The sequence below is a fragment of the Grampus griseus genome, assembly GCF_964374135.1.
Source record: "Grampus griseus genome assembly, chromosome: X".
In the NCBI taxonomy this organism is placed as follows: Eukaryota; Metazoa; Chordata; class Mammalia; order Artiodactyla; family Delphinidae; genus Grampus; species Grampus griseus.
The window spans coordinates 62,267,268-62,339,356 of NC_138999.1; the positions used below are offsets into that span (position 1 = coordinate 62,267,268).

Consider the following 72,089-nt stretch of genomic DNA (forward strand, 5'->3'; position numbering starts at 1 on the left):
GAATGTGTTCAGTAAGGTCACAGGCTACACATCAATATACAAAAATAAATTGTATTACCATAAACTAATCAACTAAATTCCATTCACAATAGTATCAAAAAGAACAAAATCATTTAGCAATAAATTTAACAAAAGAATTACAATTTTTTTACACTGAAAGCTACAAAACATTATTGAAGGAAATTAAGGATCTAAATAAATGAAGAGGTGTGTTCATGGATCAAGAGTCAATATTGTTAAGTTGGCAATATTCCCAAATTCATATACAGATTCAATGTGATTCCTATCAAAATTCCAGCTGGTTTTTCTAGAAGAAATTGATGAGACGATCCTAAAATTTTTCTGGAAATATGAACGACTCCGGGGGGGGGGGGGGCAAAATAGTATTGAAAAAGAGCAAATTTGGTGGACTTAAATGCTCCAATTTTAAAACTTACTACAAAACTATAGTATTCAAGATGGTGTGGTACTGGCATAAAGACAGACATACAGATCAACTGAATAGAATTAAGGGTCCAGGAATAAACCCATACATTTATGGCTAATTCATTTTCAACAAAGGTATCAAGGTAATTCAACAGAAAAAAGATAGTCTTCAGCAAATGGTTCTGGGACAATTCAATAGCCACATGCAAAAATATGAATTTAAACCCTTACTACATACCATACACAAAAATGAACTCAAAATGGATAACAGACATTAAAAAAACTTTTAGAAGTAAACAAAAAGCAATTTTTGACATTATGTTAGACAAAAATTTCTTAGATATATCATCAAAGGCACAAGTGACAAAAGAAAAATTGATTAACTGTAGTTCATCCAGATTGAAAACTTTTTCAGTTCAAAAGACACCATTAACGGCGGAGGGCAAAGCGGGGAGATTCCCGCACAGAGGATCGGTGCCCACCGGCACTCACCAGCCCGAGAGGCATGTCTGCTCACCCGCCGGGGCGGGCGGGGCTGCGAGCTGAGGCTCGGTTCCAGTTTCAGATGGAGCGCAGGGAGAGGACTGGGGTTGGCGGCTTGAACATAGCCTAAAGGGGTAGGTGCACCACGGCTAGCCGGGAGGGAGTCCGGGTGAAAAGTCTGCACCTGCCGAAGAGGCAAGAGACTTTTTCTTCCCTCTTTGTTTCCTGGTGCGCGAGGAGAGGGGTTTAAGAGCGCTGCTTAAAGGAACTCCAGAGACGGGCGCAAGCTGTGGCTAAAAGCGCAGACCCCAGAGACAGGCGCGAGCCGCAGCTAAAAGCACGGACCCCAGAGACGGGCGGGAGACGCTAAGGCGGCTGCTGCCGCCACCAAGGGGCCTGTGTGCGAGCACAGGTCACTCTCCACACCCCTCTTCCGCGGAGCCTGTGCAGCCCGCCACTGCCAGGTTCCCGGGATCCAGGGACAACTTCCCCGGGAGAACGCACGGTGGGCCTCAGGCTGGAGCAACGTCACGCCGGCCTCTGCCGCCGCAGGCCCGCCCCGCACTCCGTGCCCCCCGCCCCGGCCTGAGTGCACCAGAGCCCCCGAATCAGCGGCTCCTTTAACCCCGTCCTGTCTGAGCAAAAAACAGACGCCCTCCAGCGACCTACACGCAGAGGCAGAGCCAAATCCAAAGCTGAGCTCCTGTGAGCTGTGAGAACAAAGAAGAGAAAGGGAAATCTCTCCCAGCAGCCTCAGAAGCAGCGGATTAAAGCTCCACAATCAACTTGATATACCCTGCATCTGTGGAATACCTGAATAGACAAGGAATGATCCCAAATTGAGGAGGTGGACTTTAGGAGCGAGATCTATGATTTTTTTTCCCTTTTCCTCTTTTTGTGAATGTGTATGTGTATGCTTCTGTGTGAGATCTTGTCAGTATAGTCCTGCTTCCACCATTTGTCCTAGGGTTCTATTCGTCCATGGTTTTTTAAAAAAATTTTTTTCTTAATAATTTTAATTGTAATAACTTTATTATACTTTACCTTCGTTCTTTGTCTTTCTTTCTTTCTTTCTTTCTTTCCTTCCCTCCTTTAGACAACGAATCACCCCAAATTGAGGAGGTGGTCTCTGAGAGCAAGATTTATGATTTTTCCCCCTTTACCTCTTTTTGTGAGGGTGTATGTGTATGGTTCTGTGTAAGATTTTCTCTGTATAGCTTTGCTTCCAACATTTGTCCTAAGGTTCTATCCGTCCCTTTTTTTTTCTAAATAAGTATTTTTTAATTCAATAACTTTATTATACTTTATTTTATTTTTACTATATCTTCTTTCTTTCTATCTTTTTTCCTTCTTTCCCTCCTTTCTTCCTTCCTTCCTCCCTCCCTCCCTCCCTCCTTTCTTTCCTTCTTGCCTTCCTTCTTTCTTTGCTTCTTTCTTCCTTCCTTCCTTCCCTCCTTTCCTTCTTTCTTTCCTCATATTTCTACTAATTCTCTCTACTTTTTCTCCCTTTTATTCTCAGCCGTGTGGATGAAAGGCTCTTGGTGCTCCAACCAGGAGTCAGGGCTCTGCCCCTGAGGTAGGAGAGCCAACTTCAGGACACTGGTCCACAAGAGACCTCCCAGCTCCACATAATATTAAACGGCGAAAATCTCCCAGAGACCTCCATCTTAACACCAGCACCCAGCTTCATTCAACGACCAGCAAGCCACAGTGCTGGACAACCTATGCCAAACAACTAGCAAAACAGGAACACAAAACCACCCATTAGCAGAGAGGCTGCCTAAAATCATAATAAGGCCACAGACACCCCAAAACACACCACCACACGTGAACCTGCCCACTAGAGAGACAAGATCCATCCTCATCCACCACAACACAGGCACTAGTCCCCTCCACCAGGAAGCCTACACAACCCACTGAACCAACCTTAGGCACTGGAGAGAGACATCAAAAAGAGCGGGAACGACAAACCTGCAGCCTGCAAAAAGGAGACCCCAAACACAGTAAGATAAACAAAATGAGAAGACAGAAAAACACACAGCAGATAAAGGAGCAAGATAAAAATGCACCAGACCTAACAAATGAAGAGGAAATAGGCAGTCTACCTGAAAAAGAATTCAGAATAATGATAGTAAGGATGATCCGAAATCTTGGAAATAGAATGGACAAAATGCAAGAAACAGTTAACAAGGACCTAGAAGAAATGAAAATGAAACAAGCAACGATGAACAACACAATAAATGAAATTAAAAGTACTCTAGGAGGGATCAATAGCAGAATAACTGAGGCAGAAGAACGGATAAGTGACCTGGAAGATAAAATAGTGGAAATAACTACTGCAGAGCAGAATAAAGAAAAAAGAATGAAAAGAACTGAGGACAGTCTCAGAGACCTCTGGGAAAACATTAAATGCACCAACATTCGAATTATAGGGGTTCCAGAAGAAGAAGAGAAAAAGAAAGGGACTGAGAAAATATTTGAAGAGATTATAGTTGAAAACTTCCCTAATATGGGAAAAAATAGTTAATCAAGTCCAGGAAGCACAGAGAGTCCCATACAGGATAAATACAAGAAGAAATATGACAACACACATATTAATCAAACTGTCAAAAATTAAATACAAAGAAAGCATATTAAAAGCAGCAAGGGAAAAACAACAAATAAAACACAAGGGAATGCCCATAAGGTTAACAGCTGATCTCTCAGCAGAAACCCTACAAGCCAGAAGGGAGTGGCAGGACATACTGAAAGTGATGAAGGAGAAAAACCTGCAGCCAAGACTACTCTACTCAGCAAGGATCTCATTCAGATTTGATGGAGAAATTAAAACCTTTACAGACAAGCAAAAGCTGAGAGAGTTCAGCACCACAAAACCAGCTTTACAACAAATGCTAAAGGAACTTCTCTAGGCAAGAAACACAAGAGAAGGAAAAGACCTATAATAACGAACCCAAAACAATTTAGAAAATGGGAATAGGAACATACATATCGATAATTACCTTAAATGTAAATGGACTAAATGCTCCCACCAAAAGACACAGATTGGCTGAATGGATACAAAAACAAGACCCTTATATATGCTGTCTACAAGTGACCCACTTCAGACCTAGAGACACATACAGACTGAAAGTAAGGGGAAGGAAAAAGATATTCCATGCAAATGGAAACCAAAAGAAAGCTGGAGTAGCAATTCTCATATCAGACAAAATAGACTTTAAAATAAGGACTATTACAACAGACAAAGAAGGACACTACAGAATGATCAAGGGATCGATCCAAGAAGAAGATATAACAATTGTAAATATTTATGCACCCAACATAGGAGCACCTCAATACATAAGGCAAATACTAACAGCCATAAAAGGGGAAATCGACAGTAACACATTCATAGTAGGGGACTTTAACACCCCACTTTCACCCATGGACAGATCATCCAAAATGAAAATAAATAAGGAAACACAAGCTTTAAATGATACATTAAACAAGATGGACTTAATTGATATTTATAGGACACTCCATCCAAAAACAACAGAATACACATTTTTCTCAAGTGCTCATGGAACATTCTCCAGGATAGATCATATCTTGGGTCACAAATCAAGCCTTAGTAAATTTAAGAAAATTCAAATTGTATCAAGTATCTTTTCTGACCACAACGCCATGAGACTAGATATCAATTACAGGAAAAGATCTGTAAAAAATACAAATACATGCAGGCTAAACAATACACTACTTAATAATGAAGTGATCACTGAATAAATCAAAGAGAAAATAAAAATATACCTAGAAACAAATGACAATGGAGACACAACGACCCAAAACCTATGGGATGCAGCAAAAGCAATTCTAAAGGCGAAGTTTATAGCAATACAAGCCCACCTTAAGAAGCAGGAAACGTCTCGAATAAACAACCTAACCTTGCACCTCAAGCAATCAGAGAAAGAAGAACAAAAAAAACCCCAAAGCTAGCAGAAGGAAAGAAATCATAAAAATCAGATCAGAAATAAATGAAAAAGAAATGAAGGAAACGATAGCAAAGATCAATAAAACTAAAAGCTGGTTCTTTGAGAAGATAAACAAAATTGATAAACCACTAGCCAGACTCATCAAGAAAAAAAGGGAGAAGACTCAAATCAATAGAATTAGGAATGAAAAAGGAGAAGTAACAACTGACACTGCAGAAATACAAAAGATCAGGAGAGATTACTACAAGCAACACTATGCCAATAAAATGGACAACCTGGAAGAAATGGACAAATTCTTAGAAATGCACAACCTGCCAAGACTGAATCAGGAAGAAATAGAAAATATGAACAGACCAATCACAAGCACTGAAATTGAAACTGTGATTAAAAATCCTCCAACAAACAAAAGCCCAGGACCAGATGGCTTCACAGGCGAATTCTATCAAACATTTAGAGAAGAGCTAACACCTATCCTGCTCAAACTCTTCCAAAATATAGCAGAGGGAGGAACACTCCCAAATTCCTTCTACGAGGCCACCATCACCTTGATACCAAAACCAGACAAGGATGTCACAAAGAAAGAAAACTACAGGCCAATATCACTGATGAACATAGATGCAAAAATCCTCAACAAAATACTAGCAAACAGAATCCAACAGCACATTAAACGGATCATACACCATGATCAAGTGGGGTTTATTCCAGGAATGCAAGGATTCTTCAATATATGCAAATCTATCAATGTGAAAAACCATATTAACAAATTGAAGGAGAAAAACCACATGATCATCTCAATAGATGCAGAGAAAGCTTTCGACAAAATTCAACACCCATTTATGATAAAAACCCTGCAGAAAGTAGGAATAGAGGGAACTTTCCTCAACATAATAAAGGCCATATATGACAAGCCCACAGCAAACATCATCCTCAATGTTGAAAAACTGAAAGCATTTCCACTAAGATCAGGAACAAGACAAGGTTGCCCACTCTCACCACTCTTATTCAACATAGTTTTGGAAGTTTTAGCCACAGCAAACAGAGAAGAAAAGGAAATAAAAGGAATCCAAATCGGAAAAGAAGAAGTAAAGCTGTCACTGTTTGCAGATGACATGATACTATACACAGAGAATACTAAAGATGCTACCAGAAAACTACTAGAGGTAATCAATGAATTTGGTAAAGTAGCAGGATACAAAATTAATGCACAGAAATCTCTGGCATTCCTATATACTAATGATGAAAAATCTGAAACTGAAAACAAGAAAACACTCCCATTTACCATTGCAACAAAAAGAATAAAATATCTAGGAATAAACCTACCTAAGGAGACAAAAGACCTGTATGCAGAAAATTATAAGACACTGATGAAAGAAATTAAAGATGATACAAATAGATGGAGAAATATACCATGTTCTTGGATTGGAAGAATCAACATTGTGAAAATGACTCTACTACCCAAAGCAATCTATAGATTCAATGCAATCCCTATCAAACTACCACTGGCATTTTTCACAGAACTAGAACAAAAAATTTCACAATTTGTATGGAAACACAAAAGACCCCGAATAGCCAAAGCAATCTTGAGAACGAAAAAAGGAGCTGGAGGAATCATGCTCCCTGACTTCAGACTATACTACAAAGCTACAGTAATCAAGAGAGTATTGTACTGGCACAAAAACAGAAATATAGATCAATGGAACAGGATAGAAAGCCCAGAGATAAACCCACACACATATGGACACCTTATCTTTGATAAAGGTGGCAGGAATGTACAGTGGAGAAAGGACAGCCTCTTCAATAAATGGTTCTGGGAAAACTGGACAGGTACCTGTAAAAGTATGAGATTAGATCACTCCCTAACACCATACACAAAAATAAGCTCAAAATGGATTAAAGACCTAAATGTAAGGCCAGAAACTATCAAACTCTTAGAGGAAAACATAGGTAGAACACTCTATGACATAAATCACAGCAAGGTCCTTTCTGACCCACCTCCTAGAGTAATGGAAATAAAAACAAAAATAAACAAATGGGACCTAATGAAACTTCAAAACCTTTGCACAGCAAAGGAAACCATAAACAAGACCAAAAGACAACCCTCAGAATGGGAGAAAATATTTGCAAATGAAGCAACTGACAAAGGATTAATCTCCAAAATTTACAAGCAGCTCATGCAGCTCAATAACAAAAAAACAAACAACCCAATCCAAAAATGGGCAGAAGACCTAAATAGACATTTCTCCAAAGAAGATATACAGACTGCCAACAAACACAAGGAAGAATGCTCAACATCATTAATCATTAGAGAAATGCAAATCAAAACTACAATGAGATATCATCTCACACCAGTCAGCACGGCCATCATCAAAAAATCTAGAAACAATAAATGCTGGAGAGGGTGTGGAGAAAAGGGAACACTCTTGCACTGCTGGTGGGAATGTGAATTGGTTCAGCCACTATGGAGAACAGTATGGAGGTTCCTTAAAAAACTACAAATAGAACTACCATATGACCCAGCAATCCCACTACTGGGCATATACCCTGAGAAAACCAAAATTCAAAAAGAGTCATGTGCCAAAATGTTCATTGCAGCTCTATTTACAATAGCCCGGAGATGGAAACAACCTAAGTGCCCATCATCGGATGAATGGATAAAGAAGACATGGCACATATATACAATGGAATATTACTCAGCCTTAAAAAGAAACGAAATTGAGCTATTTGTAATGAGATGGATAGACCTAGAGTCTGTCATACAGAGTGAAGTAAGTCAGAAAGAAAAAGACAAATACCGTATGCTAACACATATATATGGAATTTAAGAAAAAAAAATGTCATGAAGAACCTAGGGGTAAGACAGGAATAAAGATGCAGACCTACTGGAGAACGGACTTGAGGATATGGGGAGGGGGAAGGGTGAGCTGTGACAGGGTGAGAGAGAGTCATGGACATATACACACTTACAAACGTAGTAAGGTAGATAGCTAGTGGGAAGCAGCTGCATAGCACAGGGATATTGGCTTGGTGCTTTGTGACAGTCTGGAGGCGTGGGATAGGGAGGGTGGGAGGGAGGGAGACGCAAGAGGGAAGAGATATGGGAACATATGTATATGTATAACTGATTCACTTTGTTATAAAGCAGAAACTAACACACAATTGTAAAGCAATTATACCCCAATAAAGATGTTAAAAAAAAAAACTAACAAAAGACACCATTAACAACATAAAAAGGCAAGCCACAGACTGGGAGAAAATATGTGTACACCATATATCTGATAAATAACTTTTATCTGGAATATAGAAAAGGTACCTTATAACTCAATAATAAGTAAACAAATAACCAAATTCTTAAAAGGGCAAAAAGCCATACACAAATGTTCATAGCAATTTTACTTATAACAGTTAAAATCTGGGGCAAAATCCAGATGTCTTTCAGTAGGTGAACAGCTAAACAAACTGTGGTACATCTGTACTGTGGAATATTATACAGCGATAAAAAGGAATGAACCATTGATACACCCAATAACCTAGATGATTCTCGGAAGTATACTGAGTGAAAAAGGCCAAACCCCAAAGGTTACATACTGTATGATAAAATTTACATAATATTCTTGAAACTATAACAATTATAGCTGGTAGAAAATTTAATGGTTGTGAGGAGGGGGTGGTGGTAATGAAAGGATAACAAGAGGGATCCTTGTGGTGATGTAACTCTTCTCCATCTTGACTATGGTGGTTATTACCAACCTACATCTGTGATAAAACTGTATAGAAATAAATACACATACACAAATGAGTACATGTATGACTGGAAACCTAAGATGGGTGGATTGTATCAATGTCAGTTTCATGGCTGTGATAGTGTACTATAGTTATGGAAGATGTTATCATTCAGGGATACCGAGTAAAGGGCTAAATGGGACTTCTCTGTATTATTTTTTACAACTATATATGAATCTCCAATTATCTTAAAATAAAGCTTAATTTTTTAAATGGAGCAAAAGATTTGAATAGACATTTTATCAAAGAAGGTATACAAGCACATGGACAACAAGCACATGAAAAGATGCTCAACATCATTAGTCATTAGGGAAATGCAAAGTAAAACTACAATGTAATAGCACTTCATACCCACAAGAATAGCTATAATCAAAAAGATAGACAATAACAAATGCTGGAGAGGATGTGGAGAAAATGGACTCCTCATACATTGCTGGTGGGAATGTAAACTGATTGAGAAACTTTGGAAAACAGTTTGGCAGTTCTCTTAAATTCAACACAGTCTTACCACATGTCTCAGCAATCCCACTAATAGGTACCTAACCTAGAGAAATTAAAATATATGTTCACACAAGGACTTGTATGTGAATTTTCATAGCAGCATTTTCATAATATCTAAAAAGTAGAAACAACCAAAATGTCATCATTTGGTGAATGGATAAACAAAATATGATATATCCTTACAATGGCATGCTATTCATCAATTAAAAGGAACGAAGTACTCATACAAGACACAACCTGGCTAACCTCAAAAACACTATGGTAAGCGAAAGAAGCTAGACACAAAAGCACACATGTTGTACAATCTAATTTATTTGAAAGGTCCGGAAAAGAAAACTTAGAGGCAGAAAGTAGATTAATTATTTCCTAGGGCTATGGGTAAAGAGTGGTGAATAACTGAAAATGGGAGTGTGATTTCTTCTGAATGTGACAGAAATGTTCCAAAATTAGGTTGTGGTGATAGCTGCACAACACTGTAAATTCACTATAATCACTGAATCATATGTTTAAATAAATAGATATCTAAATAGAGAGAAAGCAAGCAAGCAAGCAAGCAAGGAAGGAAGGAAGGGAGGGAGAAAAGAAGGAAGGAGGGAGGGAGGGAGGAGGGAGGAAGGAAGCTGTCTTTTAAAACTTGCAATTCTTAGGAGTCCCAGAAGAAGAAGAGAAAAAGAAAGGGACTAAGAAAATATTTGAAGAGATTACAGGTGAAAACATCCTTAATATGGGAAAGGAAATAGATAACCAAGTCCAGGAAGCACAGAGAGTCCCATACAGGATAAATACAAGGAGAAACACACCAAGACACATATTAATCGAACTGTCAAAAATTAAATACAAAGAAAATATATTAAAAGCAGCAAGGGAAAAACAACAAATAACACACAAGGGAATCCCCATAAGGTTAACAACTGAACTTTCAGCAGAACTCTGCAAGCCAGAAGGGACTGGCAGGACATATTTAAAGTGATGAAGGAGAAAAATCTGCAACCAAGATTACTCTACCCAGCAAGGATCTCATTCAGATTTGATGGAGAAATTAAAACCTTTACAGACAAGCAAAAGCTGAGAGAGTTCAGCACCACCAAACCAGTTTTACAACAAATGCTAAATAATCTTCTCTAGGCAAGAAACACAAGAGAAGGAAAAGACCTAGAATAACAAACCCAAAACAATTAAGAAAATGGGAATACGAACATACATATCGATAATTACCTTAAATGTAAATGGATTGAATGCTCCCACCAAAAGACACAGACTGGCTGAATGGACAAAAAAACAAGACCCTTATATATGCTGTCTACAAGAGACCCACTTCAGACCTAGGGACACATACAGACTGAGAGTAAGGGGATGGAAAAAGATATTCCATGAAAATGGAAAACAAAAGAAAGCTGGAGTGGCAATTCCCATATCAGACAAAATAGACGTTAATATAAAGACTATTAGAAGAGACAAAGAAGGACCCAAAATTGATAAACCATTAGCCAGACTCATCAAGAAAAGAAGGGATAAGACTCAAATCAATATAATTAGAAATGAAAAAGGAGAAGTAACACCTGACACTGCAGAAATAAAAAAGATCATGAGAGATTACTACAAGCAACACTATGCCAATAAAATGGACAACCTGGAAGAAATGGACAAATTCTTAGAAATGCACAACCTGCCAAGACTGAATCAGGAAGAAATAGAAAATATGAACAGACCAATCACAAGCACTGAAATTGAAACTGTGATTAAAAATCCTCCAACAAACAACAGCCCAGGACCAGATGGCTTCACAGGCAAATTCTATCAAACATTTAGAGAAGAGCTAACACCTATCCTTCTCAAACTCTTCCAAAATATAGCAGAGGGAGGAACACTCCCAAACTCATTCTACGAGGCCACCATCGCCCTGATATCAAAACCAGACAAGGACGTCACAAAGAAAGAAACTACAGGTCAACATCACTGATGAACATAAATGCAGAAATCCTCAACAAAATACTAGCAAACAGAGTCCAACAGCACAATAAAAGGATCATACACCATGATCAAGTGGGGTCTATTCCAGGAATGCAAGGATTCTTCAATATACGCAAATCAATCAACATGATACACCATATTAACAAATTGAAGGAGAGAAACCATATGATCATCTCAATAGATGAAGAGAAAGCCTTCGACAAAATGCAACACACATTTATGTTAAAAACCCTGCAGAAAGTAGGCAAAGAGGGAACTTTCCTCAACATAATAAAGGCCATATATGACAAGCCCACAGCAAACATCATCCTCAATGTTGAAAAACTGAAAGCATTTCCACTAAGATCAGGAACAAGACAAGGTTGCCCACTCTCACCACTCTTATTCAACATAGTTTTGGAAGTTTTAGCCACAGCAAACAGAGAAGAAAAGGAAATAAAAGGAATCCAAATTGGAAAAGAAGAAGTAAAGCTGTCACTGTTTGCAGATGACATGATACTATACACAGAGAATACTAAAGATGCTACCAGAAAACTATAGAGCTAATCAATGTATTTGGTAAAGTAGCAGGATACAAAATTAATGCACAGAAATCTCTGGCATTCCTATATACTAATGATGAAAAATCTGAAAATGAAATCAAGAAAACACTCCCATTTACCACTGCAACAAAAAGAATAAAATATCTAGGAATAAACCTACCTAAGGAGACAAAAGACCTGTATGCAGAAAATTATAAGACACTGATGAAAGAAATTAAAGATGATACAAATAGATGGAGAGATATACCATGTTCTTGGATTGGAAGAATCAACATTGTGAAAATGACTCTACTACCCAAAGCAATCTATAGATTCAATGCAATCCCTATCAAACTACCACTGGCATTTTTCACAGAACTAGAACAAAAAATTTCGCAATTTGTATGGAAACACAAAAGACTCCGAATAGCCAAAGCAATCTTGAGAATGAAAAACGGAGCGGGAGGAATCAGGCTCCCTGACTTCAGTCAATACTACAAAGCTACAGTAATCAAGAGAGTATTGTACTGGCACAAAAACAGAAACATAGATCAATGGAACAGGATAGAAAGCCCAGAGATAAACCCACCCACATAAGGTCACCTTATCTTTGATAAAGGAGGCAGGAATGTACAGTGGAGACAGGACAGCCTCTTCAATATGTGGTGCTGGGAAAGCTGGACAGGTACATGTAAAAGTATGAGATTAGATCACTCCCTAACACCATACACAAAAATAAGCTCAAAATGGATTAAAGACCTAAATATAAGGCCAGAAACTACCAAACTCTTAGAGGAAAACATAGGCAGAACACTCTATGACATAAATCACAGCAAGATCCTTTTTGACCCACCTCCTCAAGAAATGGAAATAAAAACAAACAAATGGGTCCTAATGAAACTTCAAAGCTTTTGAAAAGCAAAGGAAACCATAAACAAGACCAAAAGACAACCCTCAGAATGGGATAAAATATTTGCAAATGAAGCAACTGACAAAGGATTAATTTCCAAATTTACAAGCAGCTCATGCAGCTCAATAACAAATAAACAAACAACCCAATCCAAAAATGGGCAGAAGACCTAAGTAGACATTTCTCCAAAGAAGATATACAGATTGCCAACAAACACATGAAAGAATGCTCAACATCATTAATCATTAGAGAAATGCAAATCAAAGCTACAATGAGATATCATCTCACACCAGTCAGAATGGCCATCATCAAAAAATCTAGAAACAGTAAATGCTGGAAAGGGTGTGGAGAAAAGGGAACACTCTTGCACTGCTGGTGGCAATGTGAATTGGTACAGCCACTATGAAGGACAGTATGGAGGTTCCTTAAAAGACTACAAATAGAACTACCATATGACCCAGCAATCCCACTACTGGGCATATACCCTGAGAAAACCAAAATTCAAAAAGAGTCATTTACCAAAATGTTCATTGTAGCTCTATTTACAATAGCCAGGAGATGGAAGCAACCTAAGTGTCCATCATCAGATGAATGGGTAAAGAAGATATGGCACATATATACAATGGAATATTACTCAGCCAAAAAAGAAACGAAATTGAGTTATTTGTAGTGAGGTGGATGGACCTAGAGTCTGTCATACAGAGTGAAGTAAGTCAGGAAGAGAAAGACAAATACCATATGCTAACACATGTATATGGAATCTAAGAAAAAAATGTCATGAAGAACCTAGGGGTAAGACGGGAATAAAGACGCAGACCTACTAGAGAATGGACTTGAGGATATGGGGAGGGGGAAGGGTAAGCTGTGACAAAGTGAGAGAGTGGCATGGACATATATACACTACCAAACGTAAAATAGATAGCTAGTGGGAAGCAGCCGCATAGCACAGGGAGATCAGCTCGGTGCTTTGTGACCACCTAGAGGGGTGGCATAGGGAGGGTGGGAGGGAGGGAGACGCAAGAAGGAAGAGATATGGGAACATATGTATATGTATAACTGATTCACTTTGTTATGAAGCAGAAACTAACACACCATTGTAAAGCTATTATACTCCAATAAAAAAAGTTGCAATTCTTTTCAGCTGTTTTATGTTGAAATTTCCCGCCTCAAATGGTTAAACCTGTGACCTTTTGCCTCATATGGGAGAATTACCTCCATTCCCTGCTTAGCACATCAGACGGAAAGTTACATGGTGTGCTTTCTGTTTCATTCACTCCTAGCTTTACTATCCTTGATGGTTGCTAAAGTATCATTTAAAAATCATGTTGTCTCTTGCGTTGCTGACAAATTTTGCTTTTCTCAGCTTTTCCAATTCCAAATTCTCCTATAGTTTAGCAAAACAAATTACCTTTGGAATCATATATACCTTTTTAGTCCACTGTATATGCAGGAGAACAGATAAGCAGATTTGACTATACTCGTGAGTTTCTCCAAGCATAGCACTTCTCTTAACTCTTTCATCCTTTTGATATCTAAGTGTCAGGGGTCTCTTTCCATTTTGATTATGGAATTTCACCCTCCCTCTCCTTCCCTCCCATCTCCTACAACCATCATTTCTTCACTTTTACCATAGTTCCAATATCTCATTTACACTTAACACAAGTCCACTCCTTATACTCTCCCTTCAAATATCCCTACCTAGGCTAATCCTGAGTAGTGAACTACCACTTAAGCAGTAATAGCACAATACTTCCCTCTAGAGATTGACTTAGTGGAACTTTACAGATAATATAAGATATTTGAAACATTTTTAGTATTGCCTATGGCTTTTTTGCTTTTTGAAAGAGAAGAACTGATGCAGAATATTGATTTGATCTTAAGTCTAAGGTATTTTGCTCTGATAAATGACATGACATTATTTATTAATGCCCAAGAAAAGACATACCAGAAGGCTATTATAAAATACTTTAAGGTTCTATCTTTAATTATAATTTCTGGCTAGTAGATAAAGTTCTCTCTGCTATAAAATACTAGATTTTGTTGCTCACTGATAGTGCTGCAACTTACTTTTAAAGTTCCTAAATAATCAAGCTTTTGAGTACAACAAATTTTTTTCCATTTTAATAATGCAACCTCCTTGATAATGATGATGGTTTGATCAGTGCCTTTCACAGATCTAATTTCTTCCTCCCTCATACATCCTAAATGCTTTGTTTTTACTGCTATACTGTTAATAAAATGCTCACCCTAAATTCAAGTGTGGCTATATCTGTTTCCTGTCTCATCAACTAACTGTGATGCAGCTAGTGTAGCAGAAAGGGCAGTGAAGCTAACATTAGAATACCTGGATTACAGTATTTGTTTTATTACTTAGCAGCTGTGTGAATTTATTGTCTTAATGATCCCTGAATTATGGCATGGATTTTTGTGCTGCTGCCAAGTATGAAATAGTTTGAGACATGGATTGGAAACTCAAAATATGTGATCTCTGTAACATTTTAGTGGGTGTGGGGAAGATAGAATATTTGAAATGGAAAATCTTGGACAAAAGGTCACCAGAGACCTTAATAAATTACTTAAACTTCCCGAGACTGCTTTGCTATCTATAAAATAGATAATGATGATGCTTACCTCACAGGATTGTTTAAGGGTTAACTGAGATATTGTATGTGAAAGAGTCTAGCCCAGTGTCTGGAAAATGGATGATGTTAATTAATGTTTCCTAGGGTTGGAGTCCTCCCTCCACTTCCCTCCTCCCCTGCCCCCGAAAACTCCAAAATTCAAACATCTTTCAAGATGCCCAAAAGGCACCACTCTACGAAGCCCTTCCAAACAACTTCAGGCAGTATAGCCCTTTGGTTAAGAGTGCTGGGCTTCTGGAATTAGAAAAGACCACCCAAGTTTAAAACCAGGTCTGCCATTTAGTAACTTCATGACCTTGGGCAAGTTATTTACCCTTTCTGCATCTAGGTTTCCCACCGGTAAAATGAGATCATCATGGTACATATCTCATAGGGTTGTGAAGTATTAAATGAGATATGCACATAGAGCACTTAGCACAGTCCCTGACACTTAGTAAGTCCTCCATAAGTATTGCATAGTAGAAGTAGTAGAAAGTTTCCTCTTCAGTAAAATGTTAATAAAAATGCCTCCCAGGGTGTGGCAAAGTTCTGCTGTAAAAATCTTTTAAACTGTAATGCTGAACAAACGTAAGGGATTGGTGTATACCTTAAGATATATGGGGCAAAGTTCTAACCTCACTTTTATAGAATATCCCTTCCCTGCACTGGAGGGAAGGGGGTAATAATACCCATTATTAATTAATAGGAAATAAAACCAGAAGATACGTCCGCGGGAAACAAGCAGCAGAAGCCCAAACAGCAGTATTAAGAGCAGCACCCGCATACCGTACCTCGACAATTCCCAGTAGTTCACCTCTAACGCCCCCCTTCCCTTGGAGCCGCGCAAGCGTACACTGATTTTGCTCCTCTCTCCCTCATGCCCCCGCCTCCAACACCCTCCGCCCCCCCCACCCCACCCCCCGGTCTACCCCACCACGCAGGCGCATCTCCTTAAATCCTGTCCCTACCCCCCTCATCTTTCTCTGCATTTCGTTCCCCCTCCTCTTCCAGCACCTCAGCAGGTTCAAACTCTTCTGCGTGAGGGTGGCGGTGATCGAAAGGTCACGTGATGAGCATCCTGCTGCCCAACATGGCGGAGTTCGACACGATCTCGGAACTGGAGGAGGAGGAAGAAGAAGCGGCAACGTCGTCGTCGTCGCCGTCGTCGTCGTCGTCGGTATCGGGGCCCGACGATGACGAGGAAGATGAGGAGGAGGAGGAAGAAGAGGAGGAGGAGGAAGAAGAAGAGGAGCAGGTGGAGGATACGCCGCCCCCGCCTCGGGTAGTGAGCGAAGAGCATCTGCGGAGATATGCCCCCGACCCTGTATTGGTGCGGGGCGCCGGCCACATCACTGTGTAAGCGAGAGGGAGCCATGGGGTTTGAAAAGGCTGAGATTTGGCGACAGAGGAATAAGGCAATCGAGGGGCCTGTGGAGTGGGGGAGGGCTGACTGAGGCATATAGTTAGGAAAGGACACCTGGTCTAAATGGGGAAACTGAGGGAGACAAGTGTAAAGGAAGTGAGGAGAAAGCAAATGTGATGCACCAACACCGGGTAAAAAGTGAGTATAGGACAGGGAAGTTAGGGGGTTGGGAGCCAGAGGGATTGGAGTAGGGGTGAGTCTCCTTGCTTCTGTGTATGCTGGCGATGAACAGTCTTTAAACTGCAGGATGTACCAGCGGACTCTTTGCCGCCAAGATTGATGTCTGGTGGAACACGGTGACAGCTGTAACAAGTGACGAGACCTAGGCTTGGACTCTTCAAAACAGAAACATAATATATTTTGTGAATAACATTATAGAATATCCACCCATCCATGTATTCATCCATCCTTTCTTCCTATCTAATCCCTTTGTAAATGAATTCAATAATCCTTTCCGTGTCTTGATCACTCCTCATTCTGACGTTTCTTAAATATCACACAATTAGAGGTTCAGGTTGAGAAGTAGCTATAAAACGTAGAAAGAGCAATGGATTGAGAGTGAGGGCTCTTGTATGTTAGTCCCAGCCCTGCTTCTTACTGGCCCTGTGACCTTGGTCAGGTTACTTCCCATTTCTGGGCCTTGATTTCTCCATTGGTAAAATGAGGGGTTTGGAGTAGATGGTTTTTAAAGCCTTTCAGCTCTGAAATAATTTAACATACCTGCAGGAGATTTTGTATTCCCAAGTATTAAATATGCAAACATTAAATATATATGGAAATTAGTCCCCTAGGAGCTGAGAATGATTTTTTGAAAACTCATACGGAGTTTTTTTTTAAATTGACATCTTGGATCATATTTGAGAAAATAAAAAGGGGGAGGGACCTCATAGAGTAGTAGTTGTCAAAGCACAAGAAAAATTTAATGGTTCTCTGGTCTTTGAAGAGTGCTTTCTCGTTTTTATGTGCTTGGACAGTAAATACTTGGAAGTTTGAATATTGTGTCATGTTCATCCGCTTAATTATGCTATCATTTACTGAGTTTTCAAAATAGGACTATTTTTTCCTATCAAGTCATGCTGCCTGTAATTTTGATAATGGCTCACCTACCCCTCTTTCAGTTGAGTTCATATTATCTGAAATCATATATTATGCACCACCTCCCCCCGTCATGTTAGCTTTTAATTTTAACATGCTGAGTATTTTAATTGTAATATACTTTTGTGATCTTTGCATGAAAAGTATTAAGGAAGATTTCGAAATTGTGGAAGAGTGTGGGGAGATTTTTAGACCTGCCTTTTGGTTAGGCAATTTTAACACAATTTTTCTTGGTCCAAGAATTTTGCAGATAGCCTACAATGTTCAGACGCCAGCTTACTGCGCTGTTTTATTTCCATTCCTTTCATCACTAGGGAAACAATTTATTACTCAAATTAATCATGATTCTGGTACCAAAGGTTACTTTCATGCAGATTATTTCATATGATCAAACAGAAAAAGGCTTTTTATTCCAGTCTATAATTTTATATTCCAGCATTCCTCCCCTTCATTTTTTTCCTAAAATTCAGAAAATAAGGAACAGGGAAGAAAACAGAGTTTAGGTTCCCTGAAACTTATTTGTGGTTCCATTCTACTCCTCACACAACCATGGTGAAGTACTTAACAACCTATTTTCAATTAAAAGCAAAGCACTGACACTTGCCATGCCCAGGCCCTTATGATAGGTGTAATGACCTTCTCAGCTTAAAAATTCTGGAATAAGGAGTGTGAAATAATGGTGCTCATAGTAACTGCTGGTATTAATTGAAGCCAAAACCTGAAAAGCAGCAAACCAGTACTTGAATTGCTAACCAGCGTACATAGTTTGGAAAATTACTTAGTTGTATTGTACACATTCTCTGACCTAGAAAGCGTGTTTGATGTTAAATAAGAAACTGGTCTTTCTATGATAGGAAAACCTTCCTTACAACAGGTAAAGTAAGATCCTTAGGAAATAGTTAATCTAATTCCGAGACGTCTAAAATATCAGCCTCTTTAATTTTTTTCTGGCATGGGAGTGTTAGTTGCCCTATCTGAATGAAATATTTCTTATTCTCTCCCATTCTTCTTTTTTTCATTCTTCGTGCAGTCATCTGTTCTTTAGAGGATGTTGTTTCTTTTCAAAGTTTAAAATTTGAGAACCATCACCTCAAATTCAGTATATCTTAAACCCAATTTATTTTCCCTCCCCAGATTGTCTGTGCATTCCAGTTTCCCCATTTCTGACCCTGATACTGCCATTCCAATCTTCCAGGGTAATATTTCAAGTCCTTGAGTCATTTTTAACTCTTCCTTCTCCTTGAATTGCCCTTTGCCAGTCTGTCCCAGAATTATGTCATCATGCCTTTTAAAAGGTCTATTAGATCATTCATTTTCTCCATTTCTACTGGCACCTCTCTAGTTTGGGTTGCCATCATCTCCTGCTTGAATTGCGGCCACAGTCTGCCACCTCTCCCCACCCCAATCCATCTGCATGCTTGTGCCAAACTAATTTTCGTAAAACACGGTTTAATCATGTCACTTTCCTGCTGAAACACCTGCACTGTATCTTAATTAGGTTTGAATTCCTGTGCTCTCTTCCTCCACCCTCAGAGATCATGGAGTCCCTCTGCTTGTTCAAAGCTCACCCCTCCATTTATGCTTTCCATATCCTTCTCTTCCAGCCTCCTCCCAGGCAGCACCTCTCTATATATTACCTCACTCAGCCTCTCTGTTGGCTCAGCCTGTAAACATATTCAGTCTCTCTAATTCTTTAAAAATAAAAGCCTTCCTAGACCTACATTCCCCATTAGCTATTGTCTAATCTCTCTTCCTTCTTTCTCCAAATTTCTTAAGAGTAGCTACATTCACCATATCTATTTCCTCTTCACCCTTCTGTAATCTGGATTCTGCCACCATGACCACAGACAAACTGGTATCATTAAGATCACCATGACCCTCCTGTTGCTAAATTAGTGGGCATCTTCAATTTCCTATCTTTCTGGTCCTCTCTGCTGCATATAATGACTCCCTCTTTCTCAGAGGCTTTTACTCCAGGGGTCACAAACACACTGGCCTTCAGAGGCGAGACAGGTTACAGAAAATAGTGCAGCATGAGTAATGATGGGGCCTTAGTTGAACTGGAAGGTATATGTTTTGCCTAAAGGTATTCAAATTCTGATTTAAAAAAAAACATTTTGCCAGCCAAACAAATCTAGGAATTCCTTGGCCATTTCACTCTTCCTGGTTCTCCTTATATTTTTCTGGTTATTCCTTAACTGCCTCATTCATGGGTTTCTTTTCCTTTCTTGCTCCTTAAATACTAGTGATCTCCAGGGTTTTGTTCTCAGCCCACTATTCTCATTCCCTGCTCTATCTAGATGGTCTCATCTTGACTCTCATGGTTTCAATTATCTGATGTCTCCCAAATATGTATCAGTATCTCTATACCAGACTCTGTTCTGACTCTTATCTGGACTTCCTCACCTAATGGCTCACTGACATCTTAAATTCAACGTACTCAAAACAAAACTCATCCTCCCCCTCTCGCATCCCCTCACACCCCCATCCCAACCCCTCAAAAAATTCCTCCTATTTCTGAGTTCTCCAACTCAGTTAAATGGACCTCCTCCTATCCCATTATTCATCAGTGGTTCCTCTTTCCCACTCAGTTTTCTCACAGCTAAGCAATCAGTGGGTATTAGTAATGTATGACCTAAAAATTTCTTCTTTTCCTCCCTACCACCACTTCCCTGATTCAAGCCCCTTTCACCACCCTACTAGTTATCTTGCCTTCATCCTTGTCACCTCCAAATCTATTCCTCAGCCTGCTGCTCAATGGAGACACCACTTTCCTGTTTAAGACTTCTGTGGTTTCCCCTTCATCCATAGGATCGGGTCTAAGCTCTATAACATGGAATATAGAACTGGACCCTGCCTATCTATCAGCCTAATCTTTTGACATTTCCCTTTACTGCTTGTATTTTCTTATTCACAGCATGCTGTTTATCTCTTTGCCTCTGCTCAAGCTGGGGCCTTCATCTAGAATCCCAGTACCTACCACCCTTACCTCATAAGTCACCACCTCCTGCAAGTCTTCTCTGCCCTGAATAAATTGGAAGCAGAAATGGCAGGACAATCACTGGTTCCCTCTGAATTCTCAGTGCTTAACACAGTGCCTGCCCTGAAGTAGACACTCAGTAAAAGTGAGTTGAATAAATACTGGTTCACTTTAGTAAAAATATGCCCACCATAGTGTGTGCTGTATTATAGGCCCTCAACAAATGCTAGTTAGTTGAATCATCCTCTGGAGAGTATTTGTGTTTCTGAGCATAGATACAATACTACCAGATTTAGGGTGGGGGTTATGGCATGTCCTTACCTCTGAAAGGTTTGTTGAGCAAGACTTTATGTGTCAGAATACCCCTGTGTGCTTATATCATCTTTACACATTGGTTTTCTCGTTACTTATCAAGATATCATTTAATGTCTTATCAATCAATTATAATTTTTTGAGAAGTCGAATGACCTAACCAGAATAATTGTAATTCCAAATCTGAGATGATGATGATCATAAATGGATATTTGGGTATCTTTTTTCAAATTAAAAATTTTTTAAAGTGTCATTAAGGCAGATATATTTGATGTGTTACTCATTGCTGTATATATACCCAGCACAAAGAACAGTAACTGCCATCTTCTGTGTGTCAGTATGCCAGTATGATGGGCACTACCATTTAAATATTGTATAACACACCTAAAATATTTTATTAAAAGATACAAGAATGCCTTTAATATATATATAAATGGCTAAATTAACTCCCACAGATTTGAGGTTTTAGAAACAGAAATAATGAAATGTCTCTTGTAAGTATTGTTTCAGAAATACTATACATTTGAGTGATGTAGCTTAGTGTCTATCATTTTTCATCTTGATATTTTTAGGATGAATATTTGGATCTTACATCTCATGAGATTTTTTTTCTTATTTATAGGTATTACCACACTCTTTATATTACTTAAAATATATAGATATTTACCCTTGATAATACAGCTGTATAGAAGTTAGTAGAGATAAGAGGTTACCAATTCTCAGAAATATATAAAATTCTCATTAAAATTAATCTAAAAGAGCTGAAGTGATTATATACAGAATTGAAAAAAGTTGCCCAAATTTGCCAAACAGTGCATTTCTGCAGAAAGTTAGAGAGCACTACAAATATTGATACTTCTCTAATCAGTGAATGGAATGCCTTTTCTGTAAACAGCTGTCTTTGAGGAATTACAGTGAAGCATTGTTAATTTGTGTTTGTATAAGGTAAGTATTTTATAAGATTTTAGGCTTTGAGAATACTGAAGCTATGGTAACTTGTCATTTTACAGGGCAGCAAGACATGATTATTTCCATATGGAAGATAAAAGAAATTTAATTTTTTAAAATCTCTTTTAATTGAAGGGCATAGACTTTCCTTTTTCTTGTTATAGTAAATAGAGATCAGTGCAGGTTCTTCAGAATCAGTGTTACTATAAGTGCATAGTTTTCTAGTGAAATGGTTTTTGTTGGCAGAATTTTACTACACTTTGATGTGTTTTCTTAAATAACCTGAACACATAAACTTAAATTTGAGCAAGGTTTTCAAAGGCTGATGTATAGTCATTTTCAAAAGAATTAAAAACAGTAAGGGGTATAGGGAGGGAGAAAAGAGGGAAGAGCAACTAGAGGACCCATCCTTCTTTACCTCAGTTTCCTTTACTCCAAAGAATTGTCCAAGAAATTAAAATTTGGGGCATTGGAGACACTTAACAAATAAAATACAATCATTAAGAACCACCAGCTGTGTCAGCTTCAAACACATAATAGGCTCTATATTTAATGAAGCCGATAAAATGACAGTGTGAGCAGTTCCCAAGTGCCTTTGTCTAATGCTGAAGAACCCCACATCTTGACTCATGTCTGTCACTGATCAGTAATGGGTAGATGAGCTTGTCTAACCTCTGTGGACTCACAGTTCTTAACTTAATGGTTTACTTATGAAACAAAGCTGAGGTGTTCATTTAGCAGGAGCCATTTCAACATTTTCCTAGTAGCTACTAAGTAAAATGTTGTGCCTAAGATTATTTAAGTACTCATTTTAGGTGCTGAATATCTAATGGAGAAGTTAAAGAAAGAAATCCCTGGTAGGCAAGAACAGAATTGCTACTACCTTTTAGCCCAAATTATGAGAATATATTGGGCCTAGTTTGCCTATCTTTATACCTTTTGAAGTAGATAAATGTAGGCCATAATGGAGTGTTTTAAGAAGTAAAATGACACTTTCCTTAGCATTTCTTTTTTTTTTTTTAATTTTTGTCCACACTGCATAGCTTGTGGGATCTTCATTCCCCGACCAGGGATTGAACTTGGGCCCTTGGCAGTGAGAGCAGAGAGTGCTAACCACTAGACTGCCAGGGTATTCCCTCCTTACCATTTCTAATATACTTTTTATATTTTAGAAAATACAATCCATTTTTATATTAGAGAAGAAAATTTGTAATGTGAATTTAGCAAGCAGTTTTTGAGAACCTGAGCACTGGGCTAAGCACTATGAAGAATACAGAAAAAAGAAAGTACAGGTCTTGGTTTACAAAGCTAACAGGAAAATCTCCTTTAAGGAATTGGTGTGGATCAGCGAAGAATAAAAGAAAATATTTTATTAAATTTTGAATTGTGTAGTACAGATTAAAGTTGGCTATGAGTGTTCAGAGAAAGGGAAATCAATGAAGGCTTGCAGCAGGGGTTGACTTGAGTTTTGAGGACTGCATTGGATTGAAACTAGGGAGAGGAAGCAAGAGAAACCACATGAGCAAAGACGAGCCAACACAGCAGTGGCAATGGAAAGGAAGGAAATGATATGAGAATGATTTCAAAGGAACAAATAACAGGACTTGGGACCACCTGGATATAAGCAAGGTGCAAAAAATAGGAGAGGGAAGGTCCAAAAAATACCAGGGTCTAGGTTAAAGAGAGTCAATGTGCCATTGATAGAGATGAGGAATTTGGAAGGGGGGAGCCAGTTTCCAATAAAAGGTAACTTTTAATTTTAGACGTGTTCACTTGAGGTGTATTATTTTGTAGCACGATATCCAAATGGAAATAGTTATTTTTGTTGTTTTTTTTAATTTATTTTATTGAAGTATAGTTATTTACAATGTTGTGTTAATTTCTGCTGTACAGCAAAGTGATTCATTTATATATATGTATATATTCTTTTCCATATTCTTTTCCATTATGGTTTATCACAGGATATTGAATATAATTCCCTGTGCTATACAGTAAGACCTTGTTGTTAATCCATTCTATATATGATAGTTTACATCTGCTAACCCCAAACTCCCACTCCATCCCTCCCTCACCCACCCTCCCCCTTGGCAGCCACAAGTCTGTTCTCTATGTCTGTGAGTCTGTTTCTGTTTCATAGATAAATTCATTTGTGTCATATTTTAGATTCCACATATAAGTGATATCATATGGCATTTCTCTTTCTCTTTCTGACTTACTTCACTTTGTATAATAATCTCTAGGGCCATCCATGTTGCTACAAATGGCATTATTTCCAAATGGAAATTTTTAGTATGCAATTAGAGATGAGGGACTAGAGCATGTTGGGAAATATAGAACTAGAGATATAGATTTGGCATAGAAGTGATTGTCAAGGCTATTAAAAATAGATGAACTGTTGTAATTCCTTTAGAAAGAGGAGCAGATGACTAACAGCTAACCTTTGGGAAAAGACAAGAGTGTTAGGAGAGAGTGAATGAATCGGAGAACGTTAGGAAGGAGTGGTGAACAGCATCATAGGCTGCAAAGTCGGGGGGAAAGTTCTGAGAAGAGGACATTGAATTTGGCACTAAATAAGATGAACTTGTCTTTCTAAATAAATTTACCAAATAAGGGATTATTTTCAGTATAGTAACAGCATCAAAAGAGAAATTTCAGAAGGTTAGGGACTTCCCTGGTGGTCCAGTGGTTAAGACTCCACGCTCCCAACACAGGGGCACGGGTTCCATCCCTGGTGGGGGAACTAAGATCCCACATACCACACGGCACAGCCAAAAAAAAAAAAAAAGCCAGCATGTTCATTCAAAAGGTTAAGAAAGGAAGGGGTAATATTAAGGAAATGGAAACAGTGGCAACGAAAGTTCATTTGTCTGGTGATAAATGCAAAGAGAATAGCAAAGCTAAAAATTTTTTAAATAATAGAAATATTCCATGCATTTTGAGGAATACATCTGTCTATATTCTGTATGTATTTGATATGTAGTAAAAGAATGGCAACTGGGAAAAGCTATAATGGCAGCAGTCTCTAATGGAGGTAGGAACATATTATTAACGTTGTATCTAAAAGGCAAAAGGGGAATTCCTTGGTGGTCCAGTGGTTAGGACTCAGTGCTTCCACTGAAGGGGACACAGGTTTGATCCCTGGTCAGGGAACTAAAACCCCACATGCTGCACTGCACGGCCAAAAATAAATAAATAAATAAATTGGATTTTTTTTTTTTTTTTTTTTTTTTTTGCGGTACGCGAGCTTCTCACTGTTGTGGCCTCTCCCGTTGCGGAGCACAGGCTCTGGACGCACAGGCTCAGCGGCCATGGCTCACGGGCCCAGCCGCTCTGCGGCATGTGGGATCTTCCCGGACCGGGGCACGAACCCGTGTCTCCTGCATCGGCAGGCGGACTCCCAACCACTGTGCCACCAGGGAAGCCCTAATTTTAAAAAATAGAAGACAAGCTGTACGAATGGAAATAGAGCTCTGCTTTCAAATGTATCATGTCTACTTTCTATAAATGAAACCTGTATATATTTCTTTGTTACGCAATAAGAATTAACTGTGGAATAATGAATTCAATTACATCTTCTTGACTAGTGATAAGGTCACTATTTACCTAAATATGATTTGAATGAAATATGTTTCTTGCTCTATTAAATATTTGTCATGTTACTGATTGCTTAGTTAGTACATAATTACAAATATATATTTAATACTAGAGTATCAGTTTCTCAAACAGCACATGAAAGTTGCCATAAAAATTCATGTACAAGAGTACCATTTTATTTTTAAGTTTGGTTATACTCCTCTATGTATAGATTTAAGGGGAATGTTATGAGAATGTTATTATAAAAATGTTATGCTCTCGTTGTGTGTTGTACTGACACCTAGAGAAGTAATGAAGTTTTTTAATGAAGTGAAGTTCTTTTTATAATTGCTAATTAATTTTCTCAACTCTTTTAAAGTATAGAATTTGTTGTTTTAAAATACATTTTAAACATGCAAGGTAAAATATATTTATGTACAGATATGTACCTTGCTGCTAGCTGCTAAATATAGTCTTTTGCACAAAAAGAGCACAAGGATTGGCTTGTGTCCTTGAAGAGGAGCTGTTAACATAAATGATACAAGGAGACTGTGATTCTCACAGAGAGTTTTAATAGGACGTTGGATTCTTAAGATGTCTTTAAAGTGACCCTAAGACCAAAGTGCAATAAATCAGTAGAATCAAACAGGACATACAGTAGCTTATTATTCAACAAACTTTTATTAAGCACCTACTAGATTCCATTGTGCTAGTGGAAGCATAGTGGAAGATAGCAAAGTAAATAAGCCATAGTTTCTGTTCTCAAGGAGCTTAATAAAGGACAGAAAGAATTTAGGGATTAGCATTTGAATTTTGGTTGCCTCCTCTTACTATGTGACTTTGGGCAAGTCATTTGATTACTTTTTGAAAAAATTTTTTCTGAGTGTCAGCTTCCTTCTCTGTAAAACAGAGATAACAATACCCCTCTTGAAGGGTTGTGAATTTTAGAGGTAATGTATTTACCTAACACAGTGTCTAACCCATGGTAAGTAGATAGTTACTGGTAACTGTTACTATTATTGTCTACCTCAAAAGGAGTTCTTATTAAATGTTAGTGTTTTTTGCTTACACTAACATAAAATTGTAGTCACTCTGATATATCATCTAACATGCAGGAAGTGACCTTTGTTATTCCTACCAAAATCAATCACCAAGTAGGTGAAAGAAGGCTTATAAAAAATCATTTTGACTTAGTACAGATTTCAGTGAGTGTACTTGAAAAAAGTCAGAGCTTTTGAGGCTGGGATCTGTTTTCTCAAAATTGGTTGAACATATACATAAAAGCCATTCATAAGGATCAACCTTTGAGTATCTGAATAGTAACTGATCATAAGTTGTCAAGCTCTATAGTTCCAAAGGTTACATTAGTTTTTATTAGGAATTTTCATATATCCACAGAAGTAGAAAGAATAGTATAATCCACTCCCATATATAACCCATCAGCCAGTTCCAACAGTTATCAATTAAAATGGGTTTTAACAGAGATGTTTCAATCAAAAGTTGTGATATTTCCAGCTGTATGTCAGTGTTTCTCTATTATTTTTTAATCTCATATCATGGTTCTAGTTAGAATCCTACTTTAACATTGGCTCCTTAAGTTTCTTTTACTGTTAATTTGGATTAATAGTCAAAGGTGTATTTTCTATAAATATCAAATTATTTTTAGGACGTGCTTTTAGGTCACAACATCAAAAGAAAAATGCATGGCTTTGTAACTTTTTTTAAGGGCAAGAGTTAAATATGCTGGGTAGAATATATTTTGTTCTGTCTTTGTTTTTAAGGTTTGGCTTGAGCAACAAGTTTGATACTGAATTTCCCTCAGTTCTAACAGGGAAGGTAAGTGAGAGTTTGCATTGAACTTTTCAATTCTAAAAGCATTGTTTTATGACTTATTTAGTGTTATGACAAGTGCTTTGACTCACTGTAATGAAGTCTGATAATAAGAGGTCAGGGTAATTGGAGGCTATGTCGTTAGTGACTGAAAGCTGTCTCCATGACTACTAGCATATGACCAGTTATTTTGTTCATGTCCATTAATGCCAGCCATTACTTACTTATCTGTTCAGTTTTTCCAGTTTTGCCTTTTTTCTCAGCACTGGTAGCTGTAATTGTTTTCATTTAGGTCAGTAATTTCCAATGATTTTAGAGTTAACGAAGTTATCAGTGTTCAAATTTGTATCACTCTATGAATTTTAGTGTCCTGTGATGTGATTTGTTATACATCAAAAAATCAAATTTTTGGTTGGACATTTTTCTGTCATTTAGATAGCTTGAGCTTCTACAATTGGATTCACTGCAATAAATTGTTATTACCTTTTTGTTTCCTGGTTCCTCTACACCCAGTAGTATCTTCTAGCATCGAGGCTCAATATTCAAAGACTTCCTAGGATTCAAAACTGTTTGGAAAATCCTCTTACAACAGTAATGTTAACTTCTAAACCCAAAGGAAAAAGCTCTGACTAAGGCAAAAAGAATATATAAAACTCCTAGCGTATTGTCAGGTACTTATTAGCTTCACAATGTAAGTTTGTGGTTGTTATTGATAATTCTTCATCAGTATATCCCAGTTTCACCCTGATTGTTTTTCCACTTTTCTCTACTCACCAGCTTTCAATTTTAATTGCTTTTGCTACTTTAACCTTCTTCATCTGAGTAATTGTTTGTTCTTGGTCCCATCGATAATTTGTTCTCTTTGATTGTTGACCTTTTCTGTCTCTCCTGATATATAATGTCAAATCATTCCATATAGTACTAAACAAGTGGTGATAGTCCCTAGGTAAGTGAACATTAGAAAATATGTGGCCATTTATCTTTTTAGGATACAAAGAGCCCTTTGGTTTGAGATTTTGGCCTCACTCTCTAGTATGTTCTACCTTCCTATCCTGATCATTTAGAATTATTCACCAATTTAAGCAGCAGTTCAGATTTAGATTTGTGTATATGAATTAATCATAAATGTTTTTTCCAAGGGAAAAAATAGCTATGGGAAAAAATCTCTTGAATAGTAATTTGTCTGTGGAAAGATGGCAAATTCAATATTAAAGAGAATGTGAATTAAAGCATCTCCAGTGGAAAACTTGTTCTTTATGTTTCCCTTGATGCTGCTGCATGTGTTGTCTGGGCAGTTACATCCAGCTTTATTATTGGTTTAGTTAAAAAAAGTTTGAATTATAAATACAAGCAACTCTAGAAAATGAATAATCAAAAAATATGTCAGAGAATAGAGTTCCCAGGTGTAAGAATTATCCATCTTTGAAATTGGCCACTTTTATGTGCTCGAGGAATCTTCAGAATATTTCTTCACACCTCTTCATTTCTTTCCAAGCCTTCTAAAACTAGAAATTCCACCAGCATAAAAGATAGTCATTTTTTAAACTAGGGAAGTAGGAATATTAAGCTGCCTTTGGTATGCATTCACACAACCTAAATGATCTGGATATGAACTGTTCTTAAAGATATCCATTCTTTTCAGGTGACCGTTTTCGTAACACATAATGATTGGATATTTATTCTAGTGTGCATTATTTAAATGCACAAAATTTCTCATAAATTGAATGAGGCATAAATGATACAGTGATGTTTTTCCTAGTTTAGTGTTTGGTGATGAAAAAAACTAAAAGGAATTCTGAAAGTCTGATTTTTTTTCAAAGTCACATGATAACTTTATTTTCTCTTTATTTATTTTCTCTTTAATGAGATTATTTTTCTCCGGTAGGCACTATTTCATTTGTATAGGTTATTTTGGATTATCAAAATGCATCTCTGATAACTGTGGGGTCTTGAGAGGCAAAAAAGAATTTGCATGTTTCAGAAAAAATCTAAAAGAAAAAAAAGGTTTGAATTCCAGACTTAGCAGCAGTGTGAGTATATTTCAAAATGAATAAATGCAGTAGGTAAAATAGAAAAATAAATCTGCATTTTACAAAACCAGTATTCCAGCATGAGTGGAATTCTATATAGCATTTATGCCTAAACTAAGCAAAATTGTGGAGTGAATTCTGAAAACCTCAAAAGCCATTTTGTTAAGCTCTGTGACTCAGTATTAATTTTGTGCTTCTTATGTATTAATGCTTTTAATATAAATAAAAAGATAATCTTTTATATTAAGTTAAGGAAAGATTGTTTCCTCCTTTCGTGATAGGACATATCAAACAGGTGTATACATACAGATTCTGGTGACCAGAAAATGAAAGAACCACAAAACTTCAGAAAAGAAATAAAAGCTTCCGGCCCTCAGCTTGAAACAATTAAATGGTGTTACAGGGAGATTAGTGTGCAGTGTTGGGAACCATAAACCATAAAATCCACCTTTACTATTGCGATCCAGTATGACAAGTGATTGATTGGGTTGTGTTCCCCATGATTGAAGGAGGCAAATCAGTCCTGCTGGGTTTTGCTTAGATTTTCTTCTGTTTGCAAAGTCTCTTGCATCCTGTTATAAAATATTATGACCCTTTCCCCCACCTTTATGATGTGGCTTTCTTTTTTCTTTCTAAGAAAGTCAAAAGGAATTAAATGTTTCTTTACAACCTGCCATTCAGCTACAAAGTAAAGGGCTTCCATCTAACCTTCATTACTAGAAATACTCAATTATATGGAAGTAAATGAGTAAAATGTTATTAACTCTGATTCCACACAGTTAACTAAACATTTCTTTCACATTGTTTAAAATCGGGAGTTAACCAATTCTCATTTCCTATGCCTTTATCTCTGTTTTATGACTTTTACTGTTATTCAAATACAGATTTTTTTTTCAAAGACAATTCTGGCTTCCTTTTAAAGTCAAAATGAAGATTTCAGTTTATTCTTTGAAATTCTAGTAAAAGTTTTCTTTTCAATATGTTTCTGTTATTACTTCAAAAAATTTGAATTCTCACTTTTAGTAACTTGAATGTTTTAGTTTTTAATTTGTCCATAGTAAGAGAGTACAAACTGTGAATATTATATGTTAAAAGTGGAAAGTATTGGTGGAGAAGAAGGAAAATTGCCACATTTTAGAAATGCTTTTGTTAATTCATTTCCAGAAGCATGTAATGAAAGATAAATCTTATAACAAATTTTATATACCTTGGCATATAATTTACTTCATTCACAGTGTTTTAAACAAAAATCAAATTTTACATTTTGGATTGATTCATTTCTGACTTTAGCCTCATTCTTTACTTTTTCTCGTCTGTGCTTACACGCTTTTAAATAAAAGTTTTAAATAAAAATTTTACTTTTTAAACATACATTTAAATTCTACTTACAAGCACTTAAATTTGTAAATGGACAGATTTAATAATTTTATGAGTTTATATCAAAATTTGCCATATTTAAAAAATGTATTAGTGTTTCTGGATACACAGTTTAAAGAAAATTGATAATAATGTTATATTACAGATTACAGCTAAATATATAAATATATTTTCCTTATTTTAACTTCCATTTGCTTGCTCAGTGGCTCACTAGGAAAAAAGAAGTTGAGTATCACTCTTTGAGAGGTAAATTTTAAGATAGCAACTTAGTACCTTGATTTTACAAAGAACATCTTTTCTCTTAAGAATTGAAAAGCATTAAATTTGCATTCAAAATGTAGCAGTTTATCCTTTTGTTTATAATAGACTGTGTAGCAAAGCTGTGGAGTATTAAGTTACCTGATACAAACCTTCAGGTGATACTCGATGCAAAAAAGAGCTTTGCTTTTCTTTCTCCAAATCTAGTCAAATACGATTCGCTGACTTCCTTTCTCAAAGCATTCTAGTTAGGAGGTCCTTTCTAAGGTATAATTTCCATTCCCTGTGAGGTATGTAATAGAAAAATTATTTATTTCATTTTATAGATGGGAGACTAAAACTCACAAAAATTAAATGAACTTACCTAGGATTTTTTATAACTAATAAGAGACTAGAATCTAGATCTTGACTTGTTGTCTTAATGTGCTTAGCCTGTTGGTGTTTTCTATTTTCAATTATAAGCCATGGTTCTCTGAATTTACTTTCATATTTACTCCAGATATTTAGTCATTTATTTGGAATTCTTTTCACTCAGTGATTGTCTTTAGGTCATATTGGAGAATGAAATCAGTTTAGTTTCCTCCTGTAAATACAGTTTTGAGCCTTACAATTTCACAACTTGTTAACATATTAGGAAGAAAATCTAATTTATAGGTTAAGCGATTAACATTATTGGGTGGCATGAACAGTTCTAATAAAGCTAGTATAATTATTTAATGTTTAAATCATGATGGTACTGAATTCTGTGGTCATGTATCTTTCTAACGTCTGCTAATAGGTATGTATTGTAGTATTGATTCTAAGACATGTTTATTAAAAGACAAAAATGTAATAAATTGATTCCTGTAATACAGTTTTTACTTGGAAGAGTTATAAAGCTCTGTATTTTTGATACCAAACATGCTAGTGGGGTTTTTATTTTACAGCAGCTTATTTTTCCTAGTAATTTCATAATTTTTGCTTGCACAACCAGATGGCAGAATTTTTTTCCCATAGATTTTACAGTGTGACAGCTTTCTAAATGAAAGGGAATCATTTTTGTGATCCAGAAATGTGATTTCACTGAAAGCAAACTATTTTTAGTATACCTTTGAATTGTATAACCTTCAAGCAGAGTTTTTTGTATAAATCTAATTATGCCTGTCATGCTCTTGCCTTTGAACTTTGTCATTGTTTACAGAGAGGCACAAGCAGCCACTTCCAGGAATGGAGGTAGTAATTAAAAATATTAAATTTGTATATTTAAGGATCTCTGAACTTCTAAAATTTATAGCAGCTATGAGTCCATTTTATACTAATATTAATACTGTGTTTTGAATGTGATCACTCCTCACTGTCTTTTGTTAGTGTAGCTTTTCCCTACAAACAATGGCAAGTGTTAAAATTGTTATCTTGCAAATTTGCCAGGGAGAAAAGGTTTGAGAGTTGCCTTTTTAAAGATAATCCAGAAATATTGCTGAGGTCTAAATTTAATTCTATTTACTCTGGTAGTATTTAGGTTTTATTGTTGTATTATGCTTCTAGTCTTACTCTACCTTTAGTCTGAGTGACTGGAGACTATAAATAATATTGCTTTAATAATGAGAATATTTGTAAGAAAACTGCTTAACAGGTATCCTTTACCACCAATGTTACTGTTGTCATTTTATTGTTGATAATTTCAAAAGACTGTTTTCGAACATGAGAATAAGTTCTGTAAACATGAAATTATATTGTTTTGCTTTCTAATGTCATCCAGGAGTATGTAATACATATTTTGTTGGTATTTTATTTTTTTAACATCTTTATTGGAGTATAATTGCTTTACAGTGGTGTGTTAGTTTCTGCTTTATAACAAAGTGAATCAGTTATACATATACATATGTTCCCATATCTCTTCCCTCTTGCGTCTCCCTCCCTCCCACCCTCCCTATCCCACCCCTCCAGGCGGTCACAAAGCACCGAGGGAAAGATAGGGAGGAAATATATTTAGACGTGTAATTCCTTAAAGTACTTGTAATAAGACAAACATTTTCTTTAGATTTAGAGACAAATAGTAGAAAGCTGCCCACAGATTGTTAAAGATTGCACCCTTGTTGTAGGTGGCCCCAGAAGAATTTAAGACCAGCATTGGCCGTGTGAATGCATGTTTGAAAAAGGCTCTCCCAGTCAATGTGAAATGGCTGCTGTGTGGTTGTCTCTGCTGCTGTTGCACACTGGGTTGCAGCCTGTGGCCCGTTATTTGTCTCAACAAAAGAGTGAGTAACCATTTTATTGTGTAATAATAATGAGCTAACGTTTATTGAACACTTGCTGTGTGCCAAGTACTTTACAGAATTTATTAAATTCTCATAACAATGCTGTCCTCATTCTAGATATAAAGAAACTCGGGGTCAGAGAGATTAAGTCATTTGTCCAACCTTTATCAACGCTTTATCACTTAATATGGGTTCAATCATTATTTTAAATAAGTGCAAAGTAAGTGGAGTACTTAAGTAAATATAAATGTGACTGGGCTACTTATTCTTTTTACAAAACCTGAAGCTATGATTTAAAGTATTTCCAAGCCACAGGTATATGGGAGAGTTTCTTCTGATCTGAAGAAAGGCAGAAGTGAGAGTAATCTACAAAGTTGGTAGGGGAAATCCTTGTTAATTTTGAACATGTCAAAATAACATTCTGACATGACATTACCAGTTATGTCATGGATTTAAGACTACTACATTTATCTCGTCTTCTTTAAAATTTTATTTTGATCTTTAGAATGATTTTCCCCCAGTGGGAAGATATTTTTAAACTTTTTAATTGAAGCCAATGAGGAAAATTAATTCATTTTACCTACAGTTATTTTCCCTGTACCACATTGATGATTTCATTTAAACTTCTAAATAATAATTAGCCTACTGAACCATATTCAACATCACAGCACCTTGTGGGGGTATAATTAGTGATGCAGTTGTTTCATAAACCAAAAAGATTCCCAACAAGTACTCATTACATTTTCCCCTCCATCTTTCTCTTGCCCTCTTTAATGTCTACTTCAAAAAAACAAATAATAAAATACTGTCACCCCTATAACTTTTTGAATGGAAAATTAGACATTTTATTAATTCTCTTGGTCACTACCAGTAGATCAGTGCTTTATTTTAAATAGAGCTTAGTTTATTGTTTGTCAAAGCTTGAACAATGTTCTCAAATGGCTTTCTGTAAGTTAAAAAAAATGACAGCATAAATTTCTTTCTTTAATTGTCATATCTTTTAAAAGTTACAAATCAATACCTCCTACCCATCCTCATTATTTTTAAAGCCTCAATGTGAATTAATTATGGGATTTTTTCATCACACAAATATAGCCAATTTCAATTACTTAAGAAGAGTTTTTGGTTTTAATATTATCCAGGATCTTTTTTTCTGATGACCTGTTTACGTATTTGCCTCTTTATTAATACCTCCGCCACAAGGCCTGAAATAGAAACAATTTATTCAGTCATGTATTTTACTATGATCACTACTGATATGAAATTAATACTGGTGCTGTGATTTCTTCCCATCTCCCACTACTTTGGTTAGGAATTCATATTGAAATTGAGGCATCAGTGTATTCTTAGATCACTAATCTGTTAGTTTTAAAAAGTTTATTTAGTACAGATATGCAAACAGTTGTCCTGTGGGCTAAATCCAGCCCACTCTGTTTTTTAAACATTTAAATCAGTTGCCAGCATTTAAAAATTAGAATATTTAAAGTAAAATTTGAAACAGCCAGCGTCTCTTGTAAAATCTAAAGCTCTGACAGTATTGAACCCACATGCCTATCTTTCAGCAATTAGCCCTTGCTGAGTGTTGGCTCCTTCCTTTAAATAGGACACGTGGTCTCTGGTTCACCATAGAACTACGCAGCATTTACATTATCTGCCTTGCTCTGTACACTTTATAGTTATGGCCGTTGATTTTGTACATACTATGTTAACACACTAGACAATGAAGCACCAAGCACATGCTGGTAACCTTGTACAAGCACTGTCCTTTCTGGAGCCTCAATTTCCTCACCTATAAAATCCAGATAATATTAGTTACTTTTATGGTGGTTGTGATGATGAAGAGATTTAAGGCCCATCACTGCTTTTTTTTGTCCACATGGAGAAATAAAAAATAAAATACAACAATTTAAAAATGGCTCTAGCCATTTCTAACGGGGTATCTAGCTTCATAGAAGTCACGTCTGTGTTTATCCACAAAATAAAATGGAAATAATATGATTAATCTGCCCTGTGTCACAAGGTTGCTGTATAAATGAATGATTGTAAAATGTTTCCAAGAAAAGAACTTCTTTGTAAACAGTCTGCCTTGTGAACTTTTTTTTTTTTTTTTTTTTTTTTTTTGGCCAGTATACGTCATGGACATTTTTTTCCAGCAAATTAGTTGAAAGAAAAGAAATACAGACCAGAATGCCCTGAGCTGCTCTTAGTCTCTCTTGGCTCTGGTAGGATTCTAAGCTTACATGACATATGAAATGAAGGTCTTTGTTTACCCATTCTTACATTTACCACTGTGTTATTATAGTCAATTTTCAGGCCTAATCCTGCCACCATCCTTAAATTTGATATTACTTTTAACATTTACCTTTTTTGCTATAACATTTGCTAAACTGAGAGGGATGTTCAGAGGGAAGGGACTGTTATCTCAGTCTTACAACATGAACATAATGTTGTTTTCCTTATGATTTCTAATTTCATTCCATTGTTATTGGAGAAGATACTTTGTATGGTTTTAATCTTTTTTTATTTATTGAGGCTTGTTTAGTGGCATAACATATGGCCTATCCTGGAGAATACTCCATGTATACTTAAGAATAAATTTGTATTATATTGTTGTGGGGTGGAGGGTTCTGTATATGTCTGTTAGATCTAGTTGGTTGACAGTGTTGTTCAAGTCCTGCCTTTCTTTACTGCTCTGCAAAGTTGTTCTATCCATTATTGAAAGTGGAGTATTGAAGTCCTATTATTGTAGAAATATCTATTTCTCCCTTCAGATTTGTCAGTTTCTGCTTCATGTATTTTGCAGGTCTGTTGCTAGTTGTGTATATATTTATCATTGTCATTTCTTCTTGAAAGATTTATATTTTCATCAATATATATTGTTAGGGAATTAATGTTTGTGTTCCCTCAAAAGTCATATGTTGCAGCCCTCCCCTCTAATATGATGGTATTTGGGGGTGGTTGGTATTTTGGCCTTTGGGAGGTACTTAGGTTTAGATGAAGTCATGAGGGTGGGGTCCTCATGGTGGAATTAGTGCCCTTATAAGAAAAAAATAGAGAGCTTGCTCTCTATCTCTCTACCGTGTGAGCAACAAGGAAGTTGTCTATAAGGAACTTATAGACAACTATAAGTTGTTCTTCTATGAGGAAAAGGGCTTCCACCAGAACCCAACAAACCATGCTGACACACTGATCTAAGACTTCGATACTCCGGAACTGTTGTTGAAGCCACCTAGAATATGGTCTTTTGTCATAGTAGCCTGAGCATTTTAAGACATATAGTGTCCATCTTTTTCTCTTGTAACATTTTTTCTTACTTAAAATCTATTTTGTCTGATATCATCTATCCCAGCTCTTTTTCTGGTTACTATTTACATGGAAAATCTTTTTCTGTCCTCTCACTTTCAACCTACTTGTGTCTTTGAATCTAAACTGAGTCTCATGTAGACTCATGGATCATATTTTTTTGTTTGTTTGTTTGTTTTTGTGTTACCATGTTATGTTAAGATATTTTTTCTTTTTTTATTGGGATGTAGTTGTTTTACAACATTGTGTTAGTTTCTACTGTATAGCAAAGTGAAGTAGATAGAGTTCTCTGTGCTATACAGCAGGTTCTCATTAGTTATCTATTTTATACATATTAGTGTAAATATGTCAATCCCAATCTCCCAATTCATCCCATCCCCCCTTCCCCATCTTGGTGTCCATACGTTTGTTCTCTACATCTGTGTCTGTATTTCTGCCTTGCAAACTGGTTCATCTGTACTATTTTTCTAGATTCCACATATATGTGTTAGCATACGGTATTCATTTTTCCCTTTCTGACTTACTTCACTCTGTATGACACTCTCTAAGTCCATCCACATCTCTACAAATGACCCAATTTCATTCCTTTTTATGGCTGAGTAATATTCCATTGTATACATGTACCACATCTTCTTTACCCATTCCTCTGTTGATGGACATTTAGGTTGCTTCCATGACCTGGCTATTGTAAATAGTGCTGCAGTGAGCATTACAGTGCATGTGTCTTTTTGAATTATGGTTTTCTCTGGGTATATGCCCAGTAGTGGGATTGCTGGGTCATGTGGTAATTCTATGTTTAGTTTTTTAAGGATCTCCCTACTGTTCTCCATAGTGGCTGTATCAATTTACATTCCAGTCAAGAGTGTAAGAGGGTTCCCTTTTCTCCACACCCTCTCCAGCATTTGTTGTTTGTAGATTTTCTGATGATGCCCATTCTGACTGGTGTGAGGTGATATCTCATTGTAGTTTTGATTTGCATGTCTCTAATAATTAGTGATGTTGAGCATCTTTTCATATTCCTCTTGGCCATCTGTATGTCTTCTTTGGAGAAATGTCTATTTAGGTCTTCTGCCCATTTTTTGATTGGGTTGTTTGTTTTTTGATATTGAACTGCATGAGCTGTTTGTATATTTTGGAGATTAATCCTTTGTCCATAGATTGGTTTGCAACTATTTTCTCCCATTCTGAGGGTTGTCTTTTCATCTTGTTCATGGTTTCCTTTGCTGTGCAAAAGCTTTTAAGTTTCATTAGGTCCCATTTGTTTATTTCTGTTTTTATTTCCATTACTGTAGGAGGTGAGTCAGAAAAGGTCTTGCTGTGATTTATGTCAGAGTGTTCTTCCTATGTTTTCCTCTAAATAGTTTTATAGTGTCCGGGTCTTAACATTTAGGTCTTTAAATGGATCGTGTTTTTAAATCCATTCTGCAAATCTCTCCCTTTTAATTGAGAGTTTAATCTATTTGCCTTTAAAATGATTGATGATAATATATTAGTTTGCCAGGGCTGCCTTAATTAAGTACTACAGACTAGGTGGTTTAGCCAACAGAAATGTATTTTCTCACAGTCCTAGAGGCTGTAAGTCTGAGGTCAAGGTGTTGGGAAAGTTGATGTATTTTTTCTGAGGTTTCTCCCATTGGCTTGTAGATGGCCATTTTTCTCCCTGGGTCTTCACCTGGCCTTCCCTCTATATATGTCTGTGTCCTAATCTCTTCTTACTAGGACACCAGTCATACTGGATTAGGGCATACTCTGATCATCTCATTTTAGCTTAATTACCACTTTAAAAACCATATCTCCAAATAAGGTCACATTCTCAGGTACTGGTGGTTGTGACACTTGAATATATGAATTTTGGGAGAACATAATTCAGTCTGTAACAGATAAGGGAGGACTTTTGCCATTTTGTCTTTTGTCATTTCTGATAATGGAGCTGGAAAACAACTCCATTACTTCCCTATTTTATATTTAATTGATTTTTGTAGTGCACCATGTGCCTTTTCATTTCTTTTGTATATATTTTTAGCTATTTTCTTAGTTGTTACCCTTGGGATTATAATTAATATCTTAAACTTGTAACACACTAGTTTGAATTAATAATACCACTTTAACTTCAGTAATATACAGATTCTGCTCCTGTGCATCTACATGCCTCCCCATATATGTTTTATCACAAATTACATCTTATATATTGTGTGTCCATTAACATAGATTTATAATTATCATTTTATACATTTGTCTTTTAGATTATATAGGAAGAAAATAGAAGTTCCAAAACAAAAAGAGAACAATTTTGGCTTTTATATTTATTTATGCAGTTACTTTTACTAGTGTTCTTTACTTTATCATGTTGCTTGAGTTATTGTCCAGTGTTCTTTCATTTCAGCCTGAAGGACTCTTTTCAGCATTTCTTACAGGCAATTCTAATAGCAGTGAACTCCCTCAGTGCTTACCTGGGAATGTCTTAATTTCTCCTTTTTTTGAAAGGATAGTTTCGCCAAGTATAGAAATCTTGGATGACAGGGTTTTTTTTCTTTTTAGCACTTTAAATATGTCATCCCACTGCTTCTGAACCTTATGGTTGCTGATATGAAATTGGCTGTTAATCCTATTGAGTATCTCTTTGTACATAACAAGTTGCTTCTCTGTTGCGGCTTTCAAGAGTTTTCTTCTTGTTTTTGGCTTTCAAAGGTTTGAATATAGTTTCTCTCAGTATGGGTCTCTTTCAGTTTATCCTACTTGGAGTTCATTGAGCTTCTCAGTGTATCATTTCCTGTGTGTGGACTCAAAATAATGCCTGACGTACCTTGGTTTCAGCCTGAAGAACTTCCCATAATATTTCTTATATGGTAGGTCTGCAGGGACTGGATCCTCTCAGTTTTTATCTAAGAGTATCTTCATTTCATCTTTACTTTTTATTTATAATATTTTAATTAATAGCCTATTTTTTGAACAATTTTAGGTTTACAGAAAAAAATTGAGAAAAAAAGAGTTCCCATATATCTCCCTCAGTCAACCCCCAGTTTTCCCTATTATTAACATCTTGCTCTATCGAAGTATAATTGTTAAAACTGATGAGCCAATATTGACACATTATTATTAACTGAAGTCCTTAGTTTACATTAGAGTTCACTCTTTATGTTGTACATTCTATGGGTTTTGGCAAATGTATAATGACATGTATCCATCATGTATACCAATCTATCATCATATATACCAATATACTTTGTATCCTGCAACCTTTCTATAATTGCTTATTAATTCAAGGAGCTCTTTTGATTTTTCAGGATTTTCTACATAGACAATCATGTCATCTATGAAGTAAGATAATTTTGTTTCTTCTTTCTCGGTATATACACCTTTTATTTTCTTTTTCTTGTCTTATTGCATTATCTAGGACTTTCAGAATGATGTTGAAAAGTAATGGTGAGAGGGAATATCCTTGCCTTGTCCCTGATCTTAGTGGGAAACTGAGTTTCTCACCATCAAGTATGATGTTAACTGTAGGTTTTTTGTAAGATGTTCTTTATCAACTTGAAGAAGTTCCCCCATCCTAGTTTGCCGAGAGTTTTTATCATGAATGAGTGTTGGATTTTGTCAGATGTTTTTTCTGCATCTATTGATATGATTATGTGATTTTTCTTTTTTAGCCTGTTGATGTGATGGCTTACATATTAATTGATTTTTGAATGATGAACCAGGTTTGCATACCTGAGATAAACCCTACTTATTGTAGTATATACATTGTTGTATTTCTTTGCTAATGTTTTATACAGGTTTTTGCATCTATGTTCACGAAAAGTATTGATCTGCAGTTTTCTTTTCATATAATACCTATGTCTGGTTCTGGTATTAGGGTAATACTGGCCTCATAGAATGAATTAGGAAATACTCCCTCTGCTTCTGTTTTCTGGAATAGATTGTAGAGAACTGGTATAATATCTTCCTTAAATGTTTGAACCCATCTGGTCATGGTACTTTCTACTTGGGGAGGTTATTAATTATTGACTCAATTTCTTTAATAGATATAGGCCTATCCAGATTGTCTATTTCTCCTTGTGTGGGTTTTAGTAGACTGTGTCTTTCACATAATCAGTCCTTTTCATCTAGCTTATCAAATTCATGGGCATAGAGTTGTTAATAATATTCCTGTATTATCCTTTTAATGTCCATAGCATCAGTAGTGATAACCCCTATTTCATTTCTGAAACTTTGTAACATTTTTGTCTCCTCTCTTTTTTTCTTAGTTAACCTGACTAGAGGTGTATTAATTTTACTGAACTTTTCAAAGAACCAGTTATTTATTTTGTTGATTTTCTCTATTGAAGTCCCATTATCAGTTTCATTGATTTCTACTCTAATTTTTATTATTTCTTTTCTTCTTACTTTAGATTTAATTTGCTCTTTTTTTTACCTAAAGTGCAAGCATATATGATTGATTTAAGGTATTTCTTCTTTCCTACTCAATGCATTCAATGCTACTGCTTTAACTGTATCCCACAAATTTTGATAAGTTTTGCTTTCATTTACATTTAGTTCAAAATATTTTTAAATTTCTCTTGAGATTTCTTCCTGAGTCATGTGTTATAGAAGTGTGCTGTTTAATCTCCAAGTGTTTTGGGGATTTTCCAGCTATCTTTCTGTTGTTGATTTCTGGTTTAATTCCATTGTGGTCTGAGAGCATACATTGTATGATTTCTGTTCTTTGAAATTTGTTAAGATGTGTTTTATGACCCAGAATGTGGTCTGTCTTGGTATATGTTCCACATCAACTTGAGGATAATCTGTCATTTGCTGTTGTAAGATGAAGTCGTCTGTAGATGTCAGTTATATCCAGTAGATCAATGGTGCTGTTGAGTTCATCTGTGTCTTTACCAACTTTCTGCCTACTTGATCTATTTCTGATAGAGGGCTGTTGAGGTCGCCAACTATATAGTCAACTCCTCTATTTCTCCTTGAAGTTCTGTCAGTTTTTGCCTCACATAGTTTGATGCTCTTTTGTTAGGCATATATACATTAAGAATCGTTATGTCTTGGAAAATTGACCCTTTATCATTATGTAATACCTCTCTTTATGTCTGATAATTTTCCTTACTCTGAAGTCTGCTTTGTCTAAAATTACTAAAGTGGGGCTTCCCTGGTGGTGCAGTGGTTGAGAGTCCACCTGCCGATGCAGGGGACATGGGTTTGTGCCCCGGTCTGGGAAGATCCCACATGCCGCAGAGTGGCTGGGCCCGTGAGCCATGGCTGCTGAGCCTGCACTTCTGGAGCCTGTGCTCTGCAATGGGAGAGGCCACAACAGTGAGAGGCCCGCGTACTGCAAAAAAAAAATAAAAAATAAAATTACTAAAGTGATTTCCTTTGATTATTGTTACTATGTTACTATGGTATATCTTTCTCCATTCTTTTACTTTTAGTCTTTATATTTAAAGTAGGTTTCTTGTAGACAGCACGTAGTTGTCTTATTTTTTGATCCATTCTGACAATCTGTTTTTTAATTGATGTATTTATACCTTTGATGTTTAAAGTAATTATTGATATAATTTTATTAATATTTACCATGTTTGTAACTGTTTTCTATTCATTACTCTTGTTCTTTATTCCTATTTTTATCTTACAGTCTTTTTCTGTCTTCTCTGGTTCTAATTAAGTATTTTTATATGACACCATTTTTTATCTTCCCTTAGTATATCAATAATCCTACTTTTTAATATTTTTAGTAGTTGCCCACTAAAGAGAGTTTGCAATATATATACATACACAACTAATCCAGGTCCACTTTCAAATAACACAATACCACTTCCCAGGTAGAATAATTACATTATTACAGAATATTTATAATTCCTACCCCCATCCCTTCCTTATAACATTGTTGCCATTCATATTACTTATCCATAAACCGTAATCATGGAATACATTAGTTTTATTAACAAACTGTTACCCATTAGATCAGTTGAGAATAGAAGAAATAAAAGATTTTATTTTGCCTTCATTTATTCCTTCTCTAACACTCTTCCTTTATATAGATCCAGGTTTCTTATCTGTAGCATTTTACTTCTTTCTAAAGAACTTATTTTAACATTTCTTGCAAGGTGGGTCTATGGGTGACAAATTCCCTCAATTTTTCATCTAAGAAAGTCTTTATTTCTCCTTCATCTTTGAAGGACAATTTTGCTGGGTACGGATGGAATTCCGGGTTGGTAGTACTTTTCTTTTAACATTTTAAATATTTCATTCCATTCTTTTCTTGGCTTGCATAGTTTCTAAGGAGATGTCTGATACAACTCTTATTCTTGCTCCTTTATATGTAAGGTATTTTTCCCCTCTGGCTTCTTTCAAGATTTTTCCTTGATCTTCTGCAGTTTGAATATGAGATAACTAAGTGTAGATTTGTGGGTATTTATCCAGTTTTGTATTCTCTGAGCTTTTTCAATCTATGAGTTTGATGCCTTTCATTAATTTGGGGGGATTCTGTTGTCATTATTGCTTTAAATATTTCCTCGGCTCCTTTCTCTCTTTACCTTCTGATATTTCTATTATGGGTCTATTGCCCCTTTTGTAATTGTCCCATAGTTCTTAGATATTCTGTTCTTTTTTCTTTTTTTTCTTTTAGTTTTGGAAGTTTCTACTGATATTTCTTCAATCTTCATTGATGGTTTCCTCAGCCATGTCCAGTCATTGATGAGCCCATCAAAGGCATTCTTCATTTCTGTTATGATATTTTGGCTTTCTACCATTTCCTTTTGATATTTTTCTTACAGTTTCCATTTCTCTGCTAACATTATCCATCTATTCTTTCATGTTGTCCACTTTTTTCATAAGAGCAAGTAGTATATTTATCATAGTTTATTTATATTCCCAGTCTGATCATTTCTACATCTGCCATTTCTGAGTCTGGTTCTGATTCTTGCTCTGCCTTTTCAAACTTTTTTTGTCTTTTAGTATGACTTCTAATTTTTGTTTGAAAACTACACATGATGCACTAGTGAAAGGAACTGAGGTAAATAGGCCTTTAAAGTGAGGTTTTATTTTCATTTGGCTGTGTTTACTGTTTGCTGTAGCTGTTGGAAATTGAAGGCTAAACGTTCCTTGGCGTCCTTGATTTTGTCTGGCCTATTTTCCTTGGATTTCCCTATAGACTTCTTAGATATCATCTGAGATGCACAGTTCTTTCAGTTGTATTCCTCATATTATAATACAGAAGCCTTATTGATGTAGTGGCAAGGTGCTGGGGGACTAGAAGTGTTCTATAGTATTGTGATTAGGCTTAAGGTTTTTATTTAGCCTGTGTTCCTGGGCTGTGCTCTACACAAGTGCTTCTCAATTTTGTTTTGTTTTGTTTTCCCCTTTACATGGGACAGGAAAGCTAGAGGGTTCTAGAATTGTGTATTTCCCTTCTCCAAGATTGGTTGGGCTCTGGTAATACCCCAGTAGGTTAGGCTCTGGTACAATAGTTTCTCTTGAGAGCAGGCTTTGTTAAGAAGAACAGAATGTTCTGGGCATATTTAAACATGACTCTTCTTCCCTTTCTCCTGCCAGAAGATGAGGGGATTTTTCTGAAATCACTGTGAGAACCTGATAGGGCTTCTGGTAATAAAAGTCATAAAAGTGTGGGAGTCTCTGCCAAGACTGGGCCCCTTTGGAATTTTGAACTCTCAAACTTGTCCCACTGAGCTTCCAACAGTTCATCAGTTTAAGTTCAGGTATTGCTATCCTAGTCCTAGTTCCCACAAAGTTTTCCTCTCCTGCATTTCTACTCTGGTAAATTGTACACAAGGTTTCCAGTTTCTCTAGATCCTCACCAACATTCATTATTTTCCATTTTATTGATAATAACCACCCTAATGAGTATGAAGTGATATCTCATTGTGGTTTTGATTTGTATTTCTCTAATGACTAGTGGTGTTGAGCATTTTTACATTTGCTTATTGGCCCTTTGTATATTAGGTTAGGGTATTTGTATATTACTTTGCCCATTTTGTAACTAGCTTGTTTGTTTATTTATTGTTGAGTTGTGGGTGTTTTATATATATTCTCGTTATTAATTCCTTATCAGATATGTGATTTGCAAATATTTTCTGCCATCCTCTAGATTTTCTTCACACTCTATTGACAGTGTCATTTGATGCATAAAAGATGTTAATTTTGATGAAGTTCAGTTAAACTATTCTCCCCTTTTTGCCTGGACTTTCATTGTCATATGTAAGAAATAACTGCAAAATCCAGTGTCATGAAGACTGTCTCCTATGTTTTCTTCTAAGACTTTTATGGTCGTCACTCCTATGTTTAGTTCTTTGATCCATTTTGAGTTAATTTTTGCATATGGCATAAATTTAGGATCCAACTTAATTCTTTTGCATATGGATATCCAGTTTTCCTTGCAATATTTATTGAAAAGTCCTTTTTCCCCATTGAATGGTTGGTACTCTGGTCAAAAATCTGTCGTGGAGGACTTCCCTGGTGGTGCAGTGGTTGGGAGTCTGCCTGCCAATGCAGGCGACCTGGGTTCGAGCCCTGGTCTGGGAGGATCCCACATGCCACGGAGCAACTAAGCCTGTGTGCCACAACTACTGAGCCTGTGCTCTAGAGCCCCTGAGCCACAACTACTGAGACCACGTGCTGCAACTACTGAAGCCTGTGTGCCTAGGGCCTGTGCTCTGCAACAAGAGAAGCCACAGCAATGAGAAGCCCACACACCGCAACAAAGAGTAGCCCCTGCTCTCCACAACTAGAGAAAGCCTGCGTGCAGCAACGAAGACCCAACCCAGCCAAAAATAAATAAAGTAAATTTTTTTTAAAAAAGAATATTTTATTTAAAAAAATCTGTTGTGGATATTCGAGGGTTTATTTCTGGGCTCTCTGTTCTATTCCATTGGTCTATATGTCTTTATGCAAGTACCATATTCTTTTTGGTTATTGTTGCTTTTTAGTAAGTTTTGAAATCAGGAAATGTGAGTCCTTCATATTTGTTTCTCATTTTCAAGATTTTTTTGGCTAATAGGAGTCTCTTGGGATTCCATATGAATTTTAAGATGGATTTTTCTATTTCTATAGAAAAAGTCACTGGGATTCTGATAAGGATTGCATTGAATCTGTGATCATTTTGGATGATATTGTCATCTTAACAATATTAAGTCTTCCAGTCCATGAACACAGGATTCTTTGCATTTATTTAGGTCTTTAATTTCTTGTAGCATCATTTTGTAACTTTATGTGTACAAGTCTTTTGCCTCCTTGCTTAAATTTATTAAGTATTTTATTCTTTTTGAAACTATTGGAAATGTAATTGTTTTCTTAATTTCTCTTTTGAATTGTTTGCTGTTCTTGTATAGAAGTGCAACTGAATTTTGCATGTTGATTTCATATCCTGAAATGTTCCTGAATTTGTTCATCAACTCTAACAGGATTTTTTGTGGATTCTTTAAGGTTTTCTGCACATAAGATAATGTCACCTGCAAAGAGAGATAATTCTTCCTTTTTATTTGGATGCCTTTTATTTCTTTACTTGCTTAATTGCTCTGTCTAGAATTTCCAGTAATATGTTGAATAGAAGTGGCAAGCATGGGCATGTCTTAGAGGAAAAAGCTTACAGTCTTTCACCATTTAGTATGATGTTAGTTGTGGATATTTTTTTAACCTAAAACCAGGGAGAGTGGGGTCTGCTAATATTCCCCATCTGTCAAATCAACCGAGAATATATCTGCCCTAGGAAGCTGGAAAGGTAAGAACTGCCACTCAGTTGTCAAACCAACTATAACAGCGCTCCCACGATATGGATGTGTGCCAAAAAGGGGGGCTGCACTCTTCACCAACTGTGCTGCTTATTTTGCAGAAGTTGTAGGTAGGGAAATGGGTGCTGCCCTGCTGCCACCACGCACTTGATATAGGCATTCTATAACACAGAGCTGTGGAAAATGGGATCTGCCTATTTTCACCATCTGCCAAAACTACCCAGAAGAGCCGTTCCACTCTAAGTATCTGGGAGATTTGGGAACTGCCTGACACTCAGCTCCCAAGCTTGCTTAAACAGTTCTTCCACAAGGCAGAGCTGTGGATATGAGTATAGTGCCTAGCTCTAATACCAAGGCTTCCCACTGTTCTTACTTATTTTCAATAGATTTTGTTGAATGAATACTTCTCAGTCTGTTGTAAACCCTTTGATCAATCTCTGGAACATTTGAATGATTGTACTTACTAATACTGACAAATTTAATAGTTGTCTCTCCAGGGAAGAGACTTTCATAAGGTCCTCACATTGGCATTCTGGATGGGTTCTTACTATCTTGATGGTATCTTTGACACACAAAACTTTTAATTTGATTAAGTCAAACTTATCTCTTAAAATTTTCTTGCTTGTGCCTCTTACATCATATCTAAGAGGGCTTTGCCTAACTCAAGATTACAGAGGTGTACTCCTGTGCTTTCTTCTAGTTGTTTTAAAGTTTAATTTCTTATGATTCCGTCTTTGATCCATTTTGAGTTAGTTTTTGTGTATGGTGTGAGATAGGAGTCCAAATTTATCATTTTTCTTTTGGATATCCAATTTTCCCATCACCGTATGTTGTAAATGCTATTACATGAGTCTTATAATTCATGAATACATATGGGATATTTTCCATTTATTTACCTCTTCTTTAATTTATTTTAGCAATGACCAGGGATCAAGCCTGGACCCCCGGCAGTGGAAGCACAGAGTCCTAACCACTGGACCACCAAGAATTCCCTTTAGCAGTGTTTTTTAGTTTTCAGTCTACACATCTTATACTTCTCTTGTTAAAGTTATTCTTAAATATTTTATTCTTAAATCTGTGTGAATAGGAATAAATTAGGAGAATGGGATTAACATATAAAAAGAAAAAATCTATTGTGAATGGAATTGATCTTTTACTTTCATTTTCAGATTGTTCCTTGCTTGTACATAGAAATAAAATTTATTTGTATATGTTGAACCTTGTATTACTTTTCTATCTAGCGTAACAAATTTCCACAAACTTAATGGCTTAAAACAACACCCTTTTATTTCACAGTCAGAAGTCTCGGTACAGTGTGGCTGGCTCAATTGTGTTCTCTTATTAGGATCTCACAAGGCCAAAATCAAGGTGCTGGCAGGGCTGCATTCCTTTCTGGAGATTCTGGGAAATAATTTACTCCCAAGCTCATTCAGGTTTTGGCAGAAATCATTTCTTCCTTAGACTTTCTATGTGACCTTTCCATCTTAAAGCCAACAATGGTGGTTTGAGTACTTCTTGTGTTTCAAACCCCTCTGACTATTCTTCCATCAGCCAGAAAAAAATTCTCTGCTTTTAAGGGCTTATGAGATTACACTGGATCTGCCAAAATAATCTAAAATAATCTCCCTATTTTAAAGCCAAATGACTAGTAACTTTAATTATATCAGCAATGTCCCTTTTGCAATGTAATGTAACATTCACAGGTGTAATTCCAGGAGGTGAAGATCATGGAGGCCAGAATTCTACCTACCACAATCTTGTTTCTTGCAAATTTGCTGAACTTATTTATTAGTTCTAGTAGTGCTTTAGTGGATTCCTTAGAATTTTCTCTATATAAGATCATGTTGTCTGCAAATGGAGATGGTTTCACTTTTCCTTTTCCAATTTGGATGCCTTTTATTTATTATTTTGTCTAATTGCCCTGGCTATAACATCTAGGACAATGTTGAATAAAAGTAGTGGGAGGAGATATCCTTATCTTGTTCCTAATATTAGGAAGAAAATATTTAGTCTCTCTCCATTTAGTGTGATGTTAGCTGAAGGTTTTTCATAGATGCCCTTTATTAGGTTGTGGAAGTTCCCTTTTATTCCTAGGTTTTTTTTTAGGATTTTTATCATGAATGAGTACTGTATTTTGTCCATTGCCTTTTCTAAATTTATGAAGATGATCATGTGGGTTTTGTTCTTTATTCTATTAATATAATGTATTACATCATTTTGTTTTTGTGTTCCTAGGATAAATTCCACTTGGTCATGATATAATGATTGCTAGTGTTTTGTTGAGAATTTTGCATTTATATTCATAGTATTATTTCTTCTTTAACTGTTTGGTAGAATTCATCATTGAAGCCATCGGGCCTGGGGTTTTCTTTGTGGAAAGATTTATAACTACTCATTCAATTTCCTTATTTGTTACCCATCTGATTTTGTTTAGAGAGATTGTATCAAGTACAGTGGCCCAGTAGTATACTTTAACTGGCATTGTTGCTGATCTGGCCCACTGGAGATGACCTGAATACAATTGTCATTGTTAACTTACGTGGTTGAACAGTTAGAATAGTTTCTTCTGTTGGTGCTTTGGAAATCATGTCAGATATAGTCTGTTTGTAAATCATTTAATTTTAACGAGTAGTTTTAAAATTTAACAATGCCTACTAGCCTTTTTTATCAGAAACCTTATAAACCCTTTCTTAAAAATCAAAAATGCCTAACAATCCTTAATTTTAATGTTTTTGAAGGTTTTGCAAACTTTTCTTACTCCTTGCAAAATATATGCACCCTAGATGGAGAAACTTGTCCTCTGTCCTCCTGTTTACTACAGTGCTGCTTCTGTTGTTTATAGTTTTTCCTCTAAATACAAGTTTTCCTACTGGCTGTTTTTATATTTCTTTTCAGTGGAAATTCTGATATATGTTGGCTTGTTTTATTCAACCTGTAGACATTGACTGACTGCTATTTGCCAGGTGTTGTGCTTAGAGCTCTGATAGGAAAATTTTCTATGAGTAATCAGATTAGCTTGGCATATTACATGTATATTAAAAAAGTAACCCTGTGAAAAGGTATATGAAAATCTAGATTTAGGTTCATAAATGGACTACTAGGAGTACTGGTAATGTTTTTTTTGTTTTGTTTTTTGGGTTTTTTTTGTGGTACACGGGCCTCTCACCGTCGCGGCCTCTCCCGTTGCAGAGCCCAGGCTCCAGATGCACAGGCTCAGCGGCCATGGCTCACAGGCCTAGCCGCTCTGTAGCATGTGGGATCCTCCCAGACCGGGGTACAAACCCGTGTCCCCTGATCGGCAGGTGGACTCTCAACCACTGCGCCACCAGGGAAGCCCCTGGTAATGTTTTTATAATAGTCCAGTGAATGGACTCACAACACAGAGTAATTTGTACATATTTCATTTTGAAAAGAAAAACAAGAGGAGCGAATAATGGGATCTTACAAGTAAGCAGAAGAATATAGATACACATAGTTTACAAAGCTCTTCAATTCATCTTGTAACAAAGTCTTGATTCTTTCTCTTAGACCAGAAGATCAATTCAGAAGTTGTTAGAGTGGGAAAATAACAGATTATATCACAAGGTAAGAAAGTTTAAGCAAGTAAGTGTCCCATTCATACTTCCATTAATAAATTGAAAAAATGGGAATTTTTCAGGCCACAAAAGCATGGATTAGAGAACTAATACTCAATTTTTAATATATACCCTTTACAAAGTATTTTTAAATGCAATGTTTTGTATCTTATTCCTGGATTATTGTTCGGCGATTTATTCAAATGTGTAGGTAATAATTAGTGTAAATTGCTATCAAAATTCTTAACAAACTTTACTTTCTTAGCTTGCTTTGCACTGGAAGTTGACTAAAAGGAAATGTGAAACTAGCAATATGATGGAGTATGTAAGTATGCAGTTACCTTTAATTATATTTTTTGGATTCCATCCTGAATGTTACGTTGTACTATATTTATCATTTGTCAAATCTTCTTTCTACCTTTTTTCTCCTCAGCTTGGACTTTTGTCATTTGGAACATAGAGGTTTCCTTTCACCTTTTTTAGATTTGTAGCCAACATAAAATATCTTGAAAGCTGACAATTATTTAGATCTTAGAAAAATCTTAGCTAGTATGCTCAGATGAAAACACTGCATAACCTTAATCTTCTTTTTAACATACATGCAAACCATCGCATATGGTGATGGGCACAGCTGCTGCTGAACAAAATATTTCTAAATGTAATCTTGTCAAAACTTACATAAAATAGGAATTGACTTCTGAATTCTGGATTCCTTTCCCTGGCTTTTTTTCTTAGCTGATATTTAACTTTCAGTGAAGAAACTATAGATCCTAATTTTTTTTTTTTTTGCTAAAAGCTATGCAGTCTTAGTCATAAAGCATAAATCCACGTATAACCAAAGTGACAAATTCAGCATCATTAACATTCAAAAGAATATGAAATTTATCCAAGCTTTAAATACATGTAGTATTTACATGTACAAGCTTTTATATACATATAGTATATATTTAATAATAAACATTCCATTTCTATTTCATAAATAAGGATTATTATGTATCTTTCTCTACTTTGAATAGTTTTGGGGAAAATGTGCAAATGACCACAAATCTAAAATTCTCTATAGGTAAAATCTTATATAAACTATTGTAAGTTTATATAAATTTATAAACATCTTAAGTTTTTATTATTATATTTCCAAACCTGTTTTAAATTAAAATGTTTTAATCCACTTGAACACTTTATTATTTTTTACAAAAAACTTCTAAAAGATAGTAATACTCAACCGATATTAGCTGCTTTAATTGAAAAAATAGAGGGACGTAATATATATAAAGGTATTTCTTCTAATCCACGTAACAAAATTTTAATCCCTTGGACTTTGCTAAAAAAGAAAGGGGGGGATTGAGGGAAGATGGGAAAGACATTAAAATGTAATAGGGTTTGCTTTTCTGCACCTAAACAGTTACTGTAAATCAGGTGATAAAAGCTGTTAGCTACAGTAAGTAATTATGTTTTCCAGTTTAATTGCCAGTCTAATGATAATTTGTGGTAAGTTCCTTTTGTAACTGTTTTCTATATTTCACTTGCTTTATAGTACAGGATCAAAATATAGGCCTGTGAAAAATGATTATATACTCTCTGGGTTATATATAATTTATAGTAAATGAAAATTATTTTGTCAATATATTCTTGTTTATTTTTATTTTACAGGTAATACTAATAGAATTCTTACCAAAATATCCCATATTCCGACCTGACTGAGGGATTTTATTCAGTCACTTCTGTATTACCTGTCATTTCCTACCCTTAGTGCCTTGTAGATGATTTTGGAATGAAGATGGTCTCCTTTGCTGTGTTCAACTTATTCTTTATAATGGTAGAATATTCTCCTCACACTTTCATTTGTGTTGGTTTAAGAAGAAATTTTGCACATCTTTTTTGTTAAATGAGGCTTGTGTTTTGCACTGTCAATTTTTAAATAAATACACACACACACATACATATATGTATATATATATATATATTGCCACTAAAAATAAACATCAGTGCTGGTGTTTAAAAAACAAAAACATGTTCTGAGCATGCTGCCTTATAATTTTCATACTCACTGTTTCTAAATATGCATCATTTTTCTAGGCTACTTAATGCTCTGTAATCCCTTACTGGACATACATAAATAAGCTTTTGGTAGCTTCTAGAAATGGTTTTACTCTTACCTGCTTTTAAAGGACATGTAATTAATAGCACTGGTTTTGTCCTGCACTTTGCTAAATTATCACTTATGTTAGTGGATAAAATATTTAAACTCCTTAAGACTTGTAAATATTGTCTCTTTGCGTAATGTAAAATGTGATATGCCATGGTTTACAGAATGTAATGTAACTCTTAATGTATTGCCAACGATTCTGCGTAGATTTTAATATGAATGAAGTTTGCAAGCATCCTTTTGAATGTAGAGACTGTTAACATGCTGTTTTATGGCAAAGCCATAATAAGTATGTTAAAAATTTCAGGTGTGGGCAGGGTTGCCCTTTGTAATGAGTGGATTAAAATTGAAATCATTGTCTGAGATCTGCATTGCACCTGAAACCAAGAACCTTATTTTTTCCATTTAATTCAGTAAATCCCATTTTGTCCTCTACTCCCACCCCCAAAAGAATTCATTTGACATCTGACACATTTCATAGCCTCAGTCTCCTCATTTATTTCCCTTTATGTATCCTTTCCTTCATTTGGAAATACACACAATTATGACCTTTAAGGAATGTTTCAAGATTTCAGACGTCTTAGGAGGTGTCTAGACCCGCCCCCCATGAAAGCCACTGCTAACCCCTTTCTGGAGTTATGATAATCTACTTTGAGAAAGAGAGAGAGCTAATTGAAAAGCTGTACCTAAAGTGGCTGATTCATAATTGATTAAATACTCTTAATCCTCTTTTTGAGGATCCTTTGTAAACATTTGGATATTATTAATGAGGAAAGATAAGTATTTAGACAGAAGTATTTTAGTTTATAAATTAGCCACACGTTGCCTTTTCATTGGTATGTGCATATTTCTCTATTTCTCTTCACATTATTATGAGAGCACCACCCTCCAATTCTTCTAGATTTGAATTTTTAACATAATGAAAGCTTTACATTGCATTAATTCAACTTCAAATTTGTGCCTGTATATAGGCATTATTTGTAATTCTTAGTGCTAAAAATAAAGTATCTGGGACTGAATATTTTATTTATCATCTTAGTCTTAATTGCTTTTAGTTAACTTTTTAAGGCAAACATTCATCCCAGTAAAGAGAACAATCATTTCTTCATACAAGGTCAAGCCTTTTAAAGCCACTTTTAAAATTTGTGCCTAATTTGAAATCCACAGTCCTAGACCAGTAAAAGAAGAGGGGGGGAAAAAAGATACTATTTGATATGTGACTGTAATTTTTTGTGCAAACACTTTTCCACCTCCCTCTGTAGGACCCCATTATTACCTCCATACCCAGAATCTCTAACTTTTAATATATTGTGTGTGCCTGCAAAAATCATTTGTCTGTCTGCTGCAAAACTGAAGGTGTATTTTTATAGACAAAGTGGAAACCTCTGAAAATGCATACCAAATGTCTTGTTTTCTAGATAAGGTCAGGGAAAAATTGTATCTATGGTTTATGTTCCAGCTAGTATCATCAGGTTTATGCTTCAAACTGTGACAGTTTAATACCAAAATTGATTTCTAGCATAGTACAGAATTTCTAATTATCACTGATAGAATAATTACTTTTAAGTGTCAACCCTTATAATCTCATTTTTTCCTGTAAACTTAGAATTTGGCCATATGATGGTCATAGTAACTTTTTCTGCCATGTATAAATCACACTTGTTTTGCTCAAAGAATAGCGGGAAGTAGTGAATTGTTTCCATAAAACAAATAATGAGACAGAAATAGAGTGCATCTGGAGGTGACAGAGTATATAATTCAAGTTACAGTAGTATTTATCATAAAAAGCATTTAGCAGCATGTGTAAACTTAATTTTAGAACCTCCTGTAGGGTACTTCCCTGGTGGTCCAGTGGTTAAGAGTTCGCCTTTCAATATAGGGGGTGTGGGTTCGATCCCTGGTTGCAGAGCTAAGATCCCACATGCCTCGCAGCCAAAAAACTAAAACATAAAACAGAAGCAATATTGTAACAAATTCAATAAAGATTTTAAAAAATAGTCCACATCAAAAAAAAATCTTTAAAAAAAATAAAACCTACTCTAATAGCTCTTAAATTTATTATCTTACTGTTCATTATGCTGGTCAACTCATTTTCTTGAACTACTCAGAAAATACGCAATTTTCTTTTTTTCTTTCTTCTATGACTGCTTTTTCAAACTCTTTTCCTTTGGAGGGGACTGATTAGCAGTTGAGTATTTTGGAGTCCTTTAAGGGATTTGTTTTCGTTTCAGTGGTATTGGCAGCAGTGAATGCTAAAATGACAGAGTACACTGTGGACATTAACTTCTCCCCCATTGACCTTTTTTTCTTACATCCTCAGGATACAACATGTCAAGTTAATAAAGTATTTTTGTGACGTTGTTTTTAGATTGAAGAAGCTAATTTTGAATTTCTTTGTTGCATAATATTTCTTTATGAAACCTGCGTAGATGTTTCCAGAGAAAATAACATGTACCTTACAAAGCTTTGAGGTTACAAGTTAAAACTGTTCCTTCTCTGACTTTCCATTATGCATCTCCACCTCCATAAATTGTGTATAAAATGAAATAAGCTTTAACATTTTTCAGCTACTTTTTGTTCCCTTCTACCTGCTATGTTAATTTAGGAAAGAGACCATTGTAGTTAAATGTTAGAAGTAGATGGAGAAGTGCCTTGTCTTCTTTGAATAAAGATAACATTTTATGCTGAAGGAAGCAGAATGAATGAATTGGTAAATCATTATATTTAAAGCCATCCTTTTCAGCTAAGTGTTAAGAATATTTTGGTAGTACATTATATTTCTTCTATTTATTATTTAAAGCTTGTTTCCTTGGTTTCCCCCAATCATGAGATATATTAGTGAGAAAATATTACAGAACAGGACTGTCAGTCACTTACATAACTAGTATAATTCTAATGCTAGTAAACATGCAATTTAACATGGTTCAGGAAAAACAATGTCTTTGAAGCTCTAGCAAAACCTACTTAAGTATTTAACACACTTGCAATTCATATTATTATGACCTGTAAACACTAATGTCTGATCAGCTAATCAAACTGTGTTACTGTTTAGCACTCTACCATCTTAATGAAATTTTTTCTTGTTTTTTCATAATTTGAGTGAAATTCCATGACATTTGTAAGCCTTCAAACAAATAGGGATTTTTTTTAATGTAAGAGAGCTTTAAAAAACTCATTAGAATTTTATTTTGTTTACATATAAATTGCCACTTAAAAAATCAAACCCCACTACTTAAACATAAAGCCTCTAACTAGTATTTTATTAGAATTGACTGTATTGACCTGAGGGGATATAGAAATTGTATACACCCATTTAATTGAAGCAATTTCACATAGTGGAAATACTTTCTGCTAATTTGATAAGATGCTCAAATTCATTGAAATTAGGTCCTCTTATGCCTATAAAATTCTGCTTTAATCCATTTTGCAACAATTGTCAAATTGTTTGGGTTACTTTAAATGGTGAACTATTGAAAAATTTTCCACAAAAAAATGAATAGATTTTATTAATAATACCTGTTGATGTAATATGTGGACTGAATATAAGGAGATACATATATATGTATGTATATGTATACATCTCCATATCTTGCCCCCAGTTTCTCTTTCCTGATTCTGAGCCAGCCTTTTCATGCTTATGATGGCAGCCTGAGAATATGTTCCATTTTCTGTGGACTTTGTCAGATTCATACTATATGAGGAAATGATCTAATGGGCTCCAGGCAAGTCACTTACATTACATGTCAGTCTCTTCATCTGTAAAATCATGGGATTGAACCTAGAGCTGGACAGAAAATTAGAGGTCACCTGACATTCTGTGATTCTAGGAATCCTTAGGGAATGTTTACAGGATCTCAGAATGATTTTTCACAAATCTACTACCCTTGGTGGAAACTCTCAGTGCCCTGCACACAGTAAATGTTTGATTTGCCAACTGGCTCCTAGCTGATGTGTGTTCATATCACACAGACTCAACCTGATGCCTGCTAGACCTCAGCCCCTCCATAGTGATATGAATGATTGCAGTTTCCCTAGGAACTGAGGAATGAGATCTATGGGCTTTACCTACATGGAATCTGACTATATGCAGTTGGTACCTGGGCAAGAATTATGGCTGTGACAACAATGGAGATATGATAGGACCCACTTTGACATTAATGTGAAAAAGAGTTTCATATCCTATCCAATATCTGCTTCAGTGTCTTATTTAGTTCCATATCCTCAAAAACATCTGTTGGAACAAATTGGTAATATTAGATGGAAAGGAAAGTGGTATAGAAGTCAAACCCAAGTCACTTCTGGTTTAATTCGTAGCTCTGCTGCTTAATTCCTCTGTACCTCATGTCCTCATTGTGGAAGTGGGGACAATAATCTGGACCTACCTCACAGGGGAATTGAGGATTTTTTCATATATTAATGTGCTTTTGAAATTGACTGAAGGATATATTGTACATCATAATTTGGTAATTTCTAAATAGAGTCCTTTATGTTGTTATGTTTTCTTTCTCAGTCACACCTTACAGAATGAGTATTGCAGTTAATCTATTCTTTTTGTAATTTTTGTTATTAATCCCTTATATGTTAACATGGGTAACTGTGTTATATTAATACTTGATTTAGGGAGGAAAAGCATGTGGATATAAACCAATGGTTCTCAACTTGGGGCAGATGAAAATAGCAGTGGGGTCGTTCTTGAACCTTTTTCAGTATTTCAAAAAGTTATACTAGAAACCATACATTTACCCAAAATATTCCTACTGCACAAGCCAACTAAGACATTGAATTACACACATTTGCTTATATTTCTTTGATTCTAACACTGGTTATCATACACTGATCAGAAACTATGAATGGTGGTTATGCTTTTGATTAATTTTTTAAATGAGAAAGCCTATTGTTACATGCAATTTAATAAATAAAATACTTGAAAATATGGGGAAGGAATAATAAAGGAATCCTTATGGTAAAAATGTTGGGAGCCACTTTTATAAAGGAACCAAGATTATTTGACCTCTACAGGTTGCTTACCTAGTCCCTAAATAATGAAATGCTAGAGTGTGTGTGTGTGTTTTGGCTAGTTTGGGCTATATAACTTCAGGTTAGAATTTGTCTTCATTTTTTTTCTGTTTCAGGATGATATAACTGAGCTAATTTATCTGGGTGTGTATGTGTAAATCATACATACACACACATATAGGATCGCAGATGTGGAAAGTGTTATAATGTCATGTTCTAGCATTGGAGTAAATATCAATATCTGAGTCTCAAAGTAGTTCTGTTTATAAAGTCAACATGATGAGTCAAGGCAATAATTTCTCAAATGTTCCTTTTATTCCTGCTTATTTTGTTTGCTTTGGTCTTTGCTTAAGTTTTTAATTTTTATAGTAAGCAAATAGTGTAAAATTGATTTAATACCTGGACTTTGAAACAAGTTACAAATGTTTGAAATTATATAACCTACAAGCTAATTTGCCATCCTTGAACTAGCCACGTACAAATATGAGTCTCAGCTACAAAAACAGGAAATCCTGGTAGCTAGAAGGTGGGCATTGATAGAAATATTTGTTTGAAAAGCCTAGGATTTCTACTTTTTGGCAGAGGATTCCTGTTGGGACAGTTTTACCAGAAAAGGATAAAAATGAATATGTCCATTTAAGCCGAGAACTTTCATGCATCTTGTATTGTTATATAGCCTGTGGAATGAATCATTTTTCTCCCTTGAGTTCGGGAGTGACTCCCCTGGAAGAACTCAACCTATATACAGCTGTGCCAAAATGAAGGATACCTGCCTCTCTGAAACTTTCACTGCTGCTTCTGTCGTTGTTCACTTGTCAGATATTAAATTTTATTATCTCAGGATGCAAAATTACAATAAAGTGCAAATCTGTATTAATGAATTGTGTGTTCTTTGGTGCATCTTCCTTTCTTCCTTCCATTTCCTGCTTTCATCATTATAAAGTAATTAAGGATTCCTTTTAAAATGTTTGTTTTGCATATTGCCCCTTCCCACATTTGCTAGTGTTATGTCTAACCCTGTAAGTAATTCATGCTATCTGTTGGCTTTGGGGGCCTTTGTTGTGCCCGGCGTTTGGCATTTGGCTAAGTAGGAATTTGTTTCTAAACAACTTTGCGTTCACCCTGCATGCCTACTTGTGAACTATAAAAATAAAAGTACAGGGCTTCCCTGGTGGCACAGTGGTTGAGAGTCCGCCTGCCGATGCAGGGCACACGGGTTCGTGACCCGGTCCGGGAAGATCCCACATGCCACGGAGCGGCTAGGCCCGTGGACCATGGCCGCTGAGCCTGCGCGTCCGTAGCCTGTGCTCCGCAACGGGAGAGGCCACAACACTGACAGGCCCGCGTACCGCCAAAAAAAAAAAATAATAAAAGTACAAGTGGAGTTCCACCTTACCAAGCATAATGTTTTAGTGCAAGAAATGTTGAAATGTGAAGCTACTTGGGGCAAAAGTTTTGACTCTTGTTAGCAGACTATATAAGACACTCAAGTGTTAACATTCTACTTGAGTTATTATTACTCAGGGTGATTAACATGCAATAATATTAGATTTTTTAAAAACTTATCCCAAACTTTTGCAAATTTAGCAAAACAGCAAATGTAACATAATAAGAAAAACTGTATGAAGTTTCCCAGTATCTTTGGTAATTGTACTGAATATTTCAAAAAGACTATAAATTTTAAAATGTTAAAGCAGAGATGACACACTTAAACCTACAGAGAGGTTTCATGTTTTGTTTTAAAATTCTTTTTGGGGGCTTCCCTGGTGGCGCAGTGGTTGAGAGTCCGCCTGCTGATGCAGGGGACACGGGTTCGTGCCCCGGTCCGGGAAGATCCCACATGCCGCGGAACGGCTGGGCCCGTGAGCCATGGCCACTGAGCCTGCGCGTCCGGAGCCCGTGCTCCGCAACAGGAGAGGCCACAACAGTGAGAGGCCCATGTACCGCAAAAAAAAAAAAAAAAAAAAAATTCTTTTTTGAAACTTTACTATGTGGATGGATAAAAATCTATACTTTTCGTTGATAACTTCTTGGATGTGGAGTAGGATATGCTATGTAGGAAATACTTTTACATTGCATTTAATAGTATTGAGGGCAGAAGCCACATGCCTTTAAATCTGTCATTAAATAACATTTACCACTTTATGGGATGCTTCACTTACCTAAATGTAGGAAATTCTCTGGGAGATAGAGAATTCTTCAGTTGTAATTACCATAAATCTGAGTTGTAATCACTGTTCTATCACCTGAGTGACCTCTAGCAAAAATCAGGACACTCAGTGAGCCTGATTTTATCCATCATCTCCAAGGTAAGAGGTTGGGTTAGATCAAGGTTGCAAACTAAGCTATAACCAGTCCTCAGACACACGTGTCTTTTTGACCTGCAGAATTTTTTTTCACACATTTTGAATTAGTTGCCAGCATTTAAGAGACTTCACATAGAAATCAAGATTTCTGGGCTTCCCTGGTGGCGCAGTGGTTGAGAGTCTGCCTGCCGATGCAGGGGACAGGGGTTCGTGCCCCGGTCCAGGAAGATCCCACATGCCGCAGAGCGGCTAGGCACGTGAGCCATGGCCGCTGAGCCTGCGCGTCTGGAGCCTGTGCTCCGCAACGGGAGAGGCCACAACAGTAAGAGGCCTGTGTACCACAAAAAAAGAAAGAAAGAAAGAAAGAAAGAAATCCAGATTTCTGGCTTCCCTTGAGAAATTCCACATGTGAACAATCAGCAAGAGCTGAATAGCAACCTGCCCCTTTTTGATGGAGCATTCATTTTCTTACTTTTTTTGTAGCAGGGGGTGCCGGGGGAAATGATTGATAAACTTGACCACGTAGAGTTGAAGCAAAATTGATCTTTACACATGCCACCAACAAAGACAATGCCAACAAATGGGTGTGGAGAACATTTGTGCAAATACATGTGTAATAAGAATATTGACATCAGCATTACTCATTATAATAACAGAACATTTGGAAAATATAGCCATTAAGAGGTACCAGGTAAGTAAATTTCTGTACATTCACACAATGCAATGCTATCAATTTGTGTTTTGGTTTATTTTTTTCTTTTTTTTAAATTAAAGTATAGTTGATTTACAATGTGGTATTAGTTTCTGGTGTAAGGAAAGTGAGTCCGTTTTATATAAATATATATATATATATATTCTTTTTATTTTATTATATATATATTCTTTTTCTGATTCTTTTCCATTATAGGTTATTACAAGATATTGAATATAGTTCCCTGTGCTATACAGTAGGACCTTGGTGTTTTTCTATTTTATATATATTGTGTGTGTATCTGTTAATCCCAAGCTCCTAATTTATCCCTTTCCCGCTTTCCCCTTTGGTAACCATAAGTTTGTTTTCTATGTCTGTGAGTCTTTCTGTTTTATAAATAAGTTCATTTATATCGTTTTTTTTTAGATTCCACATATAAGTGATATATTTGACTTCACTTAGTGTGATAATCTCTAGGTCCATCCATGTTGCTGCAAATGGCATTATTTCATTCTTTTTATGGCTAATATTCCTATATATATATATATATATATATATATATATATATATATATATATATATATATATATATATATATACCACATCTTTATCCATTCATCTGTTGATGGACACTTAAATTTCTTCCATGTCTTGTCTATTGTAAATAGTGCTGCAATGAAGACTGGAGTGCATGTTTCTTTTCGAATTAGAGTTTTCTCTGGATATATCCCCAGAAGTGGGATTGATGGATCATATGGTAAGTCTATTTTTAGTTTTTTAGGGAACCTCCATACTGTTTTCCATAGTGGCTGCACCAATTTACATTCCTGCCAACAGTGTAGGAGGGTTCCCTTTTCACACCCTCTCCAGCATCTGTTCTTTTTTTTTTTTTTTTTTTTTTGGCGGTATGTGGGCCTCTCACTGTTGTGGCCTCTCCCATTGCGGAGCACAGGCTCCGGACGCGCAGGCTCAGCAGCCATGGCTAACGGGCCCAGCCGCTCTGCGGCAAGTGGGATCTTCCCGGACCGGGGCACAAACCCGTGTCCCCTGCATCAGCAGGCAGACTCTCAACAACTGCACCACCAGGGAAGCCCAGCATCTATTCTTTTTGATGATGGCCATTCTGACTTGTGTGAGGTTGGAGCATTTATTTTCTGTTTTTCCAATATCATTACTATTCCCTCTTGTCTCCCTGAAACTCAGGTTATTTTGTTTGTCTTATGGTATAGTTAGAAAGGAAGCAATATATTTCCTGAACCCATATCTCTTTCAAAATTATGGGAAAAATACAGACTATGATAGCTACGTGTATTATTTTTTAATATTTGGTGGGATGGGGGATGGAGAGAGTGCCTTTTTTGTGGAAAGGAAGTGTTTTCTTACAAATGACCTATGCGGTTGAAAACTGTTGCCTGCCATAACAGTAAACAGAGGATGTTGCAGTCATCAAACCAGCAACCACTGCAGCCACCCCCAACTGTGCACCCTGAGGGCATTCAAGATGGAGAAAAGCAGGATACTGCTTATCAAAAGAATGATTTCAATGAGCCCAGACTCTTGTGTCTACCCATATAGAAAAAAAGCTAAATTCATTAACTTGAGATGTCCAGCTTTCTTTATTTAACTGTAATCTTTTGATGTTCTGACTACCTGGTTTTTATTGCAAAACTCCTATATATCCTGGCTCCTCCCTTACCTCTTCAGATCAGTCCCTCAGAGCTCTCTAAGAGGCTGTCTTCTGGGTTTAAGACCTCAGTTTTGTCCACCAAATAAAACATAATTCTCAACTTTTAGGTTGTGCATTTTTTTTCCATTGACACCTACTGCATTCATTGATGTTACCTGGTGATAATGGACACTTGATTTAATGATTCCATAAACTAGACAATCTGTAAAGCCTCATTTAATTCTGACATTCTGAGTGTCCATGAGGTGATTTTGTAACATTGGTATATTTCAAATTATTTGCCTTTTAAGGTCTGTATATGATGATGAGTTGCTGGTGTTAATAAAACTGGTCACACTTCCAAGTACAATAGTGGCATCAAAGACCCCATCTAGTGAAACAGCCACAAGCAGGGAGGACCAACATGTTATTTTAGAACTGACCTTTACTTCATAACTTTCAACAAAATTTGGTCATCCATCCAAAGCAGCACCTGCCTTGTTATCTCACAAGAGTAATATTGCCCAAGGTGATAACACCATGTTAAGAACTCTAGGTAGGAATCTATAAAACCTGTCCTATGTATTGTTATTTAGATAGGACTCCTGATTGTTTTTTTCTCACACTATGTTGAACCAAAATGATATTAATTTTTTTTGAAAAAGACATTTCAAACATAATTTAGACTCAATATGTTTAGATAATGCAACCAGAACTGTCAGTTTATGATTTAATAAGGATCTGTATTAGGGTCTGATGGATGGAAAGTATGGCCATTAAGATAACTTTTTCTTTATTATAAAAATACTTGCTTCCACTAGAAAATACATGAAATAGAAGTATGAAGAATAAAATTAAAATCTCCCATAATTTTACCATATGCTTCCATTTTAATATCTTTAAATTGCATAACATTTTTATATGTGTGTATAGTGCAATTTTTACAGTTTTAATTATATTGTATGCTGCTTTTACACTTTCATATTTTCCCATGTCAGTACATAATCTTTGAAACTAACAGCAGAACAATGTTTGAATATGCCATAATTTAGTCATTTTGCTTTGGTATTTAGTCTGTTTTCAGTGTTTTGCTATTATAAATAATGACTTCATCAGCATCTTTATACATAAATCCTTACCAGAATCTGATCATTTCCTTTGGATATATTTTTACAAATTGATAATTGGGTGAAAGGGTTGAAGTCTTTATAGCTCTTGGTATATATTTCAAAATTGCTTTAGGAGAGGCATGAGAGATATGACACACAGAAACTGAGTATTTCTGTCTTCCTCTGGATAGATGGGGAGAATTAAGAGCAGGAATTAATATAGACACACTACTTATTAATACACACACACACTTAGAGGTGCTAATTGAGATGGGGTACTGGCGAAAATTGGAAGGATCAAACTGGCATCCCCAGCAGCTACAAATAGAACAGAGGATCCTTTCTCCTCCAATTGAGGGCACGTGGAACACCATCCTCAGCCCTGCAGAGCTGTCCGTAAAAGTAGGTGCTAGTGGCCTTATCCCTTGAAGGAAGTCACCAGCTCTCAAATTCTATGATTTACAGACCTCTGATAGCTCAATGAAAAGCATCAGCAAATACAATTTGTGACAGTCTAGAATTATCTCCACTCCCTTCTTTCAGCAGTCAGATGGGAAAGCAAGCTGCCTAATTCCCTCTCAAACATCGACCACAGGCTTCGACCGCCATGTTTGCCTACTGCTTCCCTTGACAGCTTTTTAAATTTGACTTTATGAAAGAGACTTTAGTCACAAATTATTCGCCATATTCTGTGTTCCTATAGCGTTCTCACTCCCTTGAAATTGCTGTCTCTTAACACTTTACCAATTGTAGGAAGGCTGTCATGATTCAGAGAAAGAAGCATTGGATTTATATTATATTTATTGTAGACCTGACCTTATGCTTCCTGCCTGCCATTTCCATCTAGACAATCTTGGGAAAGTAGTTTAACTCTTTTAGCCTTGGTGTGACAGGAATAATTACACCTAAGATAATTGTTAGGACTAACAATTATGCGAAAGAGCTGGGAAGATACCAAATCACAATATTTTTGTTTCTAGTGAAGAGTAATTTCACAATCTATGCCTTCTGATCGGTATGTTAATCCAATTCTTTCATCAGGATTGTCTACACTGCTTATATTAAACATGTTGACCATTCAAAACTCCACCAAGGTAGTGGGTCTTAGTTCTTTTTACTTAGGGGTTCTCCTCAGGTTCTTTTGCCATTCTTTGTACACCTGTCATGTGCATGGCCCCTGCCATGTCTACACAGCATGTGATCTCTACCTTCTGGGAGCTAACTTCTAAGGTGGCACACTTCGTTATTTCATTCTTTCATTTATTCAGTCGGTATTTAGTAAGCATTTAATATGTGCCAGGTTCAGCATTAAGCATTCTTCCTACACTGTTTTGTTTAAGCCTATGTTCTTAATCACCACGCTATTCTGACATCATGTACTGCTTATGAGTATACACATGTACACATTTCTATATTTTATATATATGCACAATAAAGTAGATTAAATAGCAAAAACATTATTCCTGAGATCAACTTTGCATTCTCCTTTTGTTGTGATTTTTTTTAATGTTTTAAGCAGTTTGGATTAGAACTGAGTCACTTGGTAGGAGGCAGAAGGCAGGAGTGAAGCCAATCAACAAGCAGAACTCTGAGATAGCTGGGAATCCAGTCTTTATTTCTCTTGTCTGGGAAATGCTTATGGTTTGGCGAGGGGTTTCACAGATGAAAAGTGGGCAGGAATGCAGATGTTCAGAGTGGCATAGATGATGATCAGAATGATAGGCAGAGGGAGATCAAAGGAAACCTTGAAATGCTTTCAATGATTAGTGAATTTTCAATGAACTAAGATAGGATGTACACAATGGGGGCCAGACAGCAAGAGTGATGAATTACAAACAAGGGCTGTTAATCTTGGGTGTTGGAGAAATTTTCAGTGACCCATTTTCTTCTGGCTGAAGGGGAAAATTCAAATATATGAACCTTTCAACTAGATTCTCTTAGCATCCATATTTGAAGGGAAACCTACCTACAGTCTGAGCCCCAATTTCCATGATATTTTTAATATCAGTAAAAGAGCTTAATGAGTAATAAATTATAACATTGTATTATAAAATCTTTAATTTTATTTATCTTCCTGTTTGCTTTTATCTCTGTCTCAACTTTGGCTTTTATTCATCTCTGTCTCAACATTTTTTTTGCTCAAAGTACTGGAAACAGTCAACAAATAAATCTGTGCTAGCAAAGGAGAATGGGAATTCTCCTGGTACCTCCCTTAGTTATCTATTTTATACATACTATCAATAGTGTATATATGTCAATCCCAATCCCCCAATTCCTCCCACCCCCCTTTCCCCCTTGGTATCCATACATTTGTTCTCTACATCTTTGTCTCTATTTCTGCTTTGCAAATAAGGTCATCTGTACCATTTTTCTAAATTCCACATATATGCATTAATATACGATATTTGGTTTTCTCTTTCTGACTTACTTCACTCTGCATGACAGTCTCTAGGTCCATCCACATCTCTACAAATGACTCAATTCCGTTCCTTTTTATGGCTGAGTAATATTCCATTGTATATATATACCACATCTTCTTTATCCATCCTTCTGTTGATGGACATTTAGGTTGCTTCTGTGTCCTGACTACTGTAAATAGTGCTGCAATAAACACTGGGGTGCATGTGTCTTTTTGAATTATGGTTTTCTCTGGGTATATGGCCTGGAGTGGGATTGCTGGGTCATATGATAGTTCTATTTTTAGTTTTTTAAGGAAGCTCCATACTGGCTACACCAATTTATATTCCCACAATAGTGTACCAAGTTTCCCTTTTCTCCACACCTCTATGAGGTGTCCCAAAATCTGCTAAATTGTCTATCATTTTTCATTCCTCATATGCCTCCAGCCATAAAGAGAAAGGCTGATAAGGTTGGCGAATGACATGTCTCTATCAACTGCAAAGATCCTTTTGCTTTACCCCTAATATTATAAGTTCTGACCCTGAATGTGAAAAACCTTGACATCACTACACATAGTATGATTTGAGAACGATTGCAGGGTGCCTCATCCCTAAACATCCCTCTAGCTTACCTGCCACAATGTCTAAAGTTTATACTATTAATCATTCTTCTAGGTTAGGGCAGTCTTGCCAGAAGGTCAATTATATAGCAAGGAATAGAGGGTGAGCTATTAACACACCTGCTGTCACCTGGGAAAGCAGCAGACAGAGCTCTGAAGAACTGAGCTCAGGGTAAAGATATATTAATAAATTATGGGGGGGAAGCCCAGAATATAGGATAATCTCCCAATGAGAGCCCCTGGGTACAGCAATGCCAAAGACTAGATTTTCCTTTTTCAAAATGGCAGTCAGATTCTTGCCATGCATATATTTGATAAATTTAAGAAATATATTTATAAGCAATATATAATTAAAAGAGCACTGGGTTGGGAGACAGAAGACCTGAGTTCTATTAGTAGTCCAGAGTGGTCTGGGAGAGAACCCCTTTTTCCCTTCTATTTCCTGTAAGTCAAATGTGAAAATTAAATTAGACGATATCATAGATCCTAATGGGCGCTAAATGTTTGATTCCCATAGTGGGTCAGTTCAATTGCCTTGATGTCTAGTGTAGATATGGCATAAACTAATGCTTTCATTACTCCTTATTTACACTGTGGCTGGTAATGTTAAAACAACCAAGAACTCCTTGGCCTAGTAAGAACCCAAGCAGTTGGAACTGTCATACTTTGAAGAGAGACATGAAGAAAAAACCTAGGACCAGAGAAAGTCCATCAAAGTAATTTAAAGGGAAAGAAGTGGGAGTGATGACAGGGAGATGGCTGAATAAGATGTGGTATATATATATGCAATGGATTATTACTTGTCATAAAAAAGAATGAAACCTTGCTATTTGCAATGACATGGATGGACCTAGAGGGTATTATGCTAAGTGAAATAAGTCAGACAGAGGAAGACAAATACTGTATGATCTCACTTGTGGACTTTAAACAAAACAAAAGAAAACATAACAAAACAGAAACAGAGCCATAGATACAGAGAACAAACAGGTAGTAGACAGAGGGGAGGAGCGTGGGGAGAAGAAAGAAATAGGTAAGGGAAATTAAGAGGTACAAATTTCCAGTTGCAAAATAAATGATTCACAGCTATGAAATGTACAGTGTGGGGAATATAGTCAATAACTATGTAATATCTTTGTATGGTGACATATCATAACTAGACTTATCATAGTGATCACTTTGAAATGTATAGAAATACCAAATCACTATGTTGTGTAACAGGAACTAACACAGTGTTGTAGGTCAATTGTACTTCAAAAACAAACTAACTCATAGAAAAAGAGATCAGCTTTGTGGTTACCAAAGGAGGGGGTGGAGGGAGGGGGAATTGGATAAAGGCATTCAAAAGGTACAAACTTCCAGTTATAAGATAAATAAGTACTACAGATGTAATACACAACATGATAAATACAATTAACACTGCTGTGTGTTATATATGAAAGTTGTTAAGAGAGTAAATCCTAAGAGTTCTCATCACAAGAAAAAATTTTTAAATTTATTTAACTTTGCAACTATATCAGATGATAGATATTTACTAAAGTTATTGTGTTAATCATTTCATGATATATATAAGTCAAATCATTATGCTGTACTCCTTATACAATGCTTTATGTCAATTATATCTCAATAAAACTGGAAGGAAAAAACATGTCCTTCACTTGTATACCTCCCTCAGCAACAGCAATTTGGCATCCATCTATGGACAAAAGTACCTTTGTGGGAGCTGTGGGATCCAGCACCCGATGCCTAAGGGCCCAGGAGGAATATTGCCCACCCATATGTCCGATAATAGACATACAGTACTTGGTCCCAGCTGTGGACCCTGAAATGCACCATGAACCAACTCCAGCCCCTCTAGGCCATTGTCTGAGAGCCCCTGGAGAACAAACACACTTAGATAATCACCCACAAATGAGAGAGCCTTTGTGGAAGTCCAGTGGAGAAGTCCCAGCACAGTTTTGGAGAAAAAAATCAGAGATTATATGCATTGGGGAGGGTGAGGAACACATTGACTTTACCAGTGTTCAATGCCAAGAGAGTCCTTGGCTCATGATTTCTCCTGCAGGGAAAAGTGAGAGTGTGTGAGTGCGTGACTTCTCCAGTTGTGCAGAACACTGCCAAAGAGACCCATTTCTCTCTCATTCCATCTAGAGTCCTGAGTTGTGAGCTGGACAACTAAGGGGCAGTGAGCAGCTGGGAGAACAGCAGCCAGTGTTTGGAAAGTATCAAAGGAACAGAATCCTAATAATGACATCATGGACTACACTGGGAGGCCCTCAAATGAGCCCCTGAGACTTCTTCTGTGTAGATCTCCCCAGGTAGCTGAAGGTTATCCCAGTGTTTTATATACCTCACCCACATCACCCTCCGCCTCATGACTGACCCCCTCTGAGTGCTCCCAGTGGCAGCAAGAGTGAATTTTCGCAGCTGGCTAGTGAGCATGTACAGAAATCCTGTCCAAATCTGCAGGCCAGGGAGAGACCACAATCTGGGCATTTAGTACCACCCTTGGGAAAGCAAAAGGAGGCTGCCAGAACTTGGACTGGTACATTGCAGGATTGAGAGAAAGCATACAAGCTTAAGAATTCTTCCACAAGAGGGAGCAAGAGGCACAAAGCAGCTGTATTCATAGAAGGTCTGAGAAAGCCTTAGAATCTCTAATAAGACGACAGAAGGTATTTCTCTCCTGAAGTCAGTTAGTAAAGACTGGAGGAGGTGGCTTCTACTTTAAATGCAAAGATAGCAATGCACGACTTCAAGGAACACATAAAATCAAGGAAACATGACACCACTAAAGGATCACAATAGTTTTCCAGTAATCAACCCCAAAGACATAGAGTTAGTCAATTTACCTCATAAAGAATTCAAAATAGCTGTTTTAAGGAAACTCAATGAGCTACAAGAAAGCACAGACAATTCAACAAAATCAGGAAAATAACACACAAACAAAATAAGAAATATAACAAAGAGATAACAAAATCATTTAAAAAAGAAAGAACCAAACAGAAATTCTGGAGCTGACAAATATGGTGAATAAAATGAAAAATGCAATAGAGAGCATCAACATCAGAACGGATCAAGAAGAAAAAAAATCTATGAAGTAGCAGACAGACTGTTCAAATAACCCAGCCAGAGAAGAAAAAAAAAGAAATGAAAAAAAAAAGTAAAGAAAGCCTATGTAAACCATGCACTATAATGAAAATAAGCAATGAGCAAATTATTGGAGTCCCAGAAGGAAAAGAGAAGGAAAAGGAACAGACAGCTTATTTAAAGAAATAATGGCTGAAAACATCCCAAATTTGGGGAGAAATTTGGACACCCAAGTTTGAGAAGCTAATAGGTCCCCAAACAAACACAACTCAAGAAGATCTTCTCCAAGACACTTTGCGATAAAACTGTCAAAAATCAAACACAAGGGGCTTCCCTGGTGGCAAAGTGGTTGAGAGTCTGCCTGACGATGCAGGGGACACGGGTTCATGCCCTGGTCTGGGAAGATCCCACACGCTGCGGAGCGGCTGGGTCCGTGAGCCATGGCCACTGAGCCTGCGCATCCGGAGCCTGTGCTCTGCAACGGGAGAGGCCACAATGGTGAGAAGCCCGCATACCGCAAAAAAAAAAAAAAAAAAAAAAAAAAAAATCAAACACAAGGAGAATCTTAAAATCATCAAAGGAAAAGAAGCTTATCACTTACACAGGAACCCCCATAAAGCTATCATCAGATTTCTCAAACCAGGAGAAAATAGGATGCTATATTCAAAGTGCTAAAAGAAAAAAAATGTCTAAAAAAATTCTTTAACTGGCAAAGTTGTCCTTCAGAAATGAAGAAGAGATAAAGATATTTCCAGATAAACAAAAGCTAAGGGAGTTCATGACCACTAGAACTTTTTTATAAGAAATGCTGAAAGGGGTTCTTCTAGCTCAAATTAAAGTATGCTAATTAGTAACATGAAAACATATAAAAAATATAAAATGCACTGGTAAATGTAAGTATATAGTCAAATTCAGAATATCTTAATACTGTAATATAGAAGTGTGTTAACCACTTAAATATTACTAATAAGATTAAGGGATGAAGTATTAAAAATAGCTATACCTATAATTATTTGTCAATAAATACACAATAGAAAAAGAGATAAATTGTGACATGAAAAACACAAAAGGAGGCAAAATTTTATTCTTTTTTATGGCTGAGTGGTATTCCATTCCATATATACCAATCTTCTTTATCCATTCATCTGTTGGTGTATGCTTAGGTTTCTTTCATCTCTTGCCAATTGTAAATAATGCAGCTGTGAACATTGAAGTGTATGTATCTTTTTGAATTAGTGTTTTTGTTTTTTTCAGATATGTACCCAGGAGTGGAATTGCTGGGTCATATGGTAGTTCTATTTTTAGTTTTTTGAGAAACCTCCATACTGTTTTCCATAATGGCTGCACCAATTTACATTCCCACAAACAGTGTACAACAGTTCCATTTTCTCCACATCCTCACCAACATTTGTTATTTGTGTTTTGATGATAGCCATTCTGATAGGTGTGAGGTGATATCTCACTGTGGTTTTGATCTGCATTTCCCTGATGATTATAGATGTTGAGCATCCTTTCATGTGTCTGTTGGCCTTCTGCATGTCCTCTTTGGAAAAATGTCTATTTGGGTCTTCTGCTCATTTTTTAATAGGGTTTCATGTTTTTTATGATGTTGAGTTGTATGAGCTCTTTATATATGTTGGATAGTAATCCTTTATCATTCATATCATTTACAAATATTTTCTCCCATTCAGTAGGTCATCCTCATTTTGTTTGTGGTTTCCTTTACTGTGCAGAATCTTTAAACTTTAATTAGGTCCCATTTGTATATTTTTGCTTTTATTTCCTTTACTTTGGGAGACAGATCCAAAAATAAAAAATACTGCTGCGATTTATGTCAAAGAGCATTCTGCCTATGTTTTTCTCTAGGAGTTTTATAGTATCAGTCTTACATTTAGGTCTTTAATCCATTTTGACTCTATTTTTGTGTAGAGTGTTAGAGAATGTTCTAATTTCATTCTTTTACATCTAGCTGTCCATTTTTCCCAGCACCACTTATTGAAGAGACTGTCTTTTCTCCATTGTATATTCTTGCTTTCTTTGCTGTAGATTAATTGACCATAAGTGCATGGGTTTATTTCTGGGCTTTCTATTCTGTTCCAATGATCTATGTGTCTGTTTTTGTGCCTGTACCATACTGTTTTGATGGCTGTAGCTTTGTAGTATAGTCTGAAAACAGGGAGCATGATTCCTTCTACTCTGTTCTTTTTTCTCAAGATAGTTTTGGCTATTTGGGGTCTTTTCTGTTTCCATACAAATTTAAATTTTTTTCATTCTAGGTGCGTGAAAAATACCATTGGTACTTTGATAGGGATTGCATTGAATCTATAGATTGCCTTGGGTAGTATGGTCATTTTAACAATATTAGTTCTTCCAGTTCAAGAACACATTATATCTTTCCATTTGTTTGTGTCATATTCAATTTATTTCATCAGCCTCTTATAGTTTTCTGAGTTCAGGTATTTTACCTCCTTAGGTAGATTTATCCCTAAGTGTCTTATTCTTTTTGATGCAATGGTAAATGAGACTGTTTCTTTACTTTATCTTTCTGATAGTTCATTGTTAGTGTATAGAAATGCAACAGATTTTTGTATATTTTGTATCCTGCAACTTTACTGAATTTATTAATGAGCTCTACTAGTTTTCTGGTGGCATCTTTAGGATTTTCTATGCATAGTGTCATGTCACCTGCAAACAGTGAAAGTTTTGCTTCTTCCTTTCCAATTTGGATACCTTTACTTCATTTTCTTCTCTGATTGCTATGGATAGGACTTCCAATATCATATTGAATAAAAGTGGCAAGAGTGGGCATCCTTGTCTTGTTCTTGATCATAGAAGAAAAGCTTTAAGCTTTTCACCATTGAGTATGATGTTAGCTGTGGGTTTGTCATATTTGGCCTTTATTATGTTGAGTTATGTGTCTTCTGTACCCACTTTGTTTGGAGTTTTTATCATAAATGGTTGTTGAATTTTGTCAAAAGTTTTTTCTGCATCTGTTGAAATGATCACATAGTTTTTATTCTTCAATATGTTAATGTGTTTTATCACATTGATTTACAGATATTGAAAAATCCTTGTGTCCCTGAGATAAATCCCACTTGGTCATGGTGTATGATCCTTGTAATGTATTGTTGGATTCAATTTGCTAATATTTTGTTGAGGATTTTTGCATCTATGTTCATCAGCGATATTGGCCTGTAATTTT

The 72,089-nt window shown here is 36.2% G+C and overlaps 1 protein-coding gene across 2 annotated transcripts; it reads left to right on the forward strand.

Annotated features, from left to right (window-relative positions):
* Positions 1–16,151: 16,151 nt before the first annotated feature.
* CHIC1 (cysteine rich hydrophobic domain 1) lies at positions 16,152–51,548 on the forward strand (the record flags this gene model as incomplete). Of its 2 annotated transcripts, XM_082681973.1 has the most annotated exons (6): positions 16,152–16,534; positions 27,291–27,345; positions 33,086–33,241; positions 49,801–49,857; positions 50,113–50,172; positions 51,498–51,548. In XM_082681973.1, exons 1-6 carry the CDS (start codon positions 16,248–16,250, stop codon positions 51,546–51,548), a joined length of 666 nt encoding a protein of 221 aa, XP_082538099.1. In that variant the 5' UTR covers positions 16,152–16,247. The 2 variants fall into 2 exon arrangements, with proteins under 2 accessions (XP_082538099.1, XP_082538100.1); XM_082681974.1 differs by lacking the exon at positions 50,113–50,172.
* Positions 51,549–72,089: the final 20,541 nt, after the last annotated feature.